The sequence below is a fragment of the Microplitis mediator genome, chromosome 8, assembly GCF_029852145.1.
Source record: "Microplitis mediator isolate UGA2020A chromosome 8, iyMicMedi2.1, whole genome shotgun sequence".
Taxonomy (NCBI): domain Eukaryota; kingdom Metazoa; phylum Arthropoda; class Insecta; order Hymenoptera; family Braconidae; genus Microplitis; species Microplitis mediator.
In genome coordinates, this window is record NC_079976.1 from 14,614,359 (window position 1) to 14,686,447 (window position 72,089).

At 34.7% G+C, this 72,089-nt stretch overlaps 4 protein-coding genes and 1 long non-coding RNA gene across 7 annotated transcripts; 3 read left to right on the plus strand and 2 right to left on the minus strand.

Annotated features, from left to right (window-relative positions):
- Nucleotides 1-10,186: 10,186 nt before the first annotated feature.
- On the minus strand, nt 10,187-13,861 carry LOC130673532 (sialidase-like). 2 transcript variants are annotated; one of them, XR_008990903.1, is made up of 6 exons: nt 13,638-13,861; nt 13,346-13,549; nt 12,773-12,947; nt 12,213-12,698; nt 10,759-11,673; nt 10,187-10,678 (listed from the first exon to the last, which is right to left on the minus strand). XR_008990903.1 is itself a non-coding variant. In XM_057478564.1 (6 exons), exons 4-6 carry the CDS (start codon nt 12,666-12,668, stop codon nt 10,304-10,306), a joined length of 1,374 nt encoding a protein of 457 aa, XP_057334547.1. In that variant the 5' UTR covers nt 12,669-12,698; nt 12,773-12,947; nt 13,346-13,549; nt 13,638-13,859; the 3' UTR covers nt 10,187-10,303. The 2 variants fall into 2 exon arrangements, 1 of the variants encoding a protein (XP_057334547.1); XM_057478564.1 differs by having other exon boundaries at nt 12,585-12,698; nt 13,638-13,859.
- Nucleotides 13,862-14,484: 623 nt separating this feature from the next.
- On the minus strand, nt 14,485-17,657 carry LOC130673561 (uncharacterized). Of its 2 annotated transcripts, none has more exons than XM_057478602.1 (2): nt 17,207-17,657; nt 14,485-17,138 (listed from the first exon to the last, which is right to left on the minus strand). In XM_057478602.1, exon 2 carries the CDS (start codon nt 15,952-15,954, stop codon nt 14,575-14,577), a length of 1,380 nt encoding a protein of 459 aa, XP_057334585.1. In that variant the 5' UTR covers nt 15,955-17,138; nt 17,207-17,657; the 3' UTR covers nt 14,485-14,574. Both variants share the same exon structure in this region, with proteins under 2 accessions (XP_057334585.1, XP_057334586.1).
- A 1,341-nt stretch (nt 17,658-18,998) lies between these two features.
- Nucleotides 18,999-42,182, plus strand: LOC130673130 (uncharacterized). Its single transcript, XR_008990835.1, has 8 exons — nt 18,999-19,755; nt 19,817-19,922; nt 19,997-20,218; nt 39,734-39,806; nt 40,453-41,338; nt 41,410-41,512; nt 41,580-41,670; nt 41,980-42,182. It is a non-coding gene; the product is annotated as an uncharacterized LOC130673130 (long non-coding RNA).
- Nucleotides 42,183-55,465: 13,283 nt separating this feature from the next.
- On the plus strand, nt 55,466-56,560 carry LOC130673815 (poly [ADP-ribose] polymerase tankyrase-2-like). Its single transcript, XM_057479025.1, has 2 exons — nt 55,466-56,071; nt 56,174-56,560. The coding sequence occupies exons 1-2, from the start codon at nt 55,466-55,468 to the stop codon at nt 56,558-56,560; spliced, it is 993 nt and encodes a 330-aa protein (XP_057335008.1).
- A 12,370-nt stretch (nt 56,561-68,930) lies between these two features.
- LOC130673817 (death-associated inhibitor of apoptosis 1-like) lies at nt 68,931-70,010 on the plus strand. Its single transcript, XM_057479026.1, has one exon. It carries the CDS (start codon nt 68,931-68,933, stop codon nt 70,008-70,010), a length of 1,080 nt encoding a protein of 359 aa, XP_057335009.1.
- The last annotated feature ends 2,079 nt before the right edge of the window (nt 70,011-72,089 follow it).

Genomic DNA, 72,089 nt, shown 5'->3' on the forward strand with positions numbered 1-72,089 from the left:
GATACGTATCCGACAAAAGACATAGTTCATGGAACTATACAGGTCCAGAACTACCCACCTCTAATTATAACTTAAAATATATCGGGTTGTTAAATGGCTACCAACCTGGGATTTATTTAATTTTATTTGTTTATTTATTGCATACTATCTCTTTCTTGCTATCCTTTTCCAACACCTGAAACTGCTCTCTGAATTTTATTATTTCATTTTCATTTTCATTTCTTTATTTTATTGTTGATTATATTTTGTTCGTGGGGGTACACGAACTGGCGCCCAATTCGGTTATCTAACCCAGCCTGAGAAGAGCTATGTATCCAGTGGGGATCGTGGGTATCTCCAAGGGATATTTTTTTTTGTTTTGTTTATTATTTGTATTTTCAGTTTTTATCATCGGCGGGCGATAACGGCTATTTTGCACACACCACACTCCGCCGTGGGTTGTGGAAAATAGAAGGGAACGTTATAACTTTATATGTTCATTGAATTCGAGTAATTTTTATAATTACAGATATCACAGCAATAGCTTAAACAACGACCAGGAGCTAAATAATATTATTGTTAACGACAACATTATCAGACGGTGAATATTTCCCCTGTTCTGTTTGATTAATTGATTTTAAAGATTAAATTTTTTTTTTTTTTTTTTGGGGGAATACGCTTCTGTATGGTATGATATTTCAATTTGACAATGGAAGATATTTCTACAGAAATATCACAACAATTGGAAACGTATAGGGTGAATGAAAACTTTGATAATGCGATCATCACAATTCCCGATACTGCGACTATGCTTCAAATTAGTGACGTGAATATGAGTTGGTGGTTTAAAGTACCGGGAGATCATTCACCATCTCCATGGAGGTATTATTTCACTGGAAATTTACTTATTGAAATGTACCCAGATCTATAAGTTCCATGGAGACGGGAAATTCAGCGAATGCGTGACCAAGAGCAAGAACTACCTCCATTACAGTCCTTAGTACTTAATACCATCGCTAGTCAGCCTGAAGGATATGATAACATTTTTATGAGAGAATACACGACTTATGATGCAATTATTCCAAGGAGATGGTTAGATGTGTTCACCATGGATTATATCGTCAACAGAATCTCAAGAGATTTTAATATTTTTCAAGATACTCGTCAAGCACAACGATATAACCAACCTATTTTAACTATTGGAACCGTCTCAGCATACCTGATTATTAATGACGAGAACTGGTACTGGTCATTTCATTGGATCACTAATTTTCAGACTGTGCATGAGGGATTTGCATCTAGTGCAACAACAACAACAACAACAACAACAACCGCAACAACAGCAACAGATTATGTCCATTAATGATGATGATGATGATGATGATGATGATGAAGCTTCAGTAGCTGATACTGAAATTTTATTTGATGGTGAAATAATTTATAATTCAGCTCGAGAATGGAGTGAAAGAGAGAATAGCTCAGAAGAGGAAAATATTGACTAATTTATTATTTTTTGACACATTTATCAACAATTCTTAGTTCTCATTCATTTTTATTATCAATTTATTATTTTATTAATCTTTCATTTATCTAATGGTTATTAGTTTTTAATTTATTTATTTATTGATACTAGTTTAAATGACTTCATTAATTAGTTTTTTGCTACCAAAAATATTTTTAATATTTTTATAAGAAAATATGTTATTAAATACTGGTTATTAGTTTTAATTATTTTATTGGTTAGATTCTTCCTTTTTTGCTACAAGAATATTCTTTATTATTTTATAAGAAAAAGATTTTTAATAATAATAATATTATTTAAAAACATATCTATTTAATTAAAAAAAAAAACGTTAAAAATAAACAATCAGAAAAAAAATCAATAAAAAAATTCTTTCTCTAGTATAAAAATTTATTTTGCTACCAAAAATATTACTTGATATTTTATATGAAAAAGATATCCAATAATGTAATTAAAAAAAAATATATCTATTTATTAATAAAAAATCTGTAAAAAATGTTTTTTCTCTAGGATAAAAATTGTTTACTCAAAATTCCCCGAATATATGATCACCACTTTCAGACATTCAAAAACACCGCGCTTGATAAGTGAGTATGCATGAAAACATCCGATTTTTCCCGCGTGTGTATTATCATTCCCCTTCCCTTACTCTTCCAGTGAGCTATAACAGCTTCATATTGACTATCTCAAAAACATTGCATGACATCGCCCCCCAGTCAGGCGCATGCGCAAATGAATGTTTTTAATGCGACTGAGCAAACGAGTTTTTTCAAATTAATCAATTATAATTATAGAATTAATGCGATAAGGTTCATAAATAATAACTAATTATTTAATATAGAAATTTTTAGATTTTATTATAAATTTTTATAATACAAAAAATATATTTATGATAATTGAGTTATAAATTCAAATTTACTGTATTTTGTTCCATGAAAAAGAAGATGGAGATTCTCTTGAGAAAACATATCAATGAGAGTTTTTAATTTATCTTCATGAACTAACAATTCATTATTTGTTCTTGTAGGAAAGTAGATCGTAAATTTGGCATCCAGGTTAGCAACTACTTTAGGTCCATACTGCGTTCAAATTTTTTTAATTTCAGTAATTTTGTCGGTCTTGTCAACCTCTAATTCCTGAAGTTTTTTGACAGGCAAGATGTATGCCAAGGTGTTGATGGCGTTGATTCTTGAAAGATCCATCTTGAAAACTAGTAATTCAATTAGATTAGATAATTTTTAATGAATCGCGATTCCCTAAAACAAGATAAATTAATACTTACTTAATATTAGAATTTAAAATAGATCTTCATTAATTGACAATGAATTAAAAACAATTTCTTATTGATAAACTTTAATTTTAATTCAATAAGCCACACAAGTTTTTTCACTGTTAACTAGAAGGTTTCTCGATGACGACTGACTGCTGTGAGCTCTTGAGCTCAGCACTCAGCTCATTTCCCCCACCATCGGTCAAAAACAAGTTCAGACTTTTCGAATAACGTCACAAACAAAGAAAAAACAAGTTCAGACTTGTCTGATGACGTCATCTACTACGCATTAGCAAAAAAAGAGGGTTGGGAGTAACTACACCACTAGATGGCATGCTCTTGCATGCTTCTAGCATGTACCCTTACACACTCGAGTTTCAATATATAAAACATCAATAAGGGAGTAAATTGGCACCGTGATGACGCTCAAGGCTGATAGACTGAAAAAGTATCATCCTGTAAGAAGGACACTTTAATATATTGCACTTGCTAGTAGATAGAACCAAATATTTATTTAACAATTAAACATTATTAACCCGACAACTAATCGTATAATATGGACAGTAAACAATAAGTAGTATAATAAGGGACAGGGAGAGAGAGTAGCTAGATGACGTCACGTTGGGTCCTCTCGGAGAGTCCCGTCGGAATGCCTCTTCTTCGTCAGCCTCAATGTCCATCTCACCCTTCTCTAGTGGGGGTGAGCCTTGTCACAGGCTGGGGGTAGCTCCTGACGTCAGAGGCTACAGGCCTCAAGATACCTATCGAGCAAAAGGCTCGATATTCAGGAACGAGTAGCTTACAGTCGGCCGTCCTGATGATGGTCGCGTCCTCGCGGCAAATAATCAGTTGAAGCTCCAAGTGTTTTCACCACTGCGCCTCAACTCCGTTTTTACCTTTAATCTAGAAAATTAATTCATACCTTATTAGTATTATTTCAGTGTAATTTATCATGCAATATCATGCTGCCACTTCTTCCGTAAAAACCGGATAAAACATTATCTCTATTCATAACATATAAATAAAACTCTATATCAATAGAAATTATTAATAATTTGTGCTCCTAGTAAACATAACATGCGGATAGACAGCTGTGGGTGCAGCCCAACTGTCTTCATTTAATGCAACATGCTTAAGTCATAAGTGGCTACTCGACGTTTTCCGAGTAGCACCATGCGTTCGTCTTGCTGACCTTGGCAACGTTATCATGTTGCCAGATCATCAAAACTACAGTCACCCGAGCCACCACCAACCGGTGCAGGTCGTATCTCACGACGTTTCGCAACTCGAGATGACTGTCCGCCCTCAGAACCACCACCAACCGGTATGGTCGGATCCATGACCCTTCGCTAGGTTAGCTTTGTTTTGCAATATTCCACACAATTTCACACCAGATAGGATTATTGTTGTGACAATTCTATCTGCGCATCCTTGAAGTTGAGCTGTCAACTTCCACGATGTGAATGAATATTCTACCTGAAACAACTTAAAGCTCTCAATGACTTAAGTATCTCACCATCAGAATTTCTTTCTGGGTTGCTGATCACTGTGCTATCAGGACTTGGTGATCACCCATGATACCGTAAGTCCGTGCGTAGGTGAACCTCCTAAAACTACTGTCAATTGAAGTGAGATCCTCTTACGATCCCTGAGGCTGGTCAGAGAAGTAGTTCTAAGCAAAGTAATAATCCTTTGCTATATCTTACACCATTGCAAACCAAGTAAGATTGTAACTGCGACAATCCTTCCAAATAATTTTCGAACTTAACTGAGACTGACAGTTCGAATCAACGTTCCACCTGAAACAACAATGTCCTCGACGACGTATGAATCTCATCGTCGAGAATACTAATGACTTGATACGAGCCAGCGTACTTGGGAATGTTTTGTTAATCGTAACCATCGTTATCGCTAAACATTTATTTTATTTAGATTTAACGTTATAGTTAGTACAGTAACTATCAATTTTTAGTTTTCTCTAGGAATAAGAGTCAACGATTAAATCTTTTACTTTGGTGCCTGTTGCATGTCCGTAAGACAATTGCAACTTCACCTTCAATAATAGTTGAATACTGTCGAATTAATTTCAACTCTTTAAATTCACGATACTCTCAATTTACTCAGGAAAATAGTAAGTCAAACATAACTTTTTTCAATAAGCAATTGTTAAGGTACTTAATGCATTCAACGCTGAACTAAGTTAACTATGCAGTAAAATGATACACATCATGTGACTGGTATATAACTAAACCCATAAGTATTGTACGCAACCTTCCAGAGACTAACCCAGTGGGCTCCTACTAACTGATCCCAACAGCAGTACAATCCCAATCAAATTCTAGTCTACAGTAACTATTTATTCCAGAAGAATTACAACTATTATTTTGCAACTATTATGAAATCCTTAATTAATAATATTCAATACATGGAGTTTCATCACATATTCTATCATGTGCTATCAACCATTCCATTTTTCCATTTATCAATCTATTGGTATAAAACAGATTGTACAGTACAACTTGTAATAATAATTTCTAAGCAGTATCTTCAAGCTAATGAAAATTTTAATGTTTGACTTATGCATTTATTACTGATACCATATGTTAATGTATTCCTTCAGAAATATACTTAATTTGCGGCTAATTTCAATTTACAAGTATCTAGAAGAATTGTAGCGCTTCATAATTAACCAGTTATCTTCCTCCCGAATTTTTCGGTCAATACGATAAACTAATTTAATTGATACAATTAACCCAGTCATTTTAATCCACTCGTTATTAATTCCGTTAGTTTTCGCAAACTATCTATTCTTCTGACTTACAAGTATAACAATGTATTTAAATTATAATTTTAATAACTAATGATTGGTGTGATTGTACCGATCAATGTTTAAGGTTGAATTTAATATTTTGTGTCGAAAGTATTGTTTAATTACTAGTTTGTTTGTTAAATATTCGAGCCAGTTCAAGAATAATTTATTTATCGCGAAGATTATTTGTATAAACACTCAATTAGTAAAAGACTTAGAATTGATACTCAATTTATTTTTCCTTCCATTAAGGGGGGGGGGGTAGGGGTTTTAAATTATTCAAAAAAAAATTTTTTTTTAATTTTTTTTCTGAATGAGCAATATGTCAAGAATATTGTGTACAAATTTTAAATCGATCCGAGTAAAACTAACGGAGTTACAGCGTTTCAAATGACCGGCCGGTATACCTGAATTTTATACCTGCCCGACCTGCCCCTACATACCCCTAGTAGAAATCAGCTGCAATTTTCTTTGTTCTTCCGAATCCCTTTCTCCGGCAGTGTGTCTTTCAAAGGATGTAAACTGATGACTCAATATAAGTATAAAAATTCATATTCTTTGATTGATAGTTTATTTCAAATTTTCACGAATAAAAAACTTTAAATGGATTTTCCCGAAAACGGTATTTTTAAAGTCCGTGAACATCATAACTCAAAATGTACTGAACCGATCCCTTTGAAAATTTGAACATTACTTCTTCACATAAATCAACAGGTAACTACGAAGAGTTTTTTTTTTGTTTTTCATTTTTTTCTATTTTTTAATAACAAATTAACCGCGATTTTTTGAGCTAAAATTGCGTTTTTCACTTCCAAGTGCTGCAAAAAATTGAAAAAAAAAAAAAAAAAAAAACTCTTCGTGGTTACCTCGAGAAATACATTAACTTTAAAATGCATATCAATTTTTTTTTTTTCCGATGATCCGGTAACGAGTTATGATGTTCACCGCAAAACGACTTTTTTTCGAGGCGCCTCCGGAGTATCAACGTCACCAGCTTGGTAATCAATATTTTTCGTTAAAAATTTTTTCTGATATTCTTCAAAAGTTGTACAATAATATGTGATTAAGTTTAATGAAATTATATTACTCATCTCGCCGGAAAAAAATCACAAAAATATGCTTCTTTTTCGCCTTTAAAACCCTACCCCCCCCCCTTAATACTGTCAAGCATTGAAAATATTGGCATATTTACATGAATAATATAAAATCTTTGGAAAGGACAAATGCATTTCTGACTAGAACTTGTAGTTTTAGGTTTTTCATAATCCTCAGTTTTTTAACATCTGGTCTCTAGTCAACTTTCTCTCGTACCGTCATAAAGCAATAAAAATAAGGGTCCTTGTAAGATGCGGACTGAATCAACGATTGTATTCGAGAATTCTTAATTTAGTAAAAATCTTTGTACTATGGCCTTGAAGCCATCTGTTATGTGTACCTAAGTTTTTATATTTTACTATAACCCGCTTTATGTCAATTCTCTATGAACATAAGTTTTACTCGTTACTTTAATAGTGACATTTATTTTCAACGCAGAATTTAAAGACAAGCTTTTACCAGAATCTTAAAAAGACTAGTGTCAATAAGAATTCAAATACTAAACATGTGCAGTTCAACATTTTTGGGTTGCTATATTACTACTAAACCCGATCTCAACCTTTAACTTCTGTATATTGTTCTCAACATATTTTGCTTACCTCAAGCCTACTATTTTCAGAAATTCTTTAATAACCAATGTGTTTGTAACTTAGGTTTATTAATGTAAAATTCATATTGATAACGCATACATAAATTCTGACTGAATGTATTTGATTATATTACTGAATTCGTATTTTCAAAAATAACTGATCATCTCATTTTTAAATATTGAAGAGTCAACGCGTTAAAGCTTACTGATGATTTATATTTAATAAACTTATCTTTGTGATTTCTACCGATATAATTATGTTAATGCGGCAACACCGATTATAGTTACAGTATACGTCCCGGCTTACTACCTGGCCGCTTAGATACCTGGGCATGTTTTATGAAGGTCGGTTATGTATTTTTCTATTAGTTTATTATTTACTTCGGTTTCAACGTTGTACTTCATTTATTTCCGTTGACATTTATTCATTTTAACAATAATACAAATTATATAACTATTCTCCCGATTTTGTAATACGCGTTACTTAGATATCTAGCAAGTATTACATTACTGCGTTTTTGATAATCTGTCCCAGTACACTAACTCAACATGCAAGTCATTAAGAAGATTTATTTTTCTACATTACCAAACTCGTGAAGTCAACGAAATCATGACACTCTTTGTCCTATTGCAACCTGAGCAATAATAGTTTTACCAGCTCTTGACACTGAACTTCTGTTCAATGATGCACTACATTAATGTAGTCATTGTACCGTCTGTATATAGTTTACTTTAGCGATGAGTTCAACAATTTCCATCAATCCCTGCTGCTGCTTTCGTGATGATGTGAAGATTCAGATGATGTCCTCGTCAATAATGATCATAGCTATTTCCTTTATAACTTCTGTACTTGCAGGAGTTGTACATATTACGAGGATGTATTCAGATGTAATTTGAACATATCTTGTTGACCAATCGCTGCTTCCCATCGTGGTATACAGGATCCATTATGCCACGGAATGGCACTCACCATAACTAACTTAACTTTCCCTGGATGTGATCTAATTATATTTTCTGTAAAATAACTACTTTATTATTCACTTATTGTAAGCACACTGCACTTTATGCTGGCACACGGATTTCCAATCCCACTTCTGATATGTAAGAAGGACACTTTAATATATTGCACTTGCTAGTAGATAGAACCAAATATTTATTTAACAATTAAACATTATTAACCCGACAACTAATCGTATAATATGGACAGTAAACAATAAGTAGTATAATAAGGGACAGGGAGAGAGAGTAGCTAGATGACGTCATGTTGGGTCCTCTCGGAGAGTCCCGTCGGAATGCCTCTTCTTCGTCAGCCTCAATGTCCATCTCACCCTTCTCTAGTGGGGGTGAGCCTTGTCACAGGCTGGGGGTAGCTCCTGACGTCAGAGGCTACAGGCCTCAAGATACCTATCGAGCAAAAGGCTCGATATTCAGGAACGAGTAGCTTACAATCCTTGAGCGCCCTAACGGCGTCATTTTGTTTGAATAATTTTCCGCGAAAAATATGCGAGATGCGCCATCTATCACGAGCTCGAAATAGCGGATAGGAGCTCGAAATGGCAGACAATTAGCATCCAACGGGCCGAAGATAAGCTCAGGCGGTAAAAAAGACTGCTAATAACACAAATCAGATGCCAATTAGCATACAAATGATGTCAAAAAGGTCCCAGATAATCGCAAATGATGTCAAAAGGCCGCAGATAACTACGCCAACAGCCGATGCATTATCAACAACCGATACATTATCGCCAATCGATAACCACACAAACAACCGATACATCATCGCCAATCGATAACTTACCATACATCGGTACAAGAGATCATGCCCATCTTGCCCCAAATAGTACAGAACCAGCTTTACCTCTCTACTTAGAACGAGCCGGCAAAAAAAAGTATTGGTATTTTCAGTTCATTACCATACAAGTATATGGCGGCGGATACTCTCCGAAGTACTATCACACAAATTTTTGCCAATCACTTGTACCTTGTGTTATTTTGTGACGTCTATAAATTTGTTTTTTTTTTATCTTAATCTGACGTGGTTGTCTTATATATTTTATTTTTGGCTCTTAAGTTGGCCACCATAACTTAAGTTTTTTTACTATGAGCCATTATATTTAGTAGTTTTTGTCTTACGTAGGTTAACATATAAAATTGTTAGCTTTGTATGCGTTTTTTATTAATAACCGACTGCTCATACTAGTACGAGCCGGCTTTAAAACGAATTGTTATTTTCAGTAAAATACTATACAAGTATATGGCAGCGGATACTTTGCAAAGTACTATCACACATATTTTTGACAATCACTTGTACTTTGTGTCAATTTTTAACATCTATAAATTCTTTTTTTTTTTTTTCTCTTAATCTGACGTGGTTGTCTCATATATTTTATTTTTGGCTCTTAAGTTTGCAATGTATATTGTTATAGGAAATTATATTCCCTACAAAAAATCTTTCTTAGTAATTTGACGTAAAACGAGCCGTTTTCTTATAACCGTGCCTTGAACATTAATTTGTGTTTTAAATTGTTTGTTTCTATTTTGGATTTTTGTAACTACTACAAATATTAAAATTTTTTTCAGTCAAGAAACATATTCTTGAAGGAAATGTAATGTTCTACAAAAAATGTCTCCCCTAGCGAATCCGGTCATACTTAAAAAATACTGAAAATATCCACTGAGTTTTAGCCCAGTTCCGGTCATTTTTCGGTAATATACCAAAAAAAATACCCAAATTATACCTAAATAATGCTTCTATTTTGGGTATGTGTGTGAACATTATATACCTAAAAAGTACTCTAATTTTTTTTTTAATTGTTAAATTTAGCAGTCAAATTTTAATTTATTAACCAATAAAATTAATTTATTAATAAAAATAAGAAATTGATAGGAGAGAAATAAAATACATGTTTATTTATTCAAATTTTGAAATTTTTATTAAATTATAAATTAGTTGTTTTATAAAATTTTTTTAAAAGCAATAAAAATGAGAAAGTTTTTGATAATATTAATAAAGAAAATAAAAATAATTTAGAATTATTTTTAAATAGATTTCGCTCTTCGCTGCCCGTTAGGAAATATTTCAGAGTTCTTGTTCTGCTTCTTTCGAGCAAATTTATCGTTTTTAAGGAAGTCTGTGACCCATCGATAAATATTATGTTCAGGGTTATGTTTCTTCGTATGCTTTAAAAATCTTGTTCTTTGTAGAGCATAACAAAGGTTGATGAAATCATTGTAATTTCGAGAGCTGACAATTAAAGCATTAGGAAATTTTTTATTTTTTCGAGTCATCAGTCTATCGCGTTCATTTTCTGTCCAATAGGCTCGCATCAATCTTCTCGCACGCAGACTCATTTTTTTTGCCGACAAAGCTCTTAAAAAGTTTTTGGCATCTAAAGAAATTCCTTCAATTTCGACCTAAAACATAAATAGAATTAATAATATGAAAATTAAAAAATAGCATATGAATGAGTAAAATATTAAGGTAATGTACGTACTTTCCCATTATTGTCAGTTAATGGCCGCCCAAGATTATTTTTGAGGAGAACTTTTTTTACATCCGAGACTATTTTTTTTCGGAATAATTTCAAGCCATGTTGTAATTGCGACATATTAACTATGTCATTGAAATCACTTGGACTACTGGGACTTGAGGACCGAGAAGAATGAATTGAACTAGAGGAATCTCCAGATTCAGATGACGAGCTTCGAGCATTATTGAAATGTTGTGGTGCAGATTGTCGTGATCTTGAAGCATATGGTCGACTTACATGAACTGATCTGCGAGTATGCTGTTGAGATGATGAATTTATCCTTGATTCAGATGATAGTGGAGTTCTTGGAGTATTTTCATGAACTGATCTGCGAGTATGCTGTTGAGATGATGAGTTTATCCTTGACCCAGATGATAGTGGAGTTCTTGGAGTATTTTCATGAACTGATCTGCGAGTATGCTGTTGAGATGATGAGTTTATCCTTGATCCAGATAATAGTGGTGTTCTTGGAGTATTTTCATGAACTGATCTGCGAATATGTTGTAGAGATGATAAGCTTATCCTTGAACCAGGTGATGGTGGAGTTTTTGGAGTACTCTCAAGAACTGATCTGCGAGAATGTTGAGATGATAAGCTTATCCTTGATCTAGATGATAGTGGAGTTCTCGGAGTATTTTCATGAACTGATTTGCGAATATGTTGTAGAGATGATAAGCTTATCCTTGAACCAGGTGATGGTGGAGTCTTTGGAGTACTTTCATGAACTGATGTGCGTGTGTGTTGTAGAGATATTGAATTTGTCTTTGATCCAGGTGATAGTGAAGTTCTTGGAGTATTTTCAAGAATTGATCTGCGTGAGTGTTCGACGGATGATGTCAATTCACGATCAACTGCATTTTTTCCAACGTTACGTTGATCCTGTAGATAAGTAAATTAACAAGCTACGATGCTAAGATAATTATGTTACAAAATCAATGAGTTAATATAATTAAATAGAATGAAATGCCATTACTCCAGTAAATAGATGTTTTGAATCAAATGCGCCATTCCGATTGAGTGAAAGATAAAATAAAAATAAATCGAAATTATAAGATTTACAAGAAATATTGTTTGCGTTCGGTTACTTATGTAAGACATCGAGCTTCAGACGAGTATTGTTCCAGTTTTAATATTATACTTATTAACAATGCTTCAAGGCTGTCAAATACAAATTTTAATCTTTTTATATTCAGTCCGATTGAATTTTAATAAATTTTGGGATATGAAATACTTAAATTTTTAGAACGAACATTAACACCGAAAAAATACTCTCCTAATATATTGCTCCTTGTCTAATTAATGAAAGATAAATATAGTCTGATAATCAAGCAAAACAGTATAAATCGGAAGTTCATAAAAGTTATTGAACAACGATTAAAAGTAACGATATTTTGGTGTTGTTTGATTTAATAACTTACTCAGTATTTAAAATACAGGGCCATTTCTGTTTGATCAATTCGTATGGATTCCAGATCGATTTTCGATCTTGTTCTCCAAATTTGATGCCTTTTATAATAATGACTAAGTATTCAAAAAGTTCTAACTATTAGAAAGTTTTGTCTTTTTTGATACATACTGTAATCATAAAAATTATTTTTTTGGCTAGCCTAGTAATCAATAAATTCAATAAATTAATCAATAGAAGTATTTCGCAGCTACTTCTGTAAATAAATTTGAAAAATTCTCCTCCTAAGTAGTATAAATTTAATCATTTTCAGCAAATGAAACTTTTATCAACGATCACTGGAAAGCTGAAAAATCAGAATTGTATATCTTATAATAATGCTTACTTTTGTACGTTCATTACTCAAAATATTATTATTCTCTTTGTTAACATTAAATATTTTAATAATATTATAATCACTTGATGCCATTGATTTCTCTTGGAACGTCTTTTCTGTTGTCTGAAATAAAATTAAAGTAGTAGAATAGGGTGTATCAGGTTTCATCAGAGGATTACATAAATTGATAAAAATACCTTGACAAATTTTGTAGTCTTTTCAATTTTATTAGCAGAAAATTTCTTTTTTGTCTCATTAGCAATGGTTTTGTTTCGAGGCTTTATCTGATAAGGTGTTAGACTTAATCTTTTCACCACTCGAATTCTTTTTTTACCAGAAGATCTTTGAAGACTTAGTAAAGCTTTTTACTTTCTATAAGCAAGAAAATATTATATAAAATATTGTAGTTTATTTATCATATATGAGTACGCAGCTTAAGCTACTTAACATTCCAAAATTTCCCTGGTGGAAATTTTTGGGAATTTTCTCTGAAAAACTAAGTTCCAAAGTTCTAAAGACTTTTTCAGAGTTCTGAAGACTTTTTCGGAAAAAATTCCCAAAAATTTCCACCAGGGTTGTTTATTCTTAAAAAGCAAAATACCGTAAAAACGTGCATTTTTGAAACTAATGTTGCCTAATAGAGTATGAATTTAAAATGAGACAAAAATATTATGACTTTTACCATTTTTAGATTGATTCAGTTGTAAAATTTTACAACAATAATCATATCTATACATACTAAATATATCCATGTTAACTGTAATAATTACCTGCATATCGAAGCATTTCGATTTCAACGACATTTTCTCCTGATTGCATATAGACAGGTACATTTGATTCAATATCTAACTTTGACGCTACTTTCAGCAATCCAGAATTTGAATCTCTTACAAAAATTGCAGAAATAGGTAGTATCAATTCTCTATCATTCTGTAGTTCCTTGACTAAACAGCGATTTGGTAGAGATGACATATCTATTCAAAAAATTTAGTTTAAAACGAAGTGAATTTTAATTCATGAATAAATAAATCTTTTTATTTAATATGTAGAATCACACTCAACAAATATGTGGGTGCACATCAAAATTTGAGATACGAAATACATACAAATATGTTTATATGTATAACAATATATAAAGCTAAATTATGTTAGGTTATACGTGAGTGATCCTATGAAATAATTAATGTAAACACCAACTTTCTTATCTATTTGCCAATGACAACAATATATGATAACAGCAACCGAAATTTTAATATATCTTTAACATTAATTACAAACATGACTAATAATCTTCTTACCTGCTTAATTATTCTTTTTATTTTCTGGGTAGTATCACAATGGGAAAATCTAGGAGATATTGGCGATGTGTAAAATCACCTGACATTTGTGAACAAAGCATTATATGTGACATACACGTAAATAGCTTACCGCGTATGGGGAGAGGGTACGCCCTCCATTCCTGATAGCCACTTTGCATTAAAATTGACGGTAATTTAATGTTAAAATTACCTGAAACTTGCTGCTTGAATTTGCAGACAATTTCACAGCAAAATAGTAACGCGGCAATTAGAAGATATAATCCAGTGCCAGAAGATGGCGGTAGTAATGTATTCTAAATTTAAAATTTTGTTAAAAATAAATGTTGTCAGTGCATCAATGATAATCTAATTATATTGAATTAGATAAATTAGAAATTAATATTTTCAGTATATAAATAATTTTATAAATCTTTCTTTTTTTTTATAAATATATGAATATTTCAATAACATCAACAGCTTATTACTGTAATTATTATTTGGGATTTGACAGAATAGAGAAATATAAATAAACGATTTCTTTTCAGTTTTTAAAAAATTCTTTAATTAACTAAAAAAATAATTTATTAAATAAATATTCTGCAAAGAATACATGGTCTTCATATAGCTAATAGAAAAAATACAATATTTCACTGTTATAGTGAGAAATAATTGAATTTTTTTTTGCATACTACAATTACAGACTAGTCTGTTTCCCATGAGTTGGGTAATTTTAGAAAATATAAATTTTCTTTGAAAGAAATTTTAATGGCAGGGCTGAAAATTGTTTTATCATCAACAAAAATACTATTATCTGTACATTTTACTTTCTTAATATACGACACACTTAAATCATTAATAATTTCTTCGTAACTCTGCAAGATGATTCCGCTAACTGTAGTGTTTTCGATTGAAAAACATACAAATTTGAGTATTTCTCCAAAACCAATATTATCACAATATATAAGCGAGTTACAAAATTTAGTCTCTTTTGTTCTTCTGCAGTTATAACTGACTCCGTTAACTGTTCCTCTGGAATAGCAATATAAATAATCTGGGTAAAAACCTGATTTAGCAAAAACGAGTTTCTTATATTTATCTGGTTTTATTTTTGTTGCTTTTCCTCTTCCAACTATTTTTTCATGACTACTACCATCTAATGGCAGTCTCATGAGTTTCCTTATGTTATTTCGAGTCTCTTTAGCTATCGAATCATCTTCACCGCAGCTAAAAAGATATTTCGATAATAAATATCTATCAGTTATTTGAGAGCACGGTGAATGGGGACTTGTTATTTTGTTTACGATTCTTCTGTTCCACGATTCAAATACAAACGTAGAATTAGACCAAAAAGGTCCCCAATCGCGAACGGTAGCTGTTATATGAGTCAGCAGGTGAATATTGTACGTCATATTTTTTAATCCAAAATATCTTTGAAATAATTTGACATAATTTTCCAATAAATAATTGGAATGTTCCAGTCTTTCAGGCGTAATACAATCACTATTTAATATGTTAACTGCTTCACTTAATAGAGCAAGATGATCTAAATATTTGTCCGGAAGAATATTCTTTAAACAAATTACACAGTATTCAAGCCAGTTTCGCCATTCTGAAGCTTTCCAAGTTGCAAGTGTATTTATTGATCTAGGTAGTCTTGAACGTATATTATGTGGCATTATAGCCAAAAATAGAGAATCAATTTCTTCCTTCTGGCCAGGACGACCGATGTAATAATCAACTACGACTTTCTTTTTTTTATTGTTTATAATAACGTCTTTATAATCTTTTTTTAATAGTAACTTCGTATGCCATTTAATGACACCAAGGAAACAGCAATGCATACTATCAACAATCATTCCCTTAGATAAATTGAATAATGGCAATAACATCAGCGCTGATGGTCCTTTGATACCTTTTATTTCATTTTTATCGGCAAAACTTTTCATCATATCAGCACGCATTTCATCATCTATTCTTAACTGCTCCGAACTATTTCCCACAGGGTAAACATGTTTTCTACCTATGCTTTTACCAAAGGCATAGCAAAAAGTACAACCATAAAAACCATTGAAACGTTTCATTCGTAACACTGCAGATCTAGCGGGTGTATCTACTGATCCTAATATTTTACAAATTTAGATGTCACTTCCATTGTTGATGTTGGCTTCCAAACAATTCCTTCTTCATATAAAACTTTAATTTGATCAGTAAACGTTCGTACATAATCATTCATTAAAGGTTCCTTCTTATCCACAAATATTCCCGCTAGTAAGACGTGTTTTTTTCTTAAATGTGGTGATAGTTCATTGATTTGAACATATATAGGCCAGGCACTTGATTTGGAAGAATTAGAAATCTTGCATCCATCAGTATTAAATGTTAGGGAAAAATTATATGGATTACTTAAAAACATTCCTGCTGAACTAAGTTTTTTATACTCAGCCCCATCATAAATGTCTTCAATAGCCCCTTGCACATTCTTAATTCTTGTGAAACGATACTTTAACGACTCATCAATGTTTTTAGTCGTAAGATAATTCGTAATTTGTAAATGCAAGTTCAGACTTATAAAATACGATAAATTTTTGTTTTCCTGTTTTGGTCCACAGGCACTACAAAAACAGTCTTTCATCGGGCTTCGACCTTCTCCCATGTACGCGTCACATTCGCGACAGTACATATGATATGTCATCAACCTTATGTCTTTTTCTAAGACAGACCACAATGATTCTTTCGTACTTGGTAAGCAGTGTAAATCGTAAGTCGCATTGATCAATTTACAAACATCCAGAGTTGCTTCATAAGTCCAATTATGCCTGATTGACATTGTTATGATTGACAGTAAATGATCTTTAGGACTGAGTTTTTTTGAAGGCAGTACAGGTATATCTAAAACATGATTTTGAAATAACGATGTAGTATTTACATTATGACACTCGTTATCGCTGTCATCGTCGCTATCATCGTCATCATTATTGCTATCATCATCACTATCGTTATCATCGTCATCATCATCGCTATCACCATCATCATCTGTATCATCTATCAAACCATTAGAACTACTACGATCAGTTATTCTGTTGGTGTCCTCAAGATTTATTATCTCATCACGATAATCACCAATTACATCTGAATGCTGAATGTTAAGATTAGAAGTTAAAGACGTCTGGGAAGGAGACATTGTGTTCTCTATGCCTTGAATTAAATTGACTCCACGATGTGGTGACACAGCAGATTGACTTTCATCGGATTCTGATTCTGTATCCTGTAACACGTACTTAGTATTATTTTAATTTTAATCATTGATAATAACTTGTTCTATGAATAAATTACCTCAACATAGAGTAGTGTTTTTAGTAACGACTCAGACTTAAAACACTGAGGATTGAATTGCAACAACTGCTCAAAAATTATTTTGTTACGTTTGTAGATGGTTGTTCGATGGCGTTTTCTTTTTTTAGCTACTTCCATTATTTTTTATTAGTTGACACAGTTATTTATAACTTTCACTACCAGCGCTAGTAAAACAATTTAGAATATAAAGTTTGTATTAAACAATCAAATCAATAGTATAATAGAGCAAAACTGTAAAACAGTATGGAGACGATACACTATTTGCTCCGAGAGTAACAAGACTAGAGCTAAAGGGGCTCTCTTAAATTAGCAGGGACAAATTAATTTTTTCAACTTTTTTTTGCTAATTCGTTTGTTCGTCATTTGTTCTTGATTGTTTGATCAAAATTAATTTTTGTTCGATTATTGTTTTTTTATAAAAAATATTTAAAAATTTGATTTGAACCTGGCTCTTGATAATGTAGTACTGACATACATTTTTTTTATCAATCTCAACTAGATATTGTTTGTTCGATAAAAAAAAAACGTTTGTTTGATTTTATTTTCTTTGTAATTAATTTTTTTAATATAATTACACCCACCCAACTGTACATCTTCAAATAAATCCTACTGCACATGCGCGAATTTCGAATCAATTGCGCGGTCTATTTAAATAATAATTATAATTATTATAATAATAACTATTATGATAATTATTATTACAATAATTATTACTATAATAATTATTATTATTTTAATAAACGAATTAGCAAAAAAAAAAAAGTTCAAAAAAATAAATTTGTCCCCGCTAATTTAAGAGAGCCAAAATGCATTTCATTTATAAACGTCATCTATACTGTATTTTAAAAATTATTTTTCTACAGTATAATTTGGGTATGAAAAGTTCACAAACATACCCAACATTTACGGTAATTTCGGTATTATTTCGGTATGATTAGGGCATTATTCGTAAAACGTACCCAAATGCTATCAAATGTATACTATGTCCAAAACACACTCATAAAATACCCAAAATTTCGGTATGATCGAATTCGCTAGGGTCTTAACATTTTTTGCTAAATTCACGCCTTCGAAAGTTATTCAGGTTATTAAAGTCATTTTGACTCAACTTCAACCTTGAATGACTTTCGGAGGAGTGAATTTAGCAAAAAATGTTAAGAGACCTTTTTTGTGGGGCATTAAATTTTCTTCAAGGGTATGTATCTTGACTGGAAAAAATTTTAATATTTTTAGTAGTCACAAAAATCCAAAATAGAAACCAACAATTTAATAAACAAATCAATGTTTAAGGCACGGTTATAAGGAAACGGCTCGTTTTACGTCAATTTACTAAGAGACATTTTTTGTAGGAAATTCAATTTCCTATAATTATATAGATTGCTCAAATTTTTCAGATAGATGATTTACGAGTTTTGCGTTAAAAATGAAATTTCTATCAAAAAACTAAAAGTCGTAACGATACACCTCTTAATATCATTATTAAGGGCTCAAACTTGCACAATAATTTTTTTTTGTCATCAGGAATAATATTTTCACAGTATCGAAAAAAAAAAAAAAATAGTTGATTTTTTTGGCCCAGGCTACTATATATACATATATAATTGTGACGGGTGAGCTGACGCCCATCCGTTTAATACTAATTAATAAATAATAGATAGATATATTTTAGTTCAGAAAGCAATACATTTTATTGTAGTTCATTCAGCGCTGTACAGCTGCACATAAATATCGCATTACATTAGTTGTATTAAGTCTTACTTTTATAAAGACTATGTGATGAGCAAACGTTTCGCGTGGTCAGCAGTTTTGACTTTGGGAAGAAAAGAGTTCCGTTGGAGACTGCGAAGGGATATTTTCTTATGCAGCACGAAAAGAGTTCTCATGGGAATCGGCGGAGTGATATTTTGGAAGCAGAGGATGCAATTGCAGAAAATGAGTTAGTTACCATAGTTAAGCTGATTCTAATAGTCGTCTGCTCGCGCATAAATATTATATCTCCCTCATTTTACCGCTTTTATTGGGACGGTATCTATGAGGCAGATCCCTATGAAGCAGATGGTTTAAGGAACCAAATCCCTATGATACAGATCCCAAAATCTCAGATTTCTATGACACTTACTCCTGATGATACAGATAGATCAATGGCACAGATAGAGCAATTACTCATAATTCCGATGATACAGATATATAAATTGTCAATGTGACTAAAATATATATATATATATATATATATATATATACTATAATATTATATACAAGTTCTCAGACTTGATTCCTCACTTATCAACCGTGCACTTATATACACTGTTAAATAGTTATATATATAATGCAAATAAACATAATCGATATGTTAACTCTAATTCATAATAATTTTTTTTTGTGTGTGTGAGCAATAACATATTTTAAATTGAGAAAAACCAGTGATAAAACGAATTTAGTTAAAGTTGTGTGAGCTTTAATATTTAAAAGATTATCATAATCAACAGTGTGTTTGCAAAATGGTGACTTTTTCTTCGTATATAATTTGGGTAAACTCTTTTTTGAAATTATTTTGATTGGTTATTAGATTAAAATACATGTATTTTTCAGACGTAGAAAATGTAAATAGAGACCAAAAAAAAAATTCACAGATAAAAGGCGTAGATATATACAAGATGATTTACCATTTAACAACAAGAAATTTTTTAGTGCTCAGGTGGGTATGTTAGACATGATAGTGGAATCGATAAACATAATTAAATTTTAAATAAATGAATTTTTAATTTGCAGAGATATATAAAGTTATTAAATCCAGCCTTAATTCAATCACAATGCAAGCAAACTGGAACGTATCACTGATCTGTTGGGAAATATTTTTAAGTCAAGCTAAATCGGAGCCCTTGTTGCTTGGTCAAGACTGAAGAATGATGTGATATTTATTTACAGATTGCTAGACGTAATTTTGTATTTCCTGGAGGCGATGAAATTATGACTTATCACTGAAATTCGTAGGTTTGTTTATTTTTTGTGCAAATGTTTCATTCGTTTCAATGCATTAACTTGCTGCTAGACTTTTTACTTATTCTATGCAATTAATGATTTTTGTAAAGTTTTTTTATAGTATTTTTTAATTTTATCATTTAATACAACAAAATTAAAAATTTATAAGTAAACTGGTACAACTGGTATTTATTCAACATAAATAATTTTATCTTATTTAATAACACGAATTATTAGTAAAAACAAACATCAACTACCTAATAGTTAATTAACAAATTGTAACATAATAATTATTTTTTCGATAATATATTATAGTATATACTATCTCAAAATATTATGCGCCCTTCTGCAACAAACGTGATCTTTTAGGGCAGCAATAAGTAAATTGATGAACTATTTATTAAGATTATTTTCTTTTTGTTTTTTTTTTAATTATTTTTTTTTCTTATTTTGGGGAAGGAAATAATTAATTTTGTTGTTTTTTACAAATTTTTGTGAAAGACTTGCTAAATATTTTAAATCTTCACTCGATTCCATTAAACTTGACGTATTTTCAATAGAATTCAAAGAAAAAGGCTGTAATGGAGGTTTTTTAATGTCAAATGTTGGCGAATTTATATTTTTATTTTTAGTTGATAAAACTTCCACCGGTAATAAAATTTTTTCATCACAACCAGGTTTTTTAGCGATTAAAAAAATTGAGGGAATATTTTCATTAATTTTAAACTTTTTAGCAGGACAACTGGAATCTGTTTCAATATTTTGCATTAAATTTCTCTTTGGTAGAATAATAGATGAAGTTGTTGTTGTTAGTGTTTTAGTTGTAAATACTGGAACAGTTGCTGTAGGAACTATTGGTAGTTTATTAGATATTGTTAGATGTGGTATTTCCGTTAATTTTTGTCCAGTTGACGTCTGTAAATAAGTAGAGTTATTTGAATTCGAAGTAATGGTTGACAGTAAAGCACATTGTCTTTCTGTCAGTTGCTTAGTTGCATTTGAAGTACTTGCAACGTTAGTTTGTTTTTCTAATAATTTGGAAGAATTGCACGACGGCGGAAGTGCTTCATTTTCAATAATTTTCAGTAATCTTTGTGATTCACGTACATGCACTTCTGCATCATCAGTTTTGTTTGACTCATAAGAATCTTGCTTTGATAGACTTGTAACTTGGTCCATAATTTCTTCGTCTGTACATTGAAGTTGATTACAAAGTTCTGTTGATACTGTTAATGGTGATGATTGAATCGACGATGAAGTTTTTAAAACTGATTTTGGTGCTGGTGCTGATGTTGATGTAGATAGATTACTTTCACTTATATTTGGTGTATTTATTTCTTGTTTATGGTTGCTTGTTTTCATCTTGTGATATTTCTTTGATGTGAAATTTGTTATTGGTGAAAATTGCGTTGATTTTGTCAATGATATAGTTGAATTTGTTGTTTCCATTGATGTTTGATAAGTTGGAGTATGTAAATTTGTTGAGTAATTTGAATTCGACGTAAAGGTTGATGGTAAAGTACGTTGTCTGTCTGTTAGCTGATGAAGTGTTTTTTGTGCTTCAATTACGTAAACATCTGCATTATCAATGTTACTCAATTTGTGTGGATTTATCATTGATAAGTCCAATATTTTGTCCATAATATCTTCATCAGAATATGTGAATTTTTGTGTTTCACGTCCACTTCTGTATTGTTAATTTTGTTAGATTCACGTGGATCTTGCTTTGACAAATCAATAACTTGGCCCATACTATCTTCATCTGAGTATCCGGATTTTTGTGCTTCACGTTCATCAGGTTCTGTGTCGTCAATTTTGTTCGATACATTTTGATCTTGTTTTGATAAGCTTATAACTTGGTTCATAATTTCTTCGTCTGTACATGCAAGTTGATGACAAATTTATGTTGATAATGGTAATGGTGGTGATTGAATTGACGATGGAGGTTTCGGAACTAATTTTGGTACTGGTGTGGATGTAGATGGATTCGTTTTACTTGCATTTGATGTATTTTTGTCCTGTTTTTGATAGTTTCTTTTTGCTTTGTAATATTTCTTTGATGATGTTGTTGACTTTGGTGCCTCTGTTAATGTTTCATTGCTTGACGTTTGTAAATTTGTCGAGCAATTCGTATTAGACGTTACCGTTGATGATAAAGCACGTTGTCTGTCTGTTGTTTGGTTAATTCCATGCAGAATATGTGAAACGTCAGCTCGTTTATCTAATGGTTTTCTTAATCCTTTGAATGGATTGCATGACTGCGGAAGTACTTTATCTTCGATAATTTTAATTAACTTTTGGATTTCATCTAAGTAAATTTGTGTACGGTCAATTTCGTTTGATTTATGTGGATCTAGTTGTGATGGATCCATGACTCGATCCATGTTTGCTTCATCTGCGTTTGTAGAATTAAGTTCCTCTGCAAACTTTTCCTTTAATGTTACCAATAGCTCTTCCATACATCTTGAAAAAGATTTTAAAAAGTCTTCTACTAAAATTTTCTTAGTGATCAGTTGATTCTGGAGATGATTAATTCGGTCCACAACTGATTTTGGCGTGCGTCGTTTTAGTAATAGGCCATTTGTTATCTTTAAACTGTTCATTTCTTCATCACAAATAATTTTTTCAATCCCATCTACATGAATTACCAATAAATATTCAATTATAACTAGGGCCGGGAATTTGGTTTCGCTAAAAAAGAGAGATAGAAGATGGGCGGAGCCAAGTTTTCTGATTGGCTAAAACTTTTCCCTAGATTTGGTATTTCTTTGTTCTCTGAAAGTGTTTTTTTTTTTTTTTTTTTTTTTTTTGTAATGAATAAGAGCTATCACATTTATTATATTAATTTAGCTGTTAACGTTAGATATATTAAATGGGTTATTCATCAAAACATGGCTAGTTTCACGATCATCAATATTGTATGTAAGTCGTATATACATGTAGAAGGAATGACTTAAAATCAGTTTTAGTAGGTTTTTTTCCTTTATCAATACTGATTTTGAACGAATAATTGAACTGCCAGTAAATCTTTTAGGGGAAATTATTTTTTGTTTAAATAACTTTGATGGTCAGTTTTTCAAACCGGGTTTATTTTCATCTGGGTTTAAATAATTATTGCTGGTCTATCTATATATTATTAATGTATATTGAATAATGAATATAATCAATACTAGCAATATTGAAAACCAGATGAAAATAAACCCAGTTTGAAAAACTGGCCCCAATTGACACTTAAATGATATATAAATAAATTTTTTTATTTTTCAAACACAATTTTCGTATATTATCTGTTTCCAGGAACTAGAATAATAGTAAAGTATTATGAATCTTTAAGACCCAAATTTTTGATTTAAATATTTTTTTTCAAATGTTTATTTTCAATTCGGATTGATAATCTTGATAATTATAATTAAATTATACTTTTAGTACCAAGGTCCAATTTTTCAATCCAAGACTTTTTTCATTCGGGATGAAATTGTTATTGTTAGTGTATATATACACGATATTTAGTGAATATGTATACCTCTATAGATACATTGTCGATAATTATTCAATCCCGAATTCGAGAAATTTCAGATTTCAAAATTGGCCTTGAGAGTTGGAATGGTTTTTGGTTGAACTATAATTTCTTATTCAACGTTTTACTTGACTTACGGTTCATTTAATTTCAGAAATGTATTATTTTCTACTATCTAGATGCAGAGAATTTTATTATTAAAATTATTCAAAAATTTTAGTTAACGGTCAAATATTTCCATATTCTAGGAAATTATCCCATCTGTTTAAGTAATTTTTAATAAAATTGAATTAATCCTAATAGCAGTTTGCTTTAGCAAAAGTTTACTTTCTAAAAGTTTCCTTGAATATTTCGTCAAATGTCTGTCAACTTCAGACTTTTCCGTTTTTGACGACAATTGCTATATAATTTTACGTAAATTTACTACCCGAGTTAGAATGCAAATTTACTTCAAAAGTTGACTAGAAAAAATTTGTCGTAAATTTTCAGGCAAATTGTTATGTCAATTTATTGTTAATTTGACTTGAAAAATTGTAAAGTATTTTTTTACCGTCAAATTGTAGACGTTTTTATGTATGAATTTGCTTACTTTCTGAAATGGTAAGAATGAACATTACCAATTTTTTTTCCTAGTAAAAAATTACCTTTAAATTGAGCAAAAATTAACCGCAAATTTTTATTTTCAACTTTTGCTGTTAAATTATCAGCAACCCATACAAAGTTTGAAAATCGGCCCTAGATCAGGCCATTACTAGGCCAAGAATGTCGATTAATGGCTCAGCAATGGCAATTTTTATTGGCCGATAAACGGCTTATAGCCGGAATGATAACGTCGGCCCATTAATGGCGCTCGACTATTAGCCGATTAATGGCAGCCAGCAATCGGCCAAGCAAGCAAATAAATTTAATTTTAAAAAATTGTTATTATTATTAACCTCGTAAAATTCATAATCATTAACGTTTAAATTATCTACGGGAGGTAAATGATGTGAAAAAAACTTGGTGGAAATTCTGCTGGACCCGGGCGCGAACTGTCGTCCTTCTGATTGCTGGGTCTGAATGATAACTACTGTACGAACCTACCAATGTTGAATTGATAATTTTATATGATCTACTTATTCATTCTGCTACAACCACTCGGTTTTATAAAATATATAGAGCAATTGAATTAATATTTTCAATCATTAAGAAAAAAAAATAATAATTTCGTACTATTTTGATTATAATTTCATAATTTTTAAAGATAAAGCTTATTAAATTTAATTGATTATTTATTGAGAATCCAGTTGAATTATCTTACTCTACCACTATTATTAAAAATGGCATTTACTTTAACAATTTACTATACTTATTTTTGAATTAAATTAATTTTTATAAGTAAAATGATAAAACTGCGAGTGTTGATTGCAAATGATAACGAACTAAAAAATATATTCATTGTTAGTTGTAAATAACTGTATTCGAAAAATTAAAATATTTATTAATTGAAACTTAGTTTAATTCAAAAATAAATAATTATTAATTAAAGGAAACTACAATAACAAGTTATTTGAATAATTAATAATTGATTGGTAGATTTTTTCATTTAACAAGAATCAATCATGGACCACTGATTCACCAACAGTAGCCCAAAGTTGCGAACCGATAATCGGCCAGTCATAAGTAGCCATTCATTGGCCAGCCATCGGCAGCGTCGTGTGTCTGGTGTTTCCTTGAAAGGGATTACGGGAAGTCATATTCTGATATGAAACCAGCAATGCCATTACATCTACATTCAAAAATTTTAATAAAAATTCATTTCGATTTGACTACGCTATCATGATGAAAAATTAAATGGCTGGTGGTAATTAACCAGGTTTGGGCCATTACGAATTGCCAATGCTTGGCCGAGCGATGGCAGCTACACATCGGCCAACCTACGGCATTTTCTCCATTAACGGCAACTTTGTATGGGAAATTCGGGCAGAAAATTTCAGGCAATTTCAATGTCAAATTACTGTCAATTTCAAGCTAAAGTAGCTATCAGGGTGGTTTTAAGTTTTTACCAACTGTTAAAGACCCTGTCAACTGTCAAAACAGGTTACATGAGATAAGTTGGTTACACGCGAGTTTTCGTGTAAATAAATAATACATGGAATTGATAGAATACCAAATAAATAAAAGACAATTGAAACAGTTTATTTGTTTTGTATTTCGTAAATAATTACATGAATTTTTTTTTTTTAGCTTTTGATTCAGAGGTTTTAAGGAAAATCCATGCAATATCCGACTCTGATTAAGGGCCAGTTTCTCAAACCGGATTTATTTTCAATCCGGGTTAAAATTATTATTGCTGGCATATCTATATATTATTAATTAATGTATACTAGCAACATTGACCCGGATAAAAATAAACCCGGTTTGAAAAACTGACCTTAAATTCCGAAAATAAAACCGATGAATCCTGATTAAAACCAATGAATTCCAGTTGCAAATCTTTCGGATTAAATCGGAACTCAGTGGCTTTAATCGGAATTTTTGATTAAAAATCTTTAATGTCATATGCCCAAGTTTATAAAATAAAAAACACAGAGTATGGAACTGAAGAGGAAAATCAAATTTTAAAGAAAAAAAAAAAAGTATTTTTCTTTCGTTCGTAAATTTACAGATGAATATTTTTTTTTACATTGTGTGATCGTAGCTCTTAGCTCTTATAAGAAATACAATTGTCTACAAAATCAGCTGTTAGGATTATTTTCATACAATCTATCAAAAATGAATCATAGAACTCAAAATTTAAATAAAATAGAATCCTTGGAGACTTTTTTTTTATTTTTATTTTTGTTCGTAACATTAAATTATTATATAATCTGTCTTTTCATGACAATTTAATGCAGCAGGTCATAACTTTTAAATACTGATTTTTTTCTAGTTACTATATAAAAAAAACACAAAAAATCTGAAAACCGGTTGACCCTACGGGCCAGCCCCGAAACCTCCCGCTGTTTTCGAGTTCCTTCAGCTCGAAAACATTATTGCCAATATAGGTTTGAGCTCTCCGAGCTTGTTAAGGCTGGGCCGCACCTAACGAAATCTCGAATTTAAGAATTCTAATTACTTTCGGAATATTTATGGTACTCGGATGATGAAAATCTTCCGAGGAAGTTCGTCTTTTGCTTTTAGTCGGAAACTAAGAAAATTGCTATTATGATAATTATTTAATTAATAATTAGAATTCTTAAATTCGAGATTTCGTTAGGTGCGGCCCAGCATTAATACCTTCAGATACTTTTTTATTTTAGTAAGTGAATTGTTATTTTTAAAATTTTCCATTGCCGATATCATTCAAACTAATTTTTCAAGCCCAAAAGAGTTAAATTTTATGTTAAAATTTGGAATTTGTTGATTGAGTTATACTGGCACGAATTCCTTGTGTAAGGCTTGCACTAAGCTTGCAATTAAAATCTGGTTACAAATATCTGTAGCAAGACACATACGTAGAAAAAGACACTAGCACCTGTCGATCTTGAGTGCAGACTTGTTTAAGAATTGAAAAAGATTGTTATACGGGTAATAGGGTATTTCATATTCAGGCGATTTTTTTTTTTTCTGTCCGACATGAAAAACTAACAATTCATAGAACAAAAAAATATTACCGCTTAAAAAAAAATTATAAGTCAATGAAGAGCTTAGTGCATTGAAAAATTCGATTTCCCGTTTAAATAACATGAGAAACAAATATTTTTTAGTTTGGAATTTTTTACCTCGGCAATGGCTCATTGTACAAATAAGCCAAGCACACATTTTTGTAGGAAATTGAACTCTCTACAAAAAAGTCTTTTATCATTTTTTGATAAATCCATCTGTTCAAAAGTTATTGGAGCTCGAAGTCAAGTTAGAGTAAATTTCGAGATTTTTTTACTTTTTCTGTGAAACTATCGAACTTATCATAAAATGTCATGGAATTTTTTTTGTAGACAATTTTATTTCCTACAAATTATTTCTGATACATTTTTTCTGCATTGTTTTCTAGTTATTTCTATTTTAATGTCAAGTGTGGTCTCAAACATCAAAATCGATTACTTAGCTCGAACGATTCAGTGATAAAAAATAACAATTTACTTAGTTTTTTCTTGGATAAGGCATATTACAATTCCTTATAGGTTACGAAACCCATACCGGCCCTTTGGATTTAGTGTTTGATGATTGCTTCATAAATTATTGTAATGTCGATTGGTTTGGAAGTTATGAATGTTAGAAATTTTCACGATTTTTTGAAAAGATCAGTTTTTTTTTCGATGTTAAAGTTTATATAACTTTAAGACTAAAACTCATTGACGATTTCTGTAAAAGTAATCTTAAAGCTTGTTGAAGAAAGTTTAATTTTTGTCCTTAAACTTAAAGTTTTGATTGTTTCTTTCATCAATTTTATATCCTTTAAAATTTGAATGGAATCAAGAAAAGTAGAAAATTTTTTTTCATTCCTGATAACTTATGCGTTTCACATTATAATCCAATCCCATTGGTTTTATTCTATAGTAAACAAAATAATTGTCAAATTTCGCAACTATTTCATGTTATGAAATTATTCCTTTCATTATTTACAATATTTTAAGAGTACCTGCACTATATATATATATATATATATATATATATTAGACTGGGCCAAAAAAATTGACTATTTTTTTTTTTCAAAGCTATATCGAAAATATTATTCAGAATGACAAAAAAAAAATTTCATGAAAGTTTGAGCCCTTAATATTAATTTTAAGAGGTCCATCATCGCTATTTTTAATTTTAATTCATAATTTTATGTTTTACGTCGGAATTGCTAAAACATTGGAGTAAAAAAAATTCATTTCCACTTATTCTTATGTAAAATTGAATTCCCTACAAAAAAGGTCTGATTGAAAATTTTCGTCAGACAAGCCGTTTCCGATTAATTAAGCTTAATAAATTGATATATTTTTTCGATTTAACATATTTACTTTTGAATTTTGTAACTGACGAATCAATAAATATCTAAAAAAGACCATGACAGATTTTTGAAGGAAATTCAATGCTCTACAAAAAAGGCGTCCTAACATTTTTTGCTAAATTCACTCCTTCGAAAGTTATTCACGTTATTGAAATCGTTTTGACTCAAATTCAACCTTGAATAACTTTCGAAGGAGTGAATTTAGCACGAAATGTTAAGAGACCTTTTTTGTAGAGCATTAAATTTCATTCGAAAATCTGTCATGGTCTTTTTTAGATATTTATTGATTCGTCAGTTACAAAATTCAAAAGTAAAAATGTTAAATCGAAAAAATATATCAATTTATTAAGCTTAATTAATCGGAAACGGCTTGTCTGACGAAAATTTTCAATCAGACCTTTTTTGTAGGGAATTCAATTTTACATAAGAATAAGTGGAAATGAATTTTTTTTACTCCAATGTTTTAGAAATTCCGACGTAAAACATAAAATTATGAATTAAAATTAAAAATAGCGATGATGGACCTCTTAAAATTAATATTAAGGGCTCAAACTTTCATGAAATTTTTTTTTTGTCATTCTGAATAATATTTTCGATATAGCTATGAAAAAAAAAAATCGTCAATTTTTTTGGCCCAGTCGAATATATATATATGAATATACACAAACTTTAAGCAGACTTCAAATGTAATACATATCAATAACTCGGTCTATACATATAACCACACTTACTCAGCACTAGCTTGTCAATCCGAGATTTTAGTATTACGTAATTAAATTCATATTGCTCGTACATGTACATTGTCACGAGATATTCCCGACTGGGAATCTAACCAGCGAGAATTCTCTGTGCAATTAAATTCTGGCTTACCTGCAGTACCCGTTGGACGCCAGGTAATTTTTTGGAGAGAATTACCAAACTCGCGACGCGGAGAATCACTAGTGTGGAGGGTTCAGGGAAAACGAGCTTCTTGGACGGCGGGAGGAGTTGGGTCTGGATAATTTACCGACTGATACGGGCTCAACAATTATTTAAATAAACAAGAAAGATTTAATGGGCAAAAAAAAACTTGTGAAACACTTTAATCAAAACAAACAACAGATTACGCAGTTCTTAACAGTACAATCATTACATCGTTTCGCGTATTCACCTTAAAATATAATTACCTACAAAATCATACCACGCGGCACACTGATCATACCACACGCTTACAAGTATAATTACGGCTCAGAGATTCGTTCCAATTTATTGTTACTTCTTTGAATTAATTCGTCAAAACGCGAAGTTATGATTGTACGCACTCAACAGCAACGAAACAAAAAAAAAATAATGATGTAATCCCTTATTTCATTTATTTATGGCAATAAAAAAAACTTAACAAGTCATAACTTGTTACATAACTATTCTGCTCGTAAATTATTCCCCGAGTCTCAAAATTTTTCAATAATGTTTGCGTGTCAGTAAGAGAAAAAACAAGTTTTGACAGCTAAAGCACTACTAGTATCTCTAGTAACGATACTTAGTTTACATCGAATAAACGCACCAGTATTCCATGAGTTGAGCAGAAACACAAAAAACCAACAAAAAAAAATTAATATAAACTAAGAATCGCGAATTCTTTTATTTTTATATCAAGTAATTAACTAACTTCCCCACGGATTCCTTCTAACAGGAATAATTAATATTACACTCGCGGCACGCACCCGCAGCGACGGCGAACACAAAAAAAAACAAATGTCTTAAATTAATGAGCGCAATAAAATTCAACGTAAACAAAAAAAAAACTAGAGTTGCAGTAAACAAATATAAATTATTGCGCGAAAATTATTTACCGTGACGACCACGCAACGCACGAGGACTCTGGCCTAACAACGCACCAAAATTCTCAATTCGACACCAAAAAAAACAAATTCAAAAATAATAATAATAATAATCAATACAAAAAAAAATAAACCATACGACCCCACAATTACAGGGTATTAAAAAAAAATGACCGATAACGCAGTGCAAACTTCCACTCACCCTAGACTGCAATCGACGATGGGACGTTGGTTGTTGTCCGGCTCTCGATGATCCTCGGCAGGGTGTGATGACTACTCCCCAGGCTGCGGCAATTATTTAACCTCAAGGTCTCTGCGACACACGCGGTTCGCCGATGATTTGTCAACGTTCTTTTTTTTTTTGTTTTTGTTTTTAAACGATTTGCCTTCGCGGCACTTGACAACTTCTGACAAGACAATATATAGCCTTCGCGGCACTCAGATTAGTTTAATTAAAACCGAATAATACAAAATAACCAGACTTTTATGACTGATGCAATCAGCGGCACGAGAAAATTTTTAAAACACGTGTTGTCAGCAACAAGCATCCAGCAAAGATGGCGGCAATCACTCGGACAACGTGGATCTCACCCGCGACTCCCCACTCCATCGCCCAGTTCAACTGCTGTCTCAGAGATGGCGCCAGCGGTACCATAAATTGTTATATACTGAACCGTCGAGTCCATGGCTCGGCTTGATGGCGCGCGTGCTCTCGCGTTTGAAACTTGAACTGCTCGTGGCTTACAAGCTGACGGTCGTTGGTTTTGCTGCGAGTCTTTCCTTGCCTTATCCGCGGGTCTTCTTGAATTAATTGCGGCTCGTCTCACTCGATGATCGTCGTCCACTTCCGGTGGGTGAGTTGGAAGTTTGTCCGCTGCTTAATAACTAATTCTTACTGACTAACTTAACTTAACAATAATTAATCTCCACCTACCAGAGTCTTCGGGGATCGTTGCTGGAAGCCTGTTACTAGCCACGTTACTTTACCTGAGACTTCCCATCTTTCCGCGTGCCTCGCAGGTTCTAATCATTATTATTATTGTCAATTACAGGACAGAAATGAATTATTACTAAATTTAATTTAACGCGTGGGATCCGCCGAGGACCGGACAATCTCAAATGTCACAACATATAAGTATACTAACAAATTGTTAGTAGCAATATTTAACAGGTGGAGGCACCTGAGGCCACTGAGGACATAACACAGTTTGCTTGAGCAAAAGTTTACTGTACAAAAGTTTCGTTGAATTTTTCGTCAAATTTCCGTCGGACTTTTCCGTTTTTGACGACAATTTGTATGCAACTTGTTATTCAATTTGACGTAAATTTACTGCCTGAATTAGAATGCAAATTCACTTCAAAAGTTGACTAGAAAAAAGTTGTCGTCAATTTTCAGGCAAAATTTTATTTCAATTTATGGATAATTTTACTCAAATATCCTGATAGCCACCTTAACTGTGAGTTAACTTCAAGCTACAGCCGTATTCTGAAGCCAACTTTAAGAAAAGTGTTGGAGAACAGTTACGGTTAGCAGTAACCCTAATAGCCACTTTGCATTGAAATTGACGGTAATTTAATGTTGAAATTACCTGAAATCTGCTGCCCGAATTAGCAGACAATTTCACAGCAAAAGTTGAAAACAAAAATTTGCGGTTGATTTTTCTTCAATTTAAAGGTAAACTCCCTGATAGCCAGAGTTTCTGATCAGAAAGTCGATGTACCTGAGTTGCGACCAACTAGACGACAAGTTGTCTACAACTTTTAGCTTGTGTAACTGTTAACTGCAAGTTGGCTACAAGTTGCTCAGAAACTTGGCGACAATCTACTGCCGCAACCTGTCACCAAATTTCTGAGCATCTTGTCGTCAAGTTGGTCGCAACTTATGGAAATGCCAACTTTTGCGGCCAACTTGGCGACAGGTTGCGGCAGTGGGTTGTCGACAAGTTGCGGCCAACTTGGCTATCAGGGCTTTGACGAAAAAAAAAACAGTCGGTAATGTTCATTCTTACCATTTCAGAAGGTAAGCAAATTTATACATAAAATTGTCTACAATTTGAGCGAGAAAATATACTTAACAATTTTTCAAGTCAAATTAACACTAAATTGACATAAAATTTGATGAAAATTGACGACAACTTTTTTCTAGTCAACTTTTGAACTGAATTTGCATTCTAAGTCGGGAAGTAAATTTACGTGAAATTGTAGAGGAAGTTGCATACAAATTGTCGTAAAAAACGGAAAAGTCCGGTTGACGGAGATTTGACGACAAATTCAAGGAAACTTTTGTAAGTAAACTTTTGCTAAAGCAAACTGTGATTTTAGGGTACTGCTGTATTCTGAAGTCAACTTAAATAAAAGGGAGAGCAAACAGTTACGGTTAAGTTGACAGTAAATTGTCTGTAAACTTGAATTCAATTTGAAAATAAGTGTTACTGTTAGGCAATGACGTTAAGTTGATTGAAACTTTCACTTCAAATTGACGGCAAGTTCTTCTGTCAAATTACGTTCAGATGACAGCAGTTGATTTGCACTAGCTTACACGCAGGTATTATCCAGCCAAGGCTTGCCAGAAACTTGTCGTTTAGTTAACCGAAAATGTTTCACTGCAGAACTTACTGCGCAACCCTAATAGCACAGTTTGCTTAAAAAAAAGTTTACTTTACAAAATTTTCCTTGAATCATTCATCAAATGTCCGTCAACTTCGGACTTTTCCGTATTTGAAGACAATTGATATACAACTTGCTATACAATTCAGTTCAAAAGTTGCCATTTTCCCATTTTTTCACTATGAGGCCCCTCTTCTGGAGTCGCAAGTAAATTTACACTGCACCCTAAATTTTTGTTCGTTTGTGAGGATCATAATCTAGGTCTGAGCAAATTTTTAGCCAGATCTATTCATTAGAACAAAAGTTGTTAGCAATCAAGTTCGAATAAGTGGCCATTTTACCCATTTTTCTACTATTAGGCCCCTCTACTGGAGTAGTGCGTCGTGCATATCATCGATAAATGAATAAATTTTTAGACAAGCCCCGTGGTTAAATAGAAATTTGTGTCGCAAACAAGTTGAAACTAAATAAAAAGTTGTGTCGAAAAAAAGCTCCGAAAGTAATGATATTCAATAGTGAGCTACGTTATACAAATGTCATGATCGCGTTACTAGTTGTGTCGCACAAGTGTCACGACTGGAAGGTACCACATGTCGCAAAAATGTATAAACTACATTTGCTGTTTTATTTTATTATCGATAAAGTGCTGCATAGGTTTCGCACAAGTATCGTGCAGATGTCGCATGAGTGTCGTAGACATTTTATCACAAGTCGTGAGTAAAAAGACGGGCGCTACGCACGTGATTGATGAATGTTTCAATTTCCGCCGTCGTTTTGTCGCCGATTGAAAGTGTGTGTCACAAACGTAAGGCAACTGGCTAGTAGGTTGTGTAAAATAGAAGTCCAACACGGGCCGAGAATCTATAGTAAATTGTTGTCGTAACTTAGTTATCGTAACAAAATGGCGGGCTGTATTTTACAAGCGTCGTGACCGTTGGATAGTTTATGTCTTGCAAGTATCCCAACTATACGAAAGGAGGTCTTGCATAAGTCCCTTACGAATGTCGCACAGATGTCTCCAAAGTGTCGCACAGATGTCGCTGAAGTGTCGCACAAATGTCACTGAAGTGTCGCACAAGTGTCGCACAAATGTCGCACGATGTCGCACAGATGTCGCTCAAGTGTCGCACAAGTGTCGCTCAAATGTCGCACAGATGTCACTGGAGTATCGCACAAACGTCGCACAGATGTCACTGGAGTGTCGCACAAATGTCGCCGGTTTTGCACGCGTCGCACAAGTGTCGCACAAATGTCACTAAAGTGTCGCACATATACTGCACAAGTGTCGCAGATATGTCGCTAAGGTGTCGCACAGATGTCGCCGAAGTGTCGCATAAATGTCGCACGAGTGTCGCATGAGATGTCACTGAAGTGTCGCACAAATGGCGCATTGATGTCACTGAAATGTCGCACAAGTGTCACATAGATATCGCTCAAATGTCGCACAAGTGTCGCTCAAATGTCGCACAAGTGCCGCTCAAATGTCAACAGTGTCGCACAAGTGTCGCTCAAATGTCGCGCGAGTGTTGCACAAGTCGCGCTTAGACGTCGCACAGATGTCGCCAAAGTGTTGCACACATACTTCACAAGTGTCACAGAGATTTGTCCGAAGTTTCGCACAAATATGGTACTAGTGTCGCTGGAGTGTCGCACAAATGTCGTACAAGTGTCGCACAAGTGTCGCCGAAGTGTCGCACAGATGTCGCTCAAGTGTTGCACAATCGTCACTGAAGTGTCGAACAAGTATCGCACAAATGTCGCACAGATGTCGCCAAAGTGTTGCACAATTGTCGCACAAATGTCGCTGGAGTGTTGCACAAATGTCGCTAGAGTGTCGCACAATTGTCTCACAGACGTCGCTGGAGTGTCGCACAAATGTCGCTAGAGTGTCGCACAATTGTCTCTCAGATGTCGCCAACGTGTCGCACAAATGCCGCACAAGTGTCGCTCAAATGTCGCTAGAGTGTCGCACAAATGCCACACAAATGTCGCTGAAGTATCGCACAAATGTCGCTAGAGTGTCGCACAATTGTCGCACGAGTGTCGCACAGATGTTTCACCAAGGTCGCATAAATGTCGCCTAAGTGTCGCTCAAATGTCACACAGATATCGCTGGAGTGTCACACAAATGTCGCACAAGTGTCGCACAGATGTCACCAAGTGTCGCACACATACTTTACAAGTGTCGCAGAGATGTCGACAAAGTGTCGCACACATGCCGCACAAGTGACGCATGAGATGTCACTGAAGTGTCGCACAAATACCGCATGAGATGTCAATGAAGTGTCGCACAAATGGCGCATAGATATCACCGAAGTGTCACACAAGCGTCGCTCAAACGTCGCTAAACTGTCGCACAGACGTCGCTGAAGTGTCGCACAAGTGTCGCACGGATGTCGCTAAAGTGTCCTACATATACTGCACAAGTGTTGCAGAGATTTGTCCGAAGTGTCGCACAAATATGGTACTAGTGTCGCACAAGTGTCACATGAGATGTCACTGAAGTGTCGCACGAATGACGCTCAGATGTCACCGAAATGTTGCACAAGTGTCGCATAGATGTCACCAAGTGTCGCAGAGATGTCGACAGTGTGTCGCACAAATGCCGCCGGTTTTGCACGTGCCGCTCAAATGTCGCACACGTGTTGTACAAATGTCACCAAAATATCGCACAAATGGCGCATAGATGTCGCCGAAATGTTGCACAAGTGTTGCATAGATGTCACCGAAGTGTCGCACAAGTGTCGCTCAAATGTCGCCAAAGTGTCACACAAGTGTCGCTCAAATTTCGCTAAAGTGTCGCACAGACGTCGCTGAAGTGTCGCACAGATGTCGCACAGATATCGCCGAAGTGTCGCATAAGTGTTTCATACGTGTCGCACAAGTGTCGCACAAATGTTACCGGACTGTCGCACAAGTGTCGCACACATACTTTACAAGTGTCGCACAAATGCCGCACAAGTGTCGCACGAGATGTCACTGAAGTGTCGCACAAATGGCGCACAAGTGTCGCTTGAGATGTCACTGAAGCGTCGCACAAATGACGCTTAGTCTGTAATTCTATTGTAAGCAAGTTGGTATAATTTATGTTATATATCCTGTTTAGAAAATCTCATAGAATTTATTAGATTCTCATGAATTCCTATAGAAATTTTATAAGGACTAATGAGTTCCATGAGAAGTGCTACAGTTAAGTATAGGGTCTTATACATCCAGTATAAAAATCTATCGGATTTTTCAAGCAGGGTACCGAATTATGAATTATATAAATCTACTCAATTTTTCTACATAACTAAACCGAGCATTAAAATATTTACCAGATTTCGGTGTTTGCGACAGATAGTGTTCGAAGCCGCGATAGTCATTATTAAATTCTACAAGTTCAGTAAACGATAGGTTGCAGATCTAATTCTCCATACCGATGGCGGGTTTGACTTAATTTCCAAGCTTTCATTTACACTAGCAAATGGAGCATCAACATTCATTAGTCTGATTGTAGAGTTTTCGAAAAGTATAATTTATGTGTTGAAGGCCGTGAACCTTCAATTATTATATTTTTTTTATCTATTTTGATTGAATTACATGTATTTTCTTAATTGTTGTAGCATCGCCAATGAAATTCCTAGTTGGATTAATGTAATAAATTTCTCGTTGCAGGTAGGTTTTTTGGTTATTTTTTATTGTAATTATTAAAATAAAGTCATAGTTTTTTTGAAACATAAAAAAATTTTCAATGCTGTGTGTGAATTATATTTATTTTGTAGAGCGTAATTTCCCTATTAGCCATTATAGCTTGAAATTGACAGTAATTTGACATTGAAATGGTCTGAAATTCGCTGCCTGAATTCGCTGACAATTTAACAGCAAAAGTTGAAAAGAAAAATTTGCGGTTAATTTTTGCTCAATTTAGAGGTAACTTTTTACTAGAAAAAAAAAGACGGTAATGTTAATTCTTACCACTTCAAAAAGTAAGTAAACTTATACATAAAAATCTCTACATTTTAGCGGTAAGCAAATAATTAACAATTTTCAAGTCAAATTAACAATAAATTGATATAAAAATTTGCCTGCAAATTGAGGATAAATTTTTTCTAGTCAACTTTGGAAGTGAATTTGCATTCTAATTCGGGTGGTAAATTTACGTCAAATTTTACAACAAGTTGTATATAAATTTTCGTTAAAAACGGAAAAGTCCGAAGTTGATTGACATTTGACGAAAAATTCAAGGAAACTTTTGGAAAGTAAACTTTTGCTGAAGCAACCTGTGCTATGAAGATTAATTCAATTTCATTAAAAATTACTTAAACAGATAGGATAATTTTAAAGAATATGGAAATATCTGACCGGTAACTAAAATGTTTGAATAAATTGAATAATAAAATTCTCTGTGTGTAGTTAATAGAAAATAATACATTTCTGAAATTAAATAAACCCTAAGTTCAATAAAACGTTGAATATAAAATTATAGTTCAACTAACAAACATTTCAACTCTCGAGGCCAGTTTTGTAATTTGAAATTTCTCAAATTCGGCATTAAATAATTATCGACTATGTATCTATAATAGGGTGATCCAAAAAATAACAAACTTTTTTTTTTTCTTCCAAACAGGTTCAAAAGTTTCATTTAGATAAAAAAAGACGCCTGTGAAAATTAGAGCTCTTAATATTAACATTAAGAGGTTCCTCATCGCACTTTTCTATTTTCCATAAGAATAACATGGGAAAAATTTTTTTTACGTCTTCTGATTTTTATAAGTAGCTAACGATGCGTCATAGGAATAATTGGCAGGCATATTTTTGTAGGGAATTGAATGCTCTACGAAAAAAGATTCTTATTATTTTTTGAGGAATCTATTTGTTCAAAAGTTATTTGAGGTTGAAGACGAATTCATATTAAATTTTGAGATTTTCTACTTTTCCGGCGAAACTATCAGACTTATTACAAAATATCATCAGACCTTTTTTGTAGACAATTTTATTCCCTAAAAGTTATTTCTTACAAAGTTTTTTTGAATTCTGCATTGCTTTCTAGTTATTTTTATTTTAATGTCGAGCTCTTAAAATCGATCAGAAGACTATTTTTTTATGAGCATGACATTAAAATAAAAATAACTAGAAAACAATGCGGAATTCGAAAAAACTTTGTTCAAAATAACTTTTAGGGAATAAAATTGTCTACAAAAAAGGTCTGATGATATATTGTAATAAGTCTGATAGTTTCGCCGGAAAAGTAGAAAATCTCAAAATTTAATATGAATTCGTCTTCAACCTCAAATAACTTTTGAACAAATAGATTCCTCAAAAAATAATAAGAATCTTTTTTTGTAGAGCATTCAATTCCCTACAAAAATATGCCTGCCAATTATTCCTATGACGCATCGTTAGCTACTTATAAAAATCAGAAGACGTAAAAAAAATTTTTCCCATGTTATTCTTATGGAAAATAGAAAAGTGCGATGAGGAACCTCTTAATGTTAATATTAAGAGCTCTAATTTTCACAGGCGTCTTTTTTTATCTAAATGAAACTTTTGAACCTGTTTGGAAGAAAAAAAAAAAAATTTGTTATTTTTTGGATCACCCTAATCTATAAAGGTATACATATTCACTAAATATAGTGTATATATACACTAACAATAACAATTTTATCCCGAATGAAAAAAGTCTTGGATTGAAAAACTGGACCTTAGTACTGAAAGTATAATTTAATTATAATTGTCAAGATTATCAATCCGGATTGAACATGAACACATTCGAAAAATAGAATTAACTAAAAAATTCAAGTTTCAAACATTCATAGTAATTTACTTTTATGCTAGTTCTTGGAAACAGATAATATACGAAAATTATGCTTAAAACCTATACTTTTTCATTAAATTCTAAAATTGGAGCGAGCTAAATTAAAAAAAAAATGAATAATACATAGATATACCAGCAATAATAATTTAAGCCTAGATAAAAATAAACCCGGTTTGAAAAACTGGCCCTCAGAGTTACTTAAACAAAAAATAATTTCCCATAAAAGATTTACTGGCAGTTCAATTATTCGTTCAAAATCAGTATTGATAAAGGAAAAAAAACCTACTAAAACTGATTTTAAGTCATTCCTTCTACATGTATATACGACTTACATACAATATTAATAATCGTGAAACTAGCCATGTTTTGATAAATAACCCATTTAACATATCTAACGTCGACAGCTAAATTAATATAATAAATGTGATAGCTCTTATTCATTACAAAAAAAAAAAAAAAAAAAAAAAAACACTTTCAGAGAACAAAGAAATACCAAATCGAGGGAAAAGTTTTAGCCAATCAGAAAACTTGGCTCCGCCCATCTTCTATCTCTCTTTTTTAGCGAAACCAAATTCCCGGCCCTAATTATAACAAATCAACTGGATTAGAAATAAAGTTTACACTCACCTACTCACGACCATATTCCTGGATGTTTTTCTATCACACCTATACTGTGACGGTGGAAACTTTCTGGGCCACAATTGGTATTACTTAGTGCGTTAAATACGGAGACGTGATTGGGATATCTCAGCCAATTGTCTTTGAAATAATAAAAAAAAATTAAAATCTTCATGTCTAAATGTTTAATTTTATTCATTTCTGCTTCCAGGATTCGACCAGCTTCTTCAAATTTGTCAGGTGGAAGGAATGGAACATTCATCAGCATTGATAAAAATGAATCGGTAATTTTCAATTTCATTTTTTGCCATCTTCTAATTAAAGCCTATGAGAGAAATTTAAAAGTTTCTAATTCACGAGTACTTTATTTTCATGGCGTATGTGATACAAAATTAAATGTTGGAACCAGAAATTTCAACTTAAGACATTTTAATTTTTTTTTATTGTATTATTACTATATTTAAAAAATATAATTAAATTCTTACGTAAGAATAATGGTAGTCACACCCGTGTATTAATGCTCCTAAAAAATTTAATCTTAGAGCCTTGATAGTAGCCTTTTCAAAATCCCTCATAATGTGTATTTTTTTATTTTTTAACTCTGGAATTTCGGTGATAAGCCAATCAAAAATACTATTTTACGTTGGTGTCTTTCGATTCTCGGTAAATGCTATTAACCCTGCTATATACTATCAATTTTAATGTGTAAGTATTTATTTATTTTTAAACAATATAAAGATTATAAATGATTCATAGTACCGTATTTTTAAGTTTGTAATGAATCGTGTAGATCTGGTTCATATTTGGCTTCAGAGCAATACGCTTAAGATAATAATAGTTTATTTTTTTATACCGTATGAATATTTTGAATAAAATCTAAATTAATCTTAAGTAATTAATACTTACTGAAAACGTTCCATCCATAAATAGTTCATCCACCTTGGCAAATCCAGCAAGCAAAGTATCAGTTGAAAAAATTAAGGTGAAATGGCCGGTCATAGACTCAACAATACCTTTGAGAAAATCTTTCTCAATTAATAATTCTCCCAGCTTGAAAAGAGTATCAGGAATCTTTGCCCTACTCTGACTACGCGCTCTTGATAAGATGCTTCGAACAGAATCATATGAATAATTGCAGCTAACATCAGGTCGACTATAAATATGGTACATATATGAAGCGAAATTAAAACGGTCGAATAAAAAAAAGGAATTTAAAATTAAAAAATGGAAATGTACACTAATGATACCGCATTAAAAACAGATCTGGGCTTATTATTAGAGTTTGTAACGTCATTTTTCATTACTTGGACCATTGACCGCCAAACACCGGCTTTTTCATCAGAAAGATCAGTGTGATCTTTTTTAATGAAGAAATCAATTCCTTCTTGTAAATGTGTAACATCACTTATCAATGATAGCTCTTGTGTGGAATGTAATGTTGCTTTACAGCCAATTTTTCGAGTTGAGCATCTTGCAACTCTTTTACACTGGGGATCTTCTAAATATCTAAATCCTTTGTAAAAAAAAAGACTTGATCCTGGTTTTTTTCCAGGAATTATTTCCATGACTGATTACATTAATATTTTTAACGAAACGTTAATAACAATTGAAATAATAAATTATGCAAAATATAATAGTTTATGTACTTTTGTTTTTGTTATTTTAAATAAACAAAAAAACATTAGTTACCCTAGTAACAGTAAATCAAGCGATCAGACCGATCATACAACAGGATCGATTTGAATAGGACCAGGCTGATCTTACAACAAGATGTACTACTCTAAAGAGTGCTGTTGGGCCAGAATAAAAAGAAGATGTAAGTTTATTTTAAATGAGTCATAAATTTTTATTTTTTTAAATAACTTAATGTGAATTTTTTTATTGTAGGGACTTATGCTGAGGATTATGAAATTGTCCGGTTACGACTCATGGAATATGATCGTGACTTCATCTGGGAAAGTTTGGAGAAATATGATCACCAGCTATAGAAGTGAGTGATAACTGAAAAATCTTATTTCAAGATTTATATTTACTGTTAATTACTTTTTTTTTTACAGAATAATTTCATCTAAGCCGATTTTTAAGAGGAGAAAGAAGGCCATCAGATCTTGCCACCGGCGTTTCTTAAAACTATTTAATGATTACAAGGTAAATTTTACTTAATCTTATAGTAAAAAAAGTTCCGCTTAATTCAGAGTCATGGGCTTTTTCATGCGACTCCATGAAAGTAATCGGAGTAAATTAAAAAATTTTAGAATGGGGTCGAAGTATTTTTACTATTTTTTCAAGTCATACCTCATTTTCTTTTCAATTTAATCTAGTAAGAGTGTAAATTTGAATCGGGGTTGCTGAAACCGGAGAATGTGTCGAGTAGTTTTAAATTTGAATTAATAATTTATGTTGATAATTAACATTTTTTATAGTATACATTAATTGGATTTAATATTCTATTTTCAGCGCTACCGGGACATGTCAGTACGTAACCAATTGGAGTCGGAGTGGCCATTTCGTCGCATGTTTATTGATTAGCAATCAATCAGCGAACGTCTTGCAGCACGAAATTTTGCAGAAAATGAAGCAAAAACATTGGGATATATAATTCAATTGTTCTCCAAATTACGTAACCAACAGTACGTTGTCTATGGACATTCTTTATTACTTTTGCCTTTATCGTTACGTGTATATTTTCAACTTTAAATGTAAACAGTTACTCTCAATGTTAAAAATATGTTTAAAAATGTTAAAAATATAATAAACCAAAATAAAATATTAAAAAAAGTATAATAAATATAAAAAAATGAAATATATATATAAATGAATATAAATAAAAAACATTATACATAAATATAAAGTGCATTGACGGGCTTCGGCAGATTTGGTGTTCCCTTGTATAATATCATCTTTTCAAAGTAAGTAAGGGTAAATTAAAAATTTATTGATAGAAAAATTGTACATTCGATTTATTAATAATACTGTGATATTATTTGTTTTTTTTTAAATAAATGGAACGAGATATAATGACACTGAATAATTATGAAAACATGAAAACAGTATAAACGCACGGTCGGTAAGTTAAGAAGTCAATCTGAATGTATATAGGTATACATAATTTTTTAGTTACATTGACAATTTATATATCTGTATCATCGGAATTATGAGTAATTGCTCTATCTGTGCCATTGATCTATCTGTATCATCAGGAGTAAGTGTCATAGAAATCTGAGATTTTGGGATCTGTATCATAGGGATTTGGTTCATTAAACCATCTGCTTCATAGGGATCTGCCTCATAGATACCGTCCCCTTTTATTACAGATCACTATAAGAATACGTTTAATGCCGCTAATGTTGAATTAAAATATTGTATTAGTATCTGATTCATTTATGCTATCTTAGATTTGTAAAAGAGACTCTCAGGGCCTTGTCTGGGTACTCCCATATTCTGGGGACGCCCAATAAAGAAATATCCATATAATTCACACATAGTTATTCCTTCACTGAGCGACCCACACCCTTTATAACATCCTATTAAATTTCTAGAGACACTGAGTTAGGCACGGAAAGATCGGTTACGCATTAAGAACATTAAGGTGTAAGCTCACACGTGACAGAAATTTTGACGCCCAACGTGGTTTTCGCCCAGCGAAGTGAGGTGAGTGAAGTGAATTTTCGGGAATTTTAGTGGTGAGTGCCCAGTCAACGCGACAGGAAACTGTGAGACTGAGATTCTAAATCTTTCCCCGATAGATAGATTAGTGAACGGTGTCGTAAGATAGCAAGGAAAGTGCACACATTGAAGATAATATATGGAAAAATAAGTGAATTGAACTGTGAAATCTTGAAGAAAAGTGAATTGAATTGAGAAATATTGAAGAATTATGAATGAATATTGAATTAAATTGTGAATTGTTGAAGAATCCGGAGATTATTGCATTGAATAGCGAATTAGAGAAGAATATTGAATTGAATTGTGAATTATTGAAGAACATTGAAGATTATGGAATTGAATTGTGAATTATTGAAGAATACTGAAGATTATTGAATTGAATAGTGAATCGTTGAAGAATATTGAATTAAATTGCGAATTACTGAAGAATATTGAATTGAATTGTAAATTGTTGAAGAATATTGAATTGAATTGTGAATTATTGAAGAGTATTGAATTGAATTGTGAATTATTGAAGAATATTGAATTGAATTGCGAATTATTGAAGAATACTGAAGATTATTGAATTGAATCGTGAACTATTGACGAATATTGAATTGAACTGTGAATTATCGAAGAAATACTGAAATTATTGAATTGAATTGTGAAATACTGAGAAATGTTGAAGATTCGTAAAGAGTTATTTAATTGAGTGATAAATATAAGAGATTACTGAGAAATTGCCGAATGAACTGTAAAATCCTCTGAATTAGTGAAGCCGGTTTAAGTGAGAAATTACATGTCAAGGTTGCCTCGTTAGTGACAAGTGAGAAAAATAGATAAGTGAGTGAAAAAGAAAAAAAAAGAAAAGAGAACTAAAAAGTGAAATAAGTGATAAAAGCAAAGTGTACTGAAAAAAAAAAGAAGAGGAGAATAGTGATCCGTAGTGCCGCTAAGAGAAGAAGCCGTTGCAAAGAATCGGATACAATACCAGTCTGAGAGGAAATCAAAGTCAACAGACAGGGATGCTGATAGCAGTAGCATTATTCATCGTGGTGTCTATGTAAGTAGTAAAAATTGAGTCCTTTAACGATAGTAGTAATTCGGATCGACGGGAGTATTGGACTAACTGGAGGTTAGACAATCCAAGTGACTCCCCGTCGGGCTCTATAAGTTCGAAAGAATCGGTCGAAGATTGTTCGTACGAGACCAACATAAAAAATATCGGGGAATTAGTAGACATTTTTGAAAAAAATCGGGAGAAAACTAACGGTAATTCAAATTGCCCTGGTGCTTCTTCAGGCGCAAAAGCGGTAAAAACTATGGAGGAGACTGAAGAGGTTCAATTGAAAAGAATAATGTCGTTAATGCGGAATATACCGGTTTTTACGGGAGAGGGTGACGTGGAATCATTCATTGACGCTATCGAGTACAGTGCGACGAGGTTAAAGGCTAATGATGATCTGGTATTTATTTTTGAATTGTCAACGCGATTCGAGGGACTGGCTTTAAGCATTATGCGTACATTTTTGAGAAAGGCAGAGTCTGTCAACCAAGTAATAGAGAAACTACGTCAAAATTTTGGTCGAATGGAAATATTCCATGTGGTAATATATCGGCTGGCGGGAATGATTCAAGAGGATAATGAAAGTGTAACAACATTTAGTGCGCGTCTGGAGGGTATAAAAGCGGAAGCGGAGAATAAAATAAGCAGGAGTGGATTAACAGCAGAACAGAAGGATTATCGAACAAAGGATTTGGAGGCGACAGTGCTGGAAACCTTTATTAATGGATTATACGAGACATTATCGTTCGCAGTCTCAAATCAAGAACCCAGAGATTTAGCAGACGCAATAAAGATCGCAATGGAGATACAATACGAGAGGACGAAAGCAGCGGAAAGAGCGAGAGAAGGAAAACTTAGATTCAAGGAGCGGGTGCATGCAAGGATAAGACAGCTAACGCTTGAAGAAAAGGTGAAAGAAGAAGGTAAACAAGAAGGCACAGAATATATTCATAATCCAAAACTCAGCGCGGAATTTACGTATACAATTACTAATGAGAAGATTGCGGACAATGGAGACAAGCGAAGTTGTTTCACATGCGGGCAAGTTGGGCATTTGGCACGAAATTGCCCAATTTCAATACAAAGCAAACAAAATTCTTGGGCACCAATGAATCAGCAGGAATTCCGGGGAAGAGTTCCACAGCAACAGGAGCGGTACTATGTGCAAAACGATAGATACAGAGGAAATGGGAGATATAATCATGGAAGAAGCGGTAATAATTGGCAGAATAATGGTAACTATGTATATGGACAGAATGGCAACAATTATAATGGGTATCGAAATGGAAATAATTATGGAAATCAATGGGGAAATTATGGAAATAATGGTTACTACGGCAGAGGCAGAGGTGAAGAATTTCAAGGCAATCTTAACAGGCGGTACAATAATTATGGTAACTCAGGTGCAATGGTGACGAACGCGTTCGGAACGCAGCGGCTTATGAACAGTTTGTCAGTAATTACAACAATAGATGGGATGGATCACGTGGAGTCAATCAGCAAAACCGGGAAAATCAGATGTCCAACAGGGGTCCAAACGCACGGCCTTTAAACTAGAAAGGGCCGGTGCGATGACACGCTCCGTCGAAACGGCCAACTCAGAAGAAACGGATAAGGAGCGGATAAATGAAGAAAAAGAAGTAAAATCTGTTAAATTAGTGGGTGCTACACATATATATGTAAAATTGAGAGCCGATAAAGTACTTGGAGGTACAGGTATCTTCCTCATTGACACGGGCGCAGAAATAAATTTTATACGACGAGACTCACTGGAATTAAGAACAAAAATTGACAGTACAAAAAAAAACGCTGGTAAAAGGTTTAACATCCGATACTATAACTACGATAGGTGAAGTTGAACTAGAGATAGAAGGTCAATGGGTACTGTTTGATATCGTGGGAGAGGAATTTAACATGAAAGAAGATGGTATATTGGGCCAGCCGTTCTTTTCAGCACAAAATTCGCAAATTGATTTTGGTAATAAAACTGTTTCAACTAATAATAAAAAATATTACTTTTTGGAGGATATTATAAAAATTCCGAGAAGGTGTGTAAAAATGATAGAGGTATGAGTTATAAATAACGTTTTGGAAGGATATATTCCACGGTGTGATATTGCACCAGGAATATATTTGGGAGAAGCCATAGTATCAGTCCACCAGGGTGCAGCGAAAATGTACGCATTTAACACTACAGAAAAATGTAACGGGCTAAATATTTAAAATTACAACTTTAAATCAACATGATTTCCCGCGGTTGATTAATTACCCATAGTACCCCATATGCGTTACTATTTTATCGACTTGTCGCCGGGCGCGCTAATTCAAGGGGCTCGTCCCCAAGACCCAATAAGGAAATAAGTTGGAGTGGTGGATTTTCCGATAAGGGCCGAATGATCGCGAACTTAGATTTGATAAGGGAGTGACAAGAGAAAAAACGGACACAGTCGGACGGACCGGCAGAACAGTTGGACGGGTGACCACACGGGAACGATTGAGGAGAATTAATTTGTTGGAGAACGAACGGAGTCAACGGAAATCGGCAGGAAGGCTGCAGTGAATAAGGACGCCACGATCGCTGGGAAAAATTATACAGAGGTAAATAAATTGTCGGCAAGTGGCCACAATTTATTAATTAATTAAATAACTAAATAAAAATTAAGTAATTCGTGAGCAGTCGCCATTTCCGATTTGATTATATTAGTATATAAATTGTCGGCAAGAAGAACAGTATTTAAAATAAATTTACACGCGGTCCGTCTGATAATTTCTCGGCAGGAGGGCCAGAAATTAAAAATAATAAATCTAGTCATTAAGAAATTATAAATAGTAAATTAATCAATTTATTTAATAAGAAAAATATCAAATACAAAATTTAAAATATTGAAAATTGAAAGAAAAGTAAAAGTGCTGTGAAAATAGTGATAACGATAAAACTGTAATAAATTGAATTTAATATAAATGGAGTCAGTTCTTGATATGAAATTTGGGCATTAACGTGAAGATTTGGGAATTAATATAGAGAGAGATAGCGTCAGTCGTGTGTAACAGTTTTTCGGTGTCAGTAAAGTTTTCACTCAACAACCCGATACTCAAAAAACTGAAAGTATATAAAATTGTCGTGTTGATAAAGTATCGTTATAAAATCGTAGAATCATTAAATGTATAAATTAAAATTTACGGATAGAAATTAAGTCCAGTGGACACACAAATAAAATTGAGATTAAATAAAATTGTGCGTGAAATTAATCGGGAAAATAATACATTGTAAACGTGTGTGTGAGTGTGAATAAGTCCTGGGGACTAGAATGTGAAACGTGTGTGTGTGTGTGAAGAGAAAAATTAAGTTTCCTGTAGAAACGTTTTAAAATAATAGATCCAGGGGATCTGGCAAGTTGCTAAATTGTTTTAATTATTAAGATCCAGGGTATCAGGCCGGTGGCCATATTCATGAAAGTCCAGGGGACTAAATTTTATTAATTTTATTAAGATCCAGGGGATCAGGCCGGTGGCCATTTTGTTATAAAAGTCCAGGGGACTCGTCGTCGTTCAATTAAGATCCAGGGGATCAGGCCGGTGGCCAATTCGTATAAAAGTCCAGGGGACTCATTCGTCGTATATAATAAAAGATCCAGGGGATCAGGCCGGTGGCCATTTCGTGTAAAAGTCCAGGGGACTAATTCGTATAATTAATAAAAGTCCGGTGGACAAAATTTTAGTTATTAGTTGTTAAGAATAAAAGTCCGGTGGACAAACGTGTGAAAAATAGTTCTGAGTAAAATAAAAGCCCGGTGGGCATAATTGTGATTTGGTGAATAAAATCTAAAATTATATCGATTAAAATTGTGTGTAAAAATTAATTTAATCCCTCAATCTCCTCACTCTTATATATTTTCAACGACCCTGACTTATAATATTAACATCTCCGGTTCTGGAAGGCCGAGTCTTATCTTCCAGTGGCGCCCTTATTAAGATCAATTAATAAAGGGGCCAAACTTGGCAAGGTTGAGAAATACCCTGTTATAAAAAGAACATGATTTTGCGATACCGTACGTTGAAGTTGAATATTTTGAAGAGATAACAGCCGAGGCAAAGGTGCGGTTCACTGAAAAAACGGAGGAAGAAAATATAGCAGAACGAACAGAACGAGTACTAAATTTAATATCGGTAACACATCTAGACGAAGAAGAACTAAATACAGTGCGGCAGAACATCGAATACGAACCAAGAGTTTACATATTACCAGGTGAACGACTGAATGCAGCGAATGTTCCACCTCATCGGATAAGAACAAAAGATGATAACCCAATTAATATCAAACAGTATCGCATGCCGCATCATTTAAAAGACGTATTAAAAGAACGAATACAAGGAATGATTGATGCTGATATAATTGAACCATCGGATTCTGCGTACAGTTCACCCGTATGGATCGTTCCCAAGAAACCAAAAGCTGATGGAACTAAAGATTGGAGGTTGGTTATCGATTTTCGAAGGTTAAACGATAAAAAAATACCAAACTCGTATCCGTTACCAGATATCCGGGACATTTTAGATCAAATTGGTGATGCTGTATATTTTTCTGTGTTTGATCTCGATTCGGGATTTTATCAGATACCATTGGCAGAACAAGATCGACATAAAACGGCATTTTCAGTCCCGATGGGACATTATCAGTTCAAGAGGATGGCGATGGGTTTGAAAGGTGGTCCACCGACGTTTCAAAGTACGATGGAAAACGTATTATCCAGATTGCAAGGTGTAATATTATTTATTTATGTCGATGACGCAGTAATATATGCAAGAACATTAGAAGAACATTGTCAAAAATATTTGCAATTTGTTGATAGACTTCAAAAAGTGGGATTAAAATTAAATCCGGCAAAGTGCGAATTTTTACGGCGGGAAGTTGCGTATTTGGGACACATAATCAGTGCGGAAGGAGTAAAACCGAATCCGGCAAAAGTGGAAGCGGTCGAAATGTTTAAGAGACCAACGGACGAAAAGAAAGTGCGAGAATTTCTTGGACTTGCAGGATATTGTAGAAGATTCATCCGAAATTTTGCAGGTAAACCGAAGCCTTTGACTGATTTATTGAAACAAGACGCTATTTTTACATGGGGTGAATCTCAAGAAAAGTCATTTAAAATACTAATGAAAAATTATGTGGAGATGTAATGTTGCAGCATCCGAACTTTAAATTACCGTTCATTGTTGCTACAGATGTATCAGACTTTGCATTGGGTGCAGTATTAAGCCAAGGAAAACTTGGAGAAGATAGAGCGATAAGTTATGCTTCTCAAGCTTTGTCAAAGACAGAAAGAAATTACACAGTGACCAAGAAAGAATTGTTAGCTATGATGTATGCTGTTGACACGTTCAGACCATATATTTTTGGTAAGAAATTTACATTAGAAGAATATGAATATGAAGTTATCCATCGACCAGGTAAGAATAACACAAATGCAGATGCTTTATCACGAAACCCGGTGAGAAACGAAAACGGTGAATTATTAGCAATGGTGGAAGTAAATGTTGGTAAAAGAGCAAGAGAGGAAACATCAGCAACACACTCATCAGCTGATGGAAGAGGTCGGAGAGAAAAAGTCAAAAATTTAAAGAAGAAATTAAGAAGAACGGACGATTATCAATATAATACATCATCGGGAGAATCTGACATCGAAATGAGGACTGACAATGATACGAGAAGAAATGATAAGCCGAATCCAGCTGTGATTACTCCAAATCCGGGCCCGTTGGGTATACAACAACAAAAAGAAGTGCGACGAAGGGGACGTCCAAGAGGAAGTAAGTCGCGACCCAAGAAGGTGGTACGGATTCCCCTCAGTAACAGCGAGTCAGCACGGGGAATGGCAAGTGATGGAAGTGGAGAGTATTACGTGCCGTCCGGATCAGCGTCAGAACCTGGAGCGGAACCACAAATTGCCAGTAGTCGTCCGCAACGGAGTAAAAAATAAAGCAAAAATGGAAGGGGAGATGCAACAAGCAGAAAAAGATGAAGAAGTGGGACAGGAAACCAAGAGACAACAACCAGCAGAAAAAGGCAGGGTAGCAGCGAACGGAAAAATCAAGACACCACCAGCTTTTAAAGAAAAAGTGAAAAAGAAAATGAGAGACGAAGTGATTGAAGTACAAAGACTCAGGTTGACACAACACGAGCTGGAGCCGAATACGGACGTACCAATGGAACAAGAGGATACGGGATACGAGTATCAACGAAACTACGATGAAAAAGAAGATAAGAATATTAACGAACCATGGCGATTCCTGTTATCGGAAGATTTTAAAACAAGAAGTACTTGTGTTAATGACTTTACGGATTTAGAGTCAGATTCGGGAGACTCATTAATGGAATGGGATGTTCCGAATGAATACTGTACAAACCCGGAAAAAAAATTAAAATTAAAACATTCAAGACAGCATGTCCCCGATGTTCACGACAATTTCGCTTTCTTTGTACCAGCCAACGGGGATGTGAATTCAAATTTAACGGACGTGCTACTCGAGATGAAGTGGATAAATATGGCAAATTTACAAGGAACTCAGCTGGAAAAAGGTGATATTTTGATAATAAATAAGCGGAAAAGACACGGATTGGGGTTGGTCTACTCAGTCGATGCTAGCGGTCGTACATCAGAAAAAATAATAGATATGATTATGAAGTCTTTGGGGATACTGATTAAACGACAAGAGTATAAGACTTTGAGAGTTCCCACGGGAGGTGATCATTTAAATGAAGCGCTGCAAGATTACTACATTGGGAAGTTACATGAGATTGTAAAGGAGCAGAATATAGAAATAATGGTGTGTGGTGGAAAACTGGAGGTACCCAAGGCTATTAACAGAAGATCATTGATGAGAGAGCATCATACGTCCGCTGTTGGAGGACACAAAGGGATGACAAAGACATATCGCCGAATAAGAACTCGATTTTATTGGAGAACGATGCAGCAAGATGTGAGAAATTTTGTGAAAAATTGTTTTATTTGCCAACAACGAAAGTTAGTACGCGTGAAGCCTAAGAAGCCGATGATGATTACTGATACACCGGAGACCGCATTTGAAAAAATTTCCATGGATATTTATGGGCCACGAGAAGAAACGCGGCGGAGTTATAAGACATTCTGACTGTGCAGGACTTGTTAACGAAATTTGGGATAGCGATTCCACTCAGACAACAAGAAGCTGAAGATGTAGCAAAGGCATTGGCAGGAAAAGTAATTTGCTTGTTTGGGGCACCAAGAGCAATCCTGACAGATCAAGGAACAAATTTTATGAGTGATACGATACAGCGTCTATGTAATTTGTTCCGAATAAGGCATTTAAATACAACAGCGTATCATCCACAGTTCAATGGGTCAATTGAGAGGAGTCACCACTCTCTTACGGAGTATTTAAAAACTTTTATAGACAAATATCGAGAATGGCATGAATGGCTCGACTTTGCGATGTTTTCATATAATACGGGTGTGCACGAGGCGACAAATTATACTCCACATGAGCTCGTTTTTGGTAGACCCGCGCTGGTGCCATTAGAATTTTCACGAGAAGGAGCGGCGGGCGGAAGATCGTACCATGATTACCTGGATGAGTTAGTTGACACGCTGGAAACAACTCGTAGGCTGGCGAAAGAAAACTTAAAAAAAGCGAAAGAAAGATCAAAGGAATATTACGACAGAAACGCACAAGAAAGAATTTTCGAGGTCGGCAACTGGGTGTGGCTGCTAAAAGAACCGAGGACGGATAAAATGAAGGATCATTATGACGGCCCGTACGAGGTAATCAGAATATTTGACAACAAAAACGTCGAGTTGATGGTAAAAGGAAAAAAACGTGTATTTCATCAGGACAAAATAAAACTTGCGCATATTGCTTCAGAATCTGATTCAGCAAATTCACAATTGAAGATGTATTGATACGATAAACATTATTATTTTAAAAATAAAGCGAAAGAAAAAAAATCACCATAACAATGATAGATAAAAATCACTCTGTTGGCAGATAAATAAAGAAGAGAGAAGATGGAACAAGAGAAGGCGAAACGACTGATGAATGAAGCAATAGATATGGATGGAAGCAACGAGGTGACGGCAATAATTAGACGCTATGGGTTGTCATATGTACCAGAATGGAGGGAAGGATATGCGCTAATTATAAGGGCACTGCTGCGAAAAAAGGAAGAGGCGGTAGAAGCTCTCATTATGCAGAATGCAAATATAAATGGACCAGATCACGCAAACTCCATAGTTCCATTATGCAGAATTTTGAAATCCTACCAAAAACAGATTCTCTGTATAAAATCGCGCCAAGTACACGTTTAAAATTTTTTACAATTAAGAAAAGATTCTTTTTACAAAAAAAATAAATCAAATCGAAAAAATACCAAGTACCTCATATAATTCAAAATCATAAAAAACATTTTCATAGATTTGAAAAAAAAATTTAAAAAAGAAATTTCAATGTACTTGGTGTGCATTACTAAATTTATTCAAGCAAAATTAATTTCTAGAATTGATTTCGCATATAAATTATTTTCTAATAAAATTGAATTTTCTTTTTTTTCCAGTTTATAGGCACACCAAGTACATTGAAATTTTTTTTTTCAATTTTTTTTTCAATTCTATGAAAATGTTTTTTATGATTTTGAATTATATGAGGTACTTGGTATTTTTTCGATTTGATTTATTTTTTTTGTAAAAAGAATCTTTTCTTAATTGTAAAAAATTTTAAACGTGTACTTGGCGCGATTTTATACAGAGAATCTGTTTTTGGTAGGAATTGTCTTTTTTTTGTCGTGTTGATTGTTAATGATTTTAATATACACTCTATATTAGAAATCGATTTATAATTCAAGTCAAGTGAGCCTATATTATTTATAGTCTTATCTTGTAGAAACAATAAAATTGTTTGTTAACAATTGTAGTAATTTTGTACTGCTAGATATCATAACCTGATTAATTTATTGTTATAAGACAAAGAGCTGCAATTGTTTAACGACAGTTCCCTATAAAGTTAACGTCAAATATATCCGACAACGTCGGACTTTTCTGTCAGTAATTTAAAACATCAAATGGCTTAGTAGTTCGACCTCTCAGCACCTTCCACCTATTACAACTAGCATATGGTGCTAACTACTTATCCTCCCGCCCCTCTGACTCAATGGAATGCATTTTTTTCAGAATCTCAATGGATTCAAACTGAAAAAGGGTCTACTCATGATTTTTATGCGTGTTATTTAGGTTTTAGGTATCGGGTGACAGGAAACATTCCAAAACCACTCAAACTAGGTTTATATTTTTCCGAATATAATGATTTATTTATCTATTTATTCCAACTTTCTTATAATCTAAATAGATAATTTAATAAGTATGTAATACATTGATTTATTATTTAAATTATCGACTAATTATTGATAAGATGCAATAAATGTTGTAAGATTTCAATATGTAAATTTCAAATGGAAGTTAAATGCACGCCTATTCATGTTTTTCAAGTTCATGAATTAATTAATAGGTAGAGGCACTTGAGACCACTGAGGACATAACATGAAGAAACTTCCCTTATAGCACAGCATGGAAACTTCTGAAGTCTCCATGTAGCACAGTTTGCTTTAGCAAAAGTTTACTTACAAAAGTTTCCTTGAATTTTTCGTCAAATATCCGTCAACTTCGGACTTTTCCGTTTTTTACGACTATTTGTATGCAACTTGATATTCAATTTGACGCCAATTTACTCTGCCCGATTTAGAATCCAAATTCACTTTAAAAGTTGACTAGAAAAAAGTTGTCGTCAATTTTTAAGCATATTTTTACTTCAATTCATGGTTAATTTGACTTAAAAAATTGTAAAGTATTTTTTTACCGTGAAATTGTAGAAAATTTGATTTATGATTTTGCTTACCTTCTGAAATGGTAAGAATTAACATTACCGACTTTTTTTTCTCCTAAAAAGTTACTTCTAAATTGAACGAAAATTAACCGAACATTTTTCTTTCCAACTTCTGCTGTCAAATTGTCAGGAAATTCGGGCAACAAATTTCAGGCAATTTCAATCTCAAATTAGTGTCAATTTCAAGCTAAAGTCGCTATTAGGGAGTTTGCTAAACAAAAGTTTTCTTTATAAAAGTTTCCTGGAATTTTTTGTCAAATGACCGTCAATTTCGGGCTTTTTCGTTTTTGACGATAATTGGTGTACAACTTGCCATACAATTTGACGTGAATTTACTTTCTGAGTTAAAATGCAAATTTACTTCAAAAGTTGTACACAAATTGTCGTCAAAAACAGAAAAGCTTAAAGTTGACCGACATTTGACGAAAAATTTAAGGATTTTTTCGTAAAGTTAAACTTTTGCTAGGCAAACTGCGCTAATTGGATTTTGTTTCGAGTAAAAAAAGTTACCTTTAAATTGAGGAAAAATTAATCGTAAATTTTTCGATTTAACCTTCGCTGTCAAACTGTCAGCAAATTCGGGCAGCAAATTTTAGGTAATTTCATTGTCAAATTATTGTCAATTTCAAGCTAAGTAGTCATTAGGGTAGTTAATAGTTAACCCAAACTCGCTCATTCATTCGTCATGGGTAAAATAATATTACGCATTAGGCCTCGTTGCTTGTGCATACAAGGCTGTGTCGGATAATGAAAGCGCTCTCTAGTGCTAAAAATCAAGACAGATTTTAAATACTTCGATGTTGAGTCAATCGTGCTCCTTCTTAAAACTATTTATTCTAAGACGGTAATAAATAAGCATAAATTATAGATGGAAAAAATTTCTCAAATCTCAAATTTTAAGGTACTATAGTATATGCTAACGTTTTTTATATTTTATGAGATAAATAATAATAAAATGTGATAACATTCAGTTAATAAAGTCTGAGTGAGACACAAATATTTAGAAAAAACAGAAATAAGCCGTGTTTAAATTTTAATTAAAAAAAATGTAATACATAACCATAAAACACCACTCCGACTCGAGAAAAGAGACAGGTAGGCTCGCGCTACACAGTCACACATATACATGTGTTGGACCGTGTACTTAGCGCGAGACACTACCGTGTCTCTGGATATTCAAAAACGGAATTAGCATGATTGCTCATAGCTCGAGGTGCAAACATCAATGCGGATAATGATGATAGTGGAAATCGACCAATACATCAACTTGTCATCGCTGTTGGACAGGAAACAGGAGGGAACAGGACAAGGTTGGCGGAAATAATGGAATATATGCTACAGAATGGAGTCGAGGTAGAGGCAAGAAATCGTGAAGGAATGACAGCTGCGCACCTGGATGTACGACAAATGTACATGGGAATATTTAATTTGTTCACTGAACACGACGTGAATATGGACATCGAAGATGAAAAAGGAAGAACACCACTATTTTATGCAGTGGAATATGGACAATCGGAAAAGGTAAACGCATTATTAAAACAAGGGGCTAGAGTAAATCATAGAGATTGCTATGGAATGACATCGCTGTTCATGATATTTAAGAAAATTTTAACTCGCCGGTATGAAAAGGACAATTTATACAGTCCAGAGCACATAAGGAAGATGGAAATAACGGGAATGTTAATAAGATTTGGAGCCAATGTCAATCAGCAGACGACTAATGGGGACGTAACACCATTGCACCTAGCTGGAGCGAGAGGATATGATGAGATTGTAACAATGCTGCTGGAAAATGGGGCGGACGTTAATTTAAAAGACAAGAAAGAAAGATACGTTGTACAATACTGCAGATATGCGCGGCAAGATGATAATTTGCCTGAAGGATACGAAAAAGAGCCGGACGAAATATGGCCAGCCACTGAGGGACACGTCAGTTGGGCGCATTTAATAACCAGACAGTTCCTCATAAATAAAAGAGTTATGGGAGATATGTTAAACCAGGATTTGGAGCTGGAATTATTGTAATTGAAGCAAAATGAAGAGGACTATGAAGTAAAATGTAAAGAGGAAGTGGAAGAAATGAAGGAGATTGTCTTAATACGCCAAGGAGAAAGAAAGGTGACACCTATCGACGTGTGGAAAGCATCAACGGAAAATATGAGGCGATTTATGAGGCATAAGGATTTTGTCCGAAATCTTCAACGAGGAAAGATCGGCCACTACGGATATGAAATGTTGGAAAAAGTCGTGGCAGCAAGATTCAGGGAAAAGCTTATCAAACGGGCTATTCGGGTGTTAAATAACGCGACAAGAAACAGCAAGATACCATTAGATGATTTGACAAAGTATGTGTTGGATGAAATCGTTGGTAATATTAATAATAAAGAACTCATCAAAATGACGCGCATGGACCAATAATTATAAATGTGCAAAGAAAAGTGAAAACAACGAAAATAGTCGTTAATACGTGAATTAGCAAAAAAAAAAATATATATATATATATATATGATAATGGAATATGATTATTGAATGTATCAATAGTTACGTACGAAATTAATAAAGAAATAATTAACTCGAATTTCACCCTCTGATTTTTGTATAATAATACTAACGGAAATAGAGTTAGAATAAAGGAGTGGGAGAAAGAATTTTAATATTTCACTGCATGAAAACCCGGTACCGGTAAACTATTCTTTACTTTACTTTCTGCTGCTTCCTTTTGCATGGCTTCAGATCATATAATTGAAACTCCAATAAATTTTTTCTCCGACTCCATAAATTAATCAATAAGTAATAATAATGATCTATATTTTTTATTATGTAAGTTAATAATATGATTTGCAAATGACTGTGCGTAATTCCACGAAATATTTAATAAGATTCGAGTGGCGAATAAATAAGAGAAGGAATGTAAGTATAAGAAAGAGATTCGTCCTATGCTGAGAAACACTGAAATAAAGGGAAGTAAAGAACTATATTATTGTAAAAGAATATTTATTAAGAAGATCGATGTAAAGGTAGAGTAAAGATTACAGGAAATAATAATGGTAGTGGTAGTAACGATATTAACGAATTAGCTGTCATACAACTATTATGGATGGTTGCAATTTTATCCTTGGTTCGCATGTTTCCAGATTATTGCCGCTCACGACGGTTCCAACTCATCTAAATAAAATGTTTGAAATTAGTACGATTAAGGTAGTGAAAAAAAAATATATAATAAAAGAGGAAGGTTAATGGACTTACCAAGTGCGAGAAAATTTACCTTCCTCACCTTTCTTTTTCCAATACCTTAAAACTTAAAACCATCCCATATGGCACCATGAATCCCCTACATAGACTTGAATTTATCATTTTCTCTCCTTCCCTCTCACCTTCTTTTATTAGTCTGGTCGGCTCATTGTTGCTTTCTTTTTATTTATTTTTCTCGTTCGTGAATCAATTTTTCTCTCTCTTAGTCAGAGTCGGTGCGTGCTGGAAGTAACCATGTCGCAATTATTGCATCTATAACTTGGAAATAATAATAAATTAAGGCAGTAGGTATATAGTTGTATAGAAAGAGAATGATGATTATAAGTAATGAACGAAAGGGGGAGGAGAAATTTTTTGTTTTAAAAAAAAAAAGGTTATTTAACTATAATTATTAATATTGTAGGGTAAGTTGTAAGTTATTCATAGTGTAAATTACGCAAATATTGTAAAGCTTACAAATTCTCTGATGATCGTCGGTAATAGATGTAGCAGAAATCGCGTCAAAACGAAGTGTGTCTTTAGGGCAGACCAATAAACCAAACTTTCTGACTATCTGCCCAGAAAATCAGAAAACACTATGGTAGTTTTTTAGAAAAAAAGTCGATTTAAATTTTTTTTACGAATTGAATATATTGTCGTCCCAATCCTCTCAAATTTGTATCATATGTATATTTAATTACAGAAGACCATTGAATTTTGAAATATTTTTTTTATATTAAACTATCAGAAGTAATTAGAAAATTTTGGTATGCGAATATAAAAAATAAATAAATGAAAATATGACTTGCATGATTTTCAAGTAATTTTCTGAAAAAAAACACAACAAATTTTAAACATAAAAATATTGACACTTGAATTTCAACCGCTAGTTTTGATTTTTTTTTCTTCTTATTGGCCTGAATGAGCGAATAGAATTTATTTATTCATAAAAAATTTTTTTTCTATTTAAATGCTTATTTTCGAATTTTCAACCCAAAATATTAAATACAGAAATGGTAGTTATTTTATAGTATAGATATGAATCATATGATGTACTAATTTTTTTTTAAAAAATTAAATCAATCAACGATGTAAAATAATTATCATTAATATAAGATTAATAATGAAGAAGTAACCTTAAAAAAAAAAAAAAAAAAAAAAAAAAAAACAGGATTGATTAGTATGAAAATCGAAAAAAAAAAGAGAAATTTGCATTAGAAAAAAAAAAGAAATTATATGTTATTATCAAACTTTTTTCTTTCCTCGAAATTTATTTATTTAGCTTCAAGTTCTAACGCTGATTAAAGAAAAATGTTAGGAAATGAGGAAATGAAAATATTTTAAGTAACAATTTGTGGTTAATTAAAAGTATTTTCACTTCTTATTTATTTGGAATTTTTTTTCTCTCTCTCTAAAAGGTGTAGTTAGTTAAGAACAAATTTTGTAAAAAATTATTGGTGGTATTTTTTTTATTAATTTTGGAAAAATGGGTCTTTAAAAGTATTTCGAACTTTGACCATTCTAATAAACTTCAAGCTTATTATTTAATGTGGAATTTAGAACAAAGACGGATAATGATTACCTTGTACGGGCACGAACTTCAAAATGTTGCACTTGTAGAACAATAGGTTGTGGAGCAGGTTGCTAAAATGGTTTTGTCCATTCTTAAATATTACACTTACACTAAAGACAAATATTTGTTAACAGTTAAAGACCTGGTGACACTAACTAATAGCACTGCGAAGCCGAACAAAGAAGGCACAGATACATAATATATATTTAAAAAAAAAAAAAAAATATTTTTTTCAACTATTTTACTCAACGGAAATAGACAAATTTTATTTCATCATTACAATGGACGCAGCAATCGAGGCTTGTTACAGGTAACGTTGTGAGTTGAAACTGAATGAAGTCGAAGGAATTTGGAAATAGGATATGGGTACAATAGATAAGGGGATCTCTCATCGAGAGACGTTATTAAAATGCATACTCTCCAACGGAAAAATATTGAATAATTGGTAGTTGCTATTATAATGTTTTGTGGGCTAATAAAGACAAAAACTATGATTTCGATTTTTGCCCCAGTAAAGAAAAGAAAAAAGCATGAATAATAATTTCATTAAGTGGCGCATATGTCAAAATTTTTTCTTCTTTCTCCCATTTATAATAAAATAATAAATACATGTGGGATGTTGCATGGTGACAATCTATAGCAATCTTGACATTTATTATTTATCTAAGAATATTATGCAATTTCAGAATTTTTTTTTTAGCGGAAAAAAAGGTACAACAAATTAAATAAAAAAAAATAGATAGTAAAACAGCTCGATAGTGAAAATGTAATACCGGATGCAATAAAATCAGCGATTTCGGGTGACCTTGCAAATTTCGAAAAATGTAAAATTATCAATTTTACAGCTAATAACTATTATTATGGAGGAAAAGAGGATGTTACGTTCTGGGGTGCTCGAATTTTTTTTTATTGTGGCTATAATAACGAACGAAAATAATGTTCTTGCGAGCATTATTCGTCAGTGAACTCAGTCTTTTTTTTGCAAGCGCTCAGGATGAAAGATTATTCAGCTCGGCTAACGGATATAAACGTGTGAGGCGATCGGAGGTAGTTTTGAAATTTAAATATAAAATAGAAAAAATTATTATCGAGGCCAAATTCCTCAACTGCGTTCTTTTACCCGCAGTGAATCACCACCTGACTACCCCATATTTACCGAGACTTACTCACATCCGTTTTTTTTTTAAAATCTAAACCTAGAACAATTTATTCTTTTCTATCCACCTTGCTAGTTATAGTTAGAGATAACGGCTATTCTATTTTTTTTTTCTCAACGGCAAGATAATAAATCTTAATATTACCTCGGTACTGATTCCCCGAATTAAAAGAAAGACGTTACCAACCGGCAGCAGCTGAGTAAATATGAATGTAAAGCCAAGATTATAATAAAGACTCTATTGTAAATTATAATGTCCAGAGTAGCTATTGTTACTAGTTCTGAGAGTCGAGCATCTTGAATTTACAAGATAAGAATTCAACCACGCAGCTTATCAATGGCCCCTACTCACCTGGCCTAGCTACCTATCTAACTCATACGTTCCCCTAACTCGCCTAGGATAAAGAAAATTTGACTATTACTTCCTCCACTTCCTCATTACCCTATCACATAATGTCTTATCCCGCCTCTTCCAAAATTCTAGTAACTACATACCTAGGGCCCACCTACTTCCCTCCTTATCATAATTTGTATCTTTCTCAACTCTAAGGGAATTATGTAGCTATCTCCTTCACCAAGGTGCTAGATTTACCACCCACCTGTAACTAAATCAAGACACATTGGTTCTATAAAAATAGAACCACCCATGCCGCCTACATAATTCAAGAAATAACCCTCCAGTGCCCCAATATTCCAAAAATTCTCCCTCACTAGTCTTCTGTCTCGAGAGTATAAAAGGACTCCTCGGTCGTAGCGAAACTCTCTGCCGTTTTTAAAACTTTTGGTATATTTCTCTAATTTTCGATGGTAATAGTTCATTTGATTTAATTAATTTCTTCCGTGTTATAACAAATTGATAATAATTTCTCACCAATTTTCGCGATAATTAGTGCGGTTCTAAATCTACCAATAAAATTCGAATCATATACATTTTAATAAGTCGTTTGCAATTAAGCTTAATTTGATCTTAATTAAACGAAAATTATCACTTCGCCAATCTTGTTACAATTTTTGACAATCCCGAATAATCTTTCATTCGAGTGCGGTAGTGATTAGTGCGAGCGATAGTGAACAGTGAAGAATCAGAAGCACCTGAGACGTGATTCACCTCCACCAACTTGCCGCAATAAAAAGCAGTTCAAATCGGGAGGTGTCCAAGTGTACGGTCCAGCCACGCAGACTGCAACCAAACTCAACGTCGGTGTACATCCAAAGTAATTGTTTAATAAATCCGCAAAAGTAGTAAGTCCTGACATTTTTATTTCTAATCTTAAGAACGCACATACACTCCTCCTATTATCCTATTATTCATGCTCGGCACCAAATAACGTGGTCCCCGTTACCCGAGTAAAGGACTTAAGTGTCTTGACTCAAAACAAGGGACTGGGATATATGTTATGTCGCTTGGACGTAACATAATTAAAATTTTGGTGTCAGAAGTGGGATACGCGTTTGAAATGCCCGCGGTGTCCGAGCATGCCTAAAGTAACTCCCCCGGTAACGAGATCGCGTAGTAAAGGTCGACAACAACGCGAAGAGCAGATAGAAGGTACCGATTGGCAAAATATAGACCCGCTATCTTTAACTCCAGAGCAACGAGCCTTATTTAACCAACAATTTTTACGTCCGGGTTCTTCGGGTACGATCAGAGAAAGTCCTGACAAATTAACAGTAGCAGAACAGACGAGACGAGAACAAGAAAGAGCGACCGAACGAAACCGTGAAATTAGAGTAAGTGCGGAGGAAAACGCACGTCGGCTGGAGGAAGAGAGACGCTTACGAGAGGAACAGGAACGGGAGGAACAACGAATTAGAGAAGCAGAAAGAGCGCGAGCCGCCGGCGACCGGGTTAGACGGGAAATTAACTTTGAAGATTTACAAATTGCGCCGGGCGACAGAAACGAATTAGCACCAATACCGAATATGAATGAAATACATGTCGTTTTGCCAAACTCCATTAAATATGCGGTCGAGGCAGTCCCTTATTTTACGGGCCAAAATATACCATTGGCTCACTTTATCGAAGGATGTAAGGAGGCCCACGCGATGGTGCCCGCGGAACACGAGCAAAATCTAGTGCTAATGCTGCGAAATAAATTACGGGGCGAAGCGCGGAGAACTATTCAGGAGCAGACCTTCAGGACAGTGGACGCACTTTTGACTCACCTAAAAGAATTGTACGAACCCCCCAAGTCCTTGTACCAATTACAAGGGGAAATGGGAAGAATTTTTCAGCGCGACGACGAATCGGCATTGTCATATACTAATCGAGTTTTTGAACTAGGAAATCAAATATTAGACGTGGTAAAATCGCAAATACCAAATAACGAGCCTTTAGCCCCCGCGGAAAAAGTAAGATATGAGAATGAATTCCGGGATTGTCTTATACGTGGACTTAAACCGGAAGTAGAGCAAAAAATTTCGAGAAACCAACCTTATCGCGAGACCGCAATCGAAGCCGTGAAAATCGAGAAGTATGTACGCGCTAAAGAATTGTTGAGGGGAAAAACCCCGTCCAGAAGAGACATAAATTATTCAAACCGAAGCTTTGACTACGAGCTACCAAATAATCGAGATGGGAAACGAGTAGGAGTAGTACAGGGGCAACCTATCGTATGTCAAATTTGTAATAAAACCGGTCATAGCGCTCTGATGTGTTATCAACGGGACTTAAATCGAGAATTTAACACTCGCGAGCGATTTCCAATTAATCCAACTAATAACTATAACAGTAATCGATATAATAATGGTAATGATACTAATTTTAATCTATATCGCGGAACTAATAATCGATATAACGGTAATAACGGAACCCGCAACCATAACTACCCGCAGGGCAACCATAATAATAGAAGCAGCGAAAATAATGGTCAAAGCCGGTACGACGGTCCTTACGGGAATAACTATCGGAGCAATGACCAGTATAATCGTAATAACACTAACCCAAATGCTACCAATAATAATTCAAGAAGCGAATTAACTTCTCCGAATTTTAACCGCGAACGTGTAAACGGTCAAAGGGAGGAAAGGATTTGTTATTATTGCAAACTACCGGGGCATTTTATGGTAGATTGTACAAAAAGACGGGAAAATAATCGCAGGTCATTCATGGACGGGCCGTCGGGCCCATCCACTAATGAGCGGGCACGCGTTGGTAACGAAAACAGGTCGGGAAACTACCAAACCCCCCTGCGTTCGGACGCACCGCGGGAGGTTGGGAGATCCGAGCGTCCGGTCATGCAAGTAATTGCGGAAGAGATGGACACGGAGGAGCCATTGGAGACTTTCCAGTGGCAGTAGTTAGGCTTAGCCACGATTGCGAAGCCCCTACTATAAAAATAATATGTAAGGAAATAATCGAGTCGGCTATTTTAATGATCGATACGGGATGCGAATTAAATTTACTTAAATGCGGTATGGTTACCCCGGGTACATGGGTTGATCGTAGCGAAATATTAAAACTAACAGGAATCACCCCGGAATTTGTTTTCACTCTCGGTAAAATGGATACTGAATTTTTTGGCATCCCGATTGTATTTCATTTAGTTCCGAACATATTCCCAATAAAAAGAAATGGGATCTTGGGATCGAAATTCTTGAAAGATAATGAGATAGACGTACTCTATTCTCAAGGGTGTCTAAAGATTCGAGGACATAAAGTAGAATTTGAACACGCGGAAACGGTAGTTATACCGGCCCGCACAAAAGCTGGGTTTTACGTACGAGTCGCTAATCCAGAAGTAGAGACGGGATTCGTGCGAAGACTTAGAGTTAACAAAGGGATTTATTTGGGCAACGCGCTCGTGACAAATAGAAATGGGAGGGCACACATGTTTATAATTAATACAACGCCCAAGGAAATAGAAGTAGCGGTGCCGGTCGTTACGCTGGAACCATATACAGAGATTAATTATTTTGACGCTTTTATTAAAGACGAAAATACTTACATTGATAACAGTAAAAATACGGCTCGCATTTTTGAGATGGGCGAACATGCTGTCGGAAAAGTAACGGTCGGGAGAAATAATAATGAAAGTGTGAATGTCGGTGATAATTTGGGAGAATATAATTGCGGAAAAAGTACCGCGAGAGTAAGTAATAATTTTGAAACTTTAATAAACGGTGAACATGCCGTCGGAAAAGTAATGGTCGGGAGAAATAATAATGAAAGTGTGGATGTCGGTGATAATTTAGGAGAATATAATTGCGGAAAAAGTACCGCGAGAGTAAGTAATAATTTTGAAACTTTAATAAACGGTGAACATGCCGTCGGAAAAGTAATGGTCGGGAGAAATAATAGTGCAAGTGTAAATGTCGGTGATAATTTGGGAGAATATAATTGCGGAAAAAGTACCGCGAGAGTAAGTAATAATTTTGAAACTTTAATAAACGGTGAGCATGCTGTCGGAAAAGTAACGGTCGGGAGAAATAATAATGAAAGTGTGAATGTCGGTGATAATTTGGGAGAATATAATTGCGGAAAAAGTACCGCGAGAGTAAGTAATAATTTTGAAACTTTAATAAACGGTGAACATGCCGTCGGAAAAGTAATGGTCGGGAGAAATAATAATGAAAGTGTGAATGTCGGTGATAATTTAGGAGAATATAATTGCGGAAAAAGTACCGCGAGAGTAAGTAATAATTTTGAAACTTTAATAAACGGTGAACATGCCGTCGGAAAAGTAATGGTCGGGAGAAATAATAATGAAAGTGTGAATGTCGGTGATAATTTAGGAGAATATAATTGCGGAAAAAGTACCGCGAGAGTAAGTAATAATTTTGAAACTTTAATAAACGGTGAACATGCCGTCGGAAAAGTAATGGTCGGGAGAAATAATAGTGCAAGTGTAAATGTCGGTGATAATTTGGGAGAATATAATTGCGGAAAAAGTACCGCGAGAGTAAGTAATAATTTTGAAACTTTAATCAATGGCGAGCATGTCGTCCGAACAATAATTGCCGAGAGAAATAATAATGAAAGTACGAATTTCGGTGATTATTTGGGAAAATACGATTGTGAAGAAGGTACTGCGGGAGCAAGCGATTATTTTGAAAACCTAAATAATAGCGAGTTTGCATTCGGAGAAGCGAATGTCCGCAGAACCAATAATGAGGGTAGAGAGATCAAGTATGATTGTAAAAATGTCAATAATGAGGAAAATGCCGCCGGAGCTAACATAAATTTCCGGGACTCCTACGGTAACGCGGGTAACTCCGGGGTAGAAAAAGCTTACAGGGACGGGTGTTTAGACTTTCTAAGAGAAAGTGGACAATCTAATCTGAAAGAGAAGCGGGTTGAAACTATTATGAATTTGTTGAGACATAATCATATGAACGAGGAGGAGAAAGAAAGTATATTGGAGCATGTCCGAGAGCATCACAATAGCTATTTTCTCCCGGGAGACAAATTAAGTTGCACCAACGTACTGACGCACAAAATTAAAACTACGGACGAAATACCAGTATTTACACGACAGTATCGATACCCTCAAACGTTGAGGGGAGAAATTAACCGACAAGCGAAGGAGTTGGAAGAACAGGGAATTATCGTACCGTCGGTATCACCATATAATACCGCCGTGTGGATTGTTCCTAAGAAACCTGACTCACAAGGTAATAAAAAATATCGGTTGGTGCTCGACTTTCGTCCGTTAAATGAAAAAACCGTGGGTGACGCGCAGCCGTTACCACTAATAACTGAGATTTTGGAACAACTAGGTGGGGCAATTTATTTTTCTACGTTAGATTTAAAGTCCGGCTATCACCAAGTTGAGGTGGACCCGGCAGACCGCCACAAAACTGCGTTCTCAACCACATTCGGTCATTTCGAGTTTTCGCGAATGCCCTTTGGGCTCAAAACGGCACCCGCTACCTTCCAACGTATAATGAACATAGTCTTATCGGGATTACAGGGAGTTGAAGTATTCGTTTATCTGGATGACATCGTTGTATATGCAGGTTCGCTAGAAGAACATGCTTTGAAGTTAGAACGAGTTATGAAACGCCTTAAGGCAGCTAATTTAAAACTCCAGCCAGATAAATGCGAATTCTTGCGGAGAGAAGTGATCTACTTAGGTCATATAATATCCTCCGACGGGGTACGGCCTGATCCGTCTAAAATAACGGCGGTAAAAAATTTTCCGCGCCCACGAACTCAGAAAAATATCCGGCAATTTTTAGGACTAGCCGGTTACTATCGGCGTTTCATCCATCGATTTTCGCAAATTGCAAAACCTCTTACGAATTTATTAAAAAAGAATATGGCTTTTGAATGGGGCGACAGTCAACAAGTGGCGTTCGAGACATTACGTGACAAACTGTGCGAAGAACCAGTCCTCCAATATCCTGATCCAACTCAGTCTTTTGTGGTGACAACCGACGCGTCCGGTATCGCGATCGCGGGGATCCTGAGTCAAGGACCCATTGGGAAAGACAGGCCAGTCGAGTATACTTCTCGCGTTTTAAACGAAAACGAACAGAAGTACAGTACGTATGAAAAGGAAGCGCTGGCCATATTACATTCAGTATCGCAATTCCGACCCTACTTATACGGGCGCCCTTTTAAACTAGTGACGGATCATAAACCATTGGTCTGGATGCAAACCGCGAAAGACCCAACGTCACGGTTAACTCGATGGAGGCTAAAATTACAGGAATACCAATTCGAGATTATATATAAGGCCGGGAAAACAAATGTTAACGCAGACGCATTGTCACGGAACCCTCCCTATCCTTTCATCGAAAAGCCAACCAAGCACAGTGAAACGGACGAAGATGAAATTACGGACAAACGCGAGTCTCAATTATTGGTAATAACGCGAGCTCAGGCTGCTAAAACTAAGACTGAATCGACCGAGCAACCACAACCCTCAACATCCTATGAAATCCCAATTGCCGCGCGAACGCGAAGTCGGAATAGAAATGCGGGCGAAAATTATGACGGGGACGAGGAAAAGAAGTTCGTAGACCTTGATGAAATAAAAACCGTGGAATTAATGAAGTTGGAACCATCCCAACCCTATCCAAGAAAAATCGTACCCGGGATCTTGGAGAACACACGGTTCCACTGGGAAAACGATGATCCGCACGACGGGGATGACACAGAAGAAGAAGGTTCGAATGAGTCGGAGTTGGGGGAAGAGAATGACGAAACGTTAGATCTGAAAAAGAATCGGTCGGGCATACCCCGACGGGTGGTGGAAACTCGGGATCATATCTACATGCAGAGAAACAATTACCTTTATTTTATAAACGAAGAAGGTGAGCCGTGTGACGAGGGGTCAAGAAGAATGAACGAACGATCGTCGTTGCCTCGCTTTAAAAATCTGCAAGCTAAAAGTATAACTCTGATACGGGTTGGGAAACGTCACCATGTCGCGGTAGTGTTAAACTCGCAAAGGGTTCTCAGCTGGGAATGGATACGAAGAGCCTTAACGAATACGTTAGAAAAATTGAAATTACGAGCAATAAGTATAGCTAAGTCGCGAATAATAAACGGGAAGACCTGGAATCAGGTGTTGGCAATATTACGTGATTGCTTCGTGAAGACCGGGACCACCCTAATTATATGCCTCGGTATGGTCGAATACGTAGACCGCAATGCTCGCAAGGGAATTCTGGAAGAAGCCCATGCCTCGGCTATCGGAGGACATAAGGGTATCACTAAAACTTATAATCGTGTTCGGCTACGTTATTACTGGGAAGATATGAAGGTGGACATACAAAAGTTCATCCAAAATTGTTTGTCATGTCAATTATCTAAATTAAGGCGGGTTAAGACCAAACAGCCAATGCAAATAACTGACACTCCGGAAAGTGCATTCGATAAGGTCGCGATAGATATCGTTGGTCCACTTACAAGAACGAAAAATGGTAACCTATATATTCTCACCGCTCAAGACTTGTTAACGAAATTGGTAATTGCAGTCCCGTTAAGAAAAACGACGTCGGAACAAATCGCTAAGGCTTTTACAAAACGTGTAATTTGCGTATACGGGCCACCCAAATCGATCCTCACTGATCAAGGTGCAAACCTTATAAGTCAATTGATGCGAGAATTTGCGAAAATATTTAAAATCAAAAGGTACCGCACCACCGCATTTCATCCCCAGTCAAACGGATCTCTAGAGCGCTCTCATCATTCTCTAGTTGAATATTTGAAACAATTCGCGAATCAGGAAGAAGAATGGGATGAGTGGTTGGAACTAGCCACCTTCTCATATAATACTAGTGTTCACGAGGGAACTCGTTATCAACCCTTCCAACTTGTATACGGACGAGCCACCCGATTACCATCCAGTAAAGCTGAAGAAGGCCCAGCGCCCACGTATGAAGATTTCATTACGGAATTAACGATACGAATCCATGAGGTTCAAGCGTTGGCCCGCGAAAACTTAGTTCTAGCAAAAGAAAGATCAAAACAATATTACGACCGCGACATAACCACCGTATCATTCCATCCTGGTGATTATGTGTTCTTGTTAAGGGGACACAAAAAGGGCAAGTTACATCTCCCCTATGATGGACCATACGAAGTAATGGAGATTATGCCTGATGGTAACGTTAAGCTGAAAATAAACCGTAAGGTCAAAATAGTTCATCCTAACCGGTTAGCGTACTCCCACATACAGCCCCTCGACGAAGGAAGCGATAGTAGCGAGGACGAATAAAAAAAAAAGGAGAACAAAGATGTAATAAGAAGACTCGAACCACACATAGTAAAAATAATAGTCTTTTTCCTTCACCCTCCTTGTCTCTACTTTTCCTTCCTCTTCGAAAGGGGATTAGCAAGTTCATTAACGGTAGCCATAACGATCGTTGCAGCACCAATGTCGCAGAGCCGTGAACAATCGCCTGGGCGAATGACGTCTTCTCCAACTCTAACCATTGGAACCGGGTCACACGCTCACGTTCAAGTGCCACGATTTATTCAATATGCTTGTGAACAACGCCGACTCGAGACCTTCGCCGGTTGGACGGGTCCTGCCATGCTACCGCGAGATCTAGCCGCTGCAGGGTTCTTTTATATTGGCGTCGAAGATCAAGTAAAATGTTATGAGTGCGGAGTGCGAATCGGCCGATGGGATGAGAACGAGGACCCAGTAGTCAGCCATCGACGCTGGCAGCCCGATTGTCGGTTTGTTCAGACCTTACCTATCGTCGACATAACCCTAACCCCGATCCCGTCCAATACTGTAATCCGACCACCTGGAGGGGGTAGCTCTCTCATGGAAGGGAATTATTTCGTTGTTCCCGATTCCCCAGTCGAACAGCCCCCCACCAAGGTCCCACAGTTTCTGAAACTCGGAAACCTTAACTTGGCAAAGCCGAGGGGTCCCATGTACCCCGAGTGTGCGAGCTATGAAAAAAGACTCGAAAGTTTTCGCGATTGGCCTAGCACTAACCTCCAGTCTAAGGAACGGTTAGCGGAGGCCGGATTCTTATACACTAACTGTAACGATCAGACCTTGTGCTTCCACTGTGGTGGAGGCTTGAAATATTGGATAAGGGAAGATGACCCGTGGGTCGAACATGCGAAATGGTTTAATAAGTGTTATTGGGTATGGGCAATGAAAGGCCAGACATTCATTGACCGCGTACAAGAACAAATGGGCGTATTGGTAGCTGGGGAAGACTCTGAGCCATCAGAGCAAGTAATTAGCGAGTCTGAATACGAACGCGAACTTGGAACTTGCCACGAAGGGGGAAGCGACGCGGAAACGGTCGTCGGATCAACATGGGAGGCTGAAGATCAAAATCGGTGTAAAATATGTTTATGGGAGGAATTGGGAATAGTGTTCCTACCATGTGGTCATCTGGTAGCGTGTACCAAGTGCGCCCCTAGCCTAACTCGTTGCGCCGTTTGCCGAGAAAATATTGTTTTAGTGGCCCGCGCTATAATATCGTAATCTACACAAGTAAATCCTCAAGAGAAGAGAAGGGATGGCGACGCATAATAACAATAAAATCAATAAAAAAAAAATATAATAAATAAATAAATAAATATATATATATATAATAATAACTATAATGGTCGGTAGAAGTAATAATAAGCCCCCGTAAAATATCGTAAGTTTTTTTTTTCTTCTTCCTCTTCCTTTCATTTATATATCTTCCAAAAAAAAAAAGGGGAAGGAAGAGAGGAAACCCAAAAAAAAAAATTTATTTTTTTTTCTTCTCTCTCCATATCTACATTTGCACATAGCACTAAGAGCGGTCGTACAAACAAATGGCCCGTTACATGAGAGATCATGATCTATTTACAGAAGGAAAATGGCCGCATACCAGAATAAGTCAACGGGTGCGTATCGTAAAAATATGGTTTGGGACAATCCCTACCAAACATGCATCGTGATAGACGTTCAAGGGTTCGAGGACGACCAGGGGCAACTGGTGCCAAAGGAAATCGCTGTACTCGACATCGGACGAGCAAACCAAGAACACTGGATGGTCGACTATCCATGTTCATTATACAATATGAGTTACAAAACCCGCCGGCGTAGTATCGTGAAAACGGCTCTGCATGGAATGGTCTGGGAAACCAGGGGCATGGACCTCGAGCTGACTTATCGGCGTCTGCATCATCTGGTCAGAATATCGACAAAAGTTTTCGGATTCGGTACCGAAGTTTCTAAATTTTTAACCGACATTACTGGAGTGCAGGTAAATGACTTATCGCGCGAAATGCCTCCCATGGGGCAGTTACCGTGTGCGGAGGAATATTGTTTCTTTCATGGTAAGGAACTGAGTAAGAGGTATCATTGCGCTTTGAACAATGTGCATCGAGCAAAGAAATGGTTGATTAAAGAATCACCGGGGTATCTCAACAGCGAATACGACGTTCCTCGTTCGTTACGCGTAGAAGACAATACCTATGTGGCTATGGGCCCGGGAACGGAATTAATGCGCTCCAAGGGTCCTTCCTCCCTCCCTCTGTTGCCCAGTTCGTCCGATACCTCGGGTATAGTGGAGGAGTTCCAGGAAGAAGCAACTTCACTTTTAGGTCGAGAGCTGCCATCGCCCTGGGAGTTGGAATACGAAGATCCACGAGGTGCTACTGGTGCTTCCAACGTCCCTAACGGAAAGAAAAAATTCATTCATAAGTTACGTCGGTCGGCAAGTATTCGTGGATGGCAATCCATGTTCGCCCTTTGGTTCGCGCTGCTGCTGAGTCCGGTAGGAGCACTCATTGGCTATGATTGTGGAGCACCCGGTCTAAACGTCACCACCCTATCACTACTAAACGTGGGCGAATGCAACATCCCGGAACCTAAGGTAAATACAACTCAATTACGTATCCAATTACTTCAATTGAATGAATATACGAGTACTAGAGTTATTCAATGCAAGATAAACATTAAACGAACCATCACTTATTGCGGGATTCATAGTCATAGTTCGATAGTTAAGGGTGCAGAGAACACTTATCTGCAGTCAATCGGGGCAGAAGAGTGTCAAAGCATTCATAGCACGGGAATTGTCCACCTCGGGGTAGACACCCAGGTTGTTGGCCTCAAATCCAATTCCTCGTCCTCCCATAGTATAACTTTGGCGGGAGGAATCGAAGCTAACGGGGGGTGTGACGGGGTAACTTATGCAGATCCCTACGGAGTGTGGAATAACGTGGTCGTGCAGGGATACGCAACAATTGAACTGAGGGACTACTACGCTCAAGTGGACCTGGAGAAAAATCTCGTTCTCCTGCGGTCCGGGGTTGTATGTCCACTAGCCGATGGCAGTTGTTCTGATATTGACGCGGGTAATACGTTTTGGTCACCCTTGCCTACCGACGGCTGCGTGGGTGAACGATACCAAGTCTTGTATGACGGTCCCGCCTCGAAAATAATCGATGAAGGTGACAATAACAAGGAGAATAAGGAAGTAGTGTACACTGTGGTAAGTCGGGACGTTACATTCGCGTTCTTACGAAAAGGGCGCCAAACGTTGTGTGGGTATCAGCTCATAAGAACAGAGCATCCGCAGCTATT

What these genes read in the sequence shown, in the direction of transcription:
- LOC130673532 (XM_057478564.1), bottom strand. Translation starts at nt 12,668, where the DNA reads ATGGCATCAAGTGATTATAATATTATTAAAATATTTAATGTTAACAAA. An exon ending in TGAGTAATGAACGTACAAAA is followed by an intron (nt 11,674 to 12,584) that starts GTAAGCATTATT and finishes ACTTATCTACAG; the next exon opens with GATCAACGTAACGTTGGAAA. An exon ending in TAACTGACAATAATGGGAAA is followed by an intron (nt 10,679 to 10,758) that starts GTACGTACATTA and finishes TTTATGTTTTAG; the next exon opens with GTCGAAATTGAAGGAATTTC.
- LOC130673561 (XM_057478602.1), bottom strand. Translation starts at nt 15,954, where the DNA reads ATGAAACGTTTCAATGGTTTTTATGGTTGTACTTTTTGCTATGCCTTT.
- LOC130673815 (XM_057479025.1), top strand. Translation starts at nt 55,466, where the DNA reads ATGGAATATATGCTACAGAATGGAGTCGAGGTAGAGGCAAGAAATCGT. An exon ending in GGCCAGCCACTGAGGGACAC is followed by an intron (nt 56,072 to 56,173) that starts GTCAGTTGGGCG and finishes TTGTAATTGAAG; the next exon opens with CAAAATGAAGAGGACTATGA.
- LOC130673817 (XM_057479026.1), top strand. Translation starts at nt 68,931, where the DNA reads ATGTCGCAGAGCCGTGAACAATCGCCTGGGCGAATGACGTCTTCTCCA.